The 65,234-nt window shown below is 48.3% G+C and overlaps 11 protein-coding genes and 1 non-coding gene across 19 annotated transcripts; 7 read left to right on the forward strand and 5 right to left on the reverse strand.

Annotated features, from left to right (window-relative positions):
• Positions 1-3,077: 3,077 nt before the first annotated feature.
• On the reverse strand, positions 3,078-4,451 carry LOC112883257 (transcription factor MYC2-like). Its single transcript, XM_025948530.1, has 2 exons — positions 4,115-4,451; positions 3,078-4,069 (listed from the first exon to the last, which is right to left on the reverse strand). Exons 1-2 carry the CDS (start codon positions 4,334-4,336, stop codon positions 3,473-3,475), a joined length of 819 nt encoding a protein of 272 aa, XP_025804315.1. The 5' UTR covers positions 4,337-4,451; the 3' UTR covers positions 3,078-3,472.
• A 16,824-nt stretch (positions 4,452-21,275) lies between these two features.
• On the reverse strand, positions 21,276-23,473 carry LOC112881996 (DNA polymerase delta subunit 4-like). 2 transcript variants are annotated; one of them, XM_025946936.1, is made up of 4 exons: positions 23,241-23,473; positions 22,807-22,875; positions 21,866-22,059; positions 21,276-21,694 (listed from the first exon to the last, which is right to left on the reverse strand). In XM_025946936.1, the coding sequence occupies exons 2-4, from the start codon at positions 22,872-22,874 to the stop codon at positions 21,480-21,482; spliced, it is 477 nt and encodes a 158-aa protein (XP_025802721.1). In that variant the 5' UTR covers position 22,875; positions 23,241-23,473; the 3' UTR covers positions 21,276-21,479. The 2 variants fall into 2 exon arrangements, with proteins under 2 accessions (XP_025802721.1, XP_025802722.1); XM_025946937.1 differs by lacking the exon at positions 22,807-22,875 and having other exon boundaries at positions 23,241-23,443.
• A 2,324-nt stretch (positions 23,474-25,797) lies between these two features.
• LOC112882996 (probable 1-acylglycerol-3-phosphate O-acyltransferase) lies at positions 25,798-30,870 on the forward strand. Its single transcript, XM_025948205.1, has 9 exons — positions 25,798-26,210; positions 27,448-27,684; positions 27,910-27,956; positions 28,281-28,399; positions 28,477-28,637; positions 29,708-29,817; positions 29,908-30,007; positions 30,329-30,452; positions 30,546-30,870. Exons 1-9 carry the CDS (start codon positions 25,996-25,998, stop codon positions 30,672-30,674), a joined length of 1,242 nt encoding a protein of 413 aa, XP_025803990.1. The 5' UTR covers positions 25,798-25,995; the 3' UTR covers positions 30,675-30,870.
• Positions 30,871-31,252: 382 nt separating this feature from the next.
• On the forward strand, positions 31,253-33,261 carry LOC112882174 (pentatricopeptide repeat-containing protein At2g36980, mitochondrial-like). The gene has a single exon (XM_025947160.1). The coding sequence runs from the start codon at positions 31,331-31,333 to the stop codon at positions 33,110-33,112; it is 1,782 nt and encodes a 593-aa protein (XP_025802945.1). The 5' UTR covers positions 31,253-31,330; the 3' UTR covers positions 33,113-33,261.
• Positions 33,262-33,275: 14 nt separating this feature from the next.
• Positions 33,276-33,864, forward strand: LOC112882175. The gene has a single exon (XM_025947161.1). The coding sequence runs from the start codon at positions 33,309-33,311 to the stop codon at positions 33,714-33,716; it is 408 nt and encodes a 135-aa protein (XP_025802946.1). The 5' UTR covers positions 33,276-33,308; the 3' UTR covers positions 33,717-33,864.
• Positions 33,865-36,070: 2,206 nt separating this feature from the next.
• Positions 36,071-37,952, forward strand: LOC112883098 (translation initiation factor IF-2-like). 2 transcript variants are annotated; one of them, XM_025948329.1, is made up of 2 exons: positions 36,071-37,108; positions 37,196-37,952. In XM_025948329.1, exons 1-2 carry the CDS (start codon positions 36,407-36,409, stop codon positions 37,457-37,459), a joined length of 966 nt encoding a protein of 321 aa, XP_025804114.1. In that variant the 5' UTR covers positions 36,071-36,406; the 3' UTR covers positions 37,460-37,952. The 2 variants fall into 2 exon arrangements, with proteins under 2 accessions (XP_025804114.1, XP_025804115.1); XM_025948330.1 differs by having other exon boundaries at positions 37,199-37,952.
• A 1,966-nt stretch (positions 37,953-39,918) lies between these two features.
• On the forward strand, positions 39,919-43,318 carry LOC112882608 (transcription factor RF2a-like). Its single transcript, XM_025947698.1, has 4 exons — positions 39,919-41,042; positions 41,130-41,262; positions 41,360-41,444; positions 42,773-43,318. The coding sequence occupies exons 1-4, from the start codon at positions 40,024-40,026 to the stop codon at positions 42,997-42,999; spliced, it is 1,464 nt and encodes a 487-aa protein (XP_025803483.1). The 5' UTR covers positions 39,919-40,023; the 3' UTR covers positions 43,000-43,318.
• A 477-nt stretch (positions 43,319-43,795) lies between these two features.
• LOC112880647 (protein LITTLE ZIPPER 1-like) lies at positions 43,796-45,468 on the reverse strand. Of its 4 annotated transcripts, none has more exons than XM_025945378.1 (3): positions 44,648-45,468; positions 44,406-44,541; positions 43,796-44,279 (listed from the first exon to the last, which is right to left on the reverse strand). In XM_025945378.1, exons 2-3 carry the CDS (start codon positions 44,514-44,516, stop codon positions 44,061-44,063), a joined length of 330 nt encoding a protein of 109 aa, XP_025801163.1. In that variant the 5' UTR covers positions 44,517-44,541; positions 44,648-45,468; the 3' UTR covers positions 43,796-44,060. The 4 variants fall into 4 exon arrangements, with proteins under 4 accessions (XP_025801163.1, XP_025801162.1, XP_025801161.1 ...); XM_025945377.1 differs by having other exon boundaries at positions 44,643-45,468; XM_025945376.1 differs by having other exon boundaries at positions 44,638-45,468.
• Positions 45,469-45,683: 215 nt separating this feature from the next.
• On the reverse strand, positions 45,684-47,869 carry LOC112880645 (ycf49-like protein). Of its 3 annotated transcripts, none has more exons than XM_025945373.1 (5): positions 47,522-47,867; positions 47,334-47,412; positions 47,010-47,078; positions 46,532-46,674; positions 45,684-45,820 (listed from the first exon to the last, which is right to left on the reverse strand). In XM_025945373.1, the coding sequence occupies exons 1-4, from the start codon at positions 47,767-47,769 to the stop codon at positions 46,567-46,569; spliced, it is 504 nt and encodes a 167-aa protein (XP_025801158.1). In that variant the 5' UTR covers positions 47,770-47,867; the 3' UTR covers positions 45,684-45,820; positions 46,532-46,566. The 3 variants fall into 3 exon arrangements, with proteins under 3 accessions (XP_025801158.1, XP_025801159.1, XP_025801157.1); XM_025945374.1 differs by having other exon boundaries at positions 45,756-45,892; positions 47,522-47,869; XM_025945372.1 differs by lacking the exon at positions 45,684-45,820 and having other exon boundaries at positions 46,372-46,674; positions 47,522-47,863.
• A 311-nt stretch (positions 47,870-48,180) lies between these two features.
• Positions 48,181-51,512, reverse strand: LOC112880644 (probable sodium/metabolite cotransporter BASS5, chloroplastic). Its single transcript, XM_025945371.1, has 8 exons — positions 51,277-51,512; positions 50,939-51,039; positions 50,692-50,822; positions 49,806-49,999; positions 49,468-49,720; positions 49,073-49,326; positions 48,916-48,998; positions 48,181-48,649 (listed from the first exon to the last, which is right to left on the reverse strand). The coding sequence occupies exons 1-8, from the start codon at positions 51,422-51,424 to the stop codon at positions 48,584-48,586; spliced, it is 1,230 nt and encodes a 409-aa protein (XP_025801156.1). The 5' UTR covers positions 51,425-51,512; the 3' UTR covers positions 48,181-48,583.
• A 1,771-nt stretch (positions 51,513-53,283) lies between these two features.
• LOC112883677 lies at positions 53,284-53,423 on the forward strand. Its single transcript, XR_003226931.1, has one exon. It is a non-coding gene; the product is annotated as a small nucleolar RNA Z247 (small nucleolar RNA).
• Positions 53,424-60,198: 6,775 nt separating this feature from the next.
• On the forward strand, positions 60,199-64,742 carry LOC112882455 (DEAD-box ATP-dependent RNA helicase 7). The gene is made up of 14 exons (XM_025947520.1): positions 60,199-60,782; positions 61,406-61,540; positions 61,619-61,759; positions 61,854-61,965; positions 62,134-62,204; positions 62,288-62,442; positions 62,521-62,632; positions 62,952-63,053; positions 63,132-63,192; positions 63,271-63,442; positions 63,533-63,629; positions 63,720-63,814; positions 63,905-64,038; positions 64,241-64,742. Exons 1-14 carry the CDS (start codon positions 60,294-60,296, stop codon positions 64,489-64,491), a joined length of 2,127 nt encoding a protein of 708 aa, XP_025803305.1. The 5' UTR covers positions 60,199-60,293; the 3' UTR covers positions 64,492-64,742.
• Positions 64,743-65,234: the final 492 nt, after the last annotated feature.

The raw sequence follows: 65,234 nt of genomic DNA on the forward strand, positions 1-65,234 counted from the left end.
AGAAAGGTGTTGAAATGATTTAACTAAAAATATTTAAATATATTTTTATTGGTCTTGGACGATATTTGTAAACATTCAACATTTTTGTGTAGGTACGGTGTTGAAATAGTTGTTGAACTAGGTTCTATCAAATGTTGAATCAAATCTTTCGAAATTTTGAATGCAAATAATATGTGTAAAACCCTAACTCCATAACAAGGCAAATACTTAATGAATTATAAGTAAAAGGGAACGGGGGAAAAAACGGGTTGACTCCAATATCGTTAGCGGGCCACTTCCTCTAGTTGGTGGTGGGTGCGAGTACAAAACAAATGGGCTTCCGGTCCGGTGGGCTTGCTCCGTGTATGGGCTGTGATTATCGTCTCTCTCTCTCACCTTTCTTTTTTTTTTGAGGGCCTCTCACCTTTCTTTCTTCATCAATCATCAGCCAGGCATAGCTCTTTCTTTGCCAATCGAGTACGGCTAGCCGTGTTGGGCGGCGCCGGCCACAGGCTCAAGATCGATCATCTCTCCCTAGCTTCCGTCCTTGTGTTGCATGTGTGTCCTGGGTGGCAGCCCCCCGCTGATGGTCATCGTCGTCTGAATCTGTGCGAACCCAATCACCTTCGATCGATCTACGTACGATACATTCGTGTGCGTTCGACACATCGTACGATGGTCTAATCCTGCTTGCTGGTTACGTGCGCAACAGGACAGCGACGACCTTCTGCCAAATAAATGGATCGTCGACAGCCGTCCTGCCTATTCCGTACTCGCACATACCATCGCTGCGTTGCGCGGATGCAGATCCGCAAACGCAATGCACGTTGCAACTTTGTTTGATCGATCATTATTCTTGATCGAGTGGCTGAGGTTATTTACAGGCAATGCAACGATAGATAGTATAGAGTATGCGTATGCCTGCCAACGGGCAACGGCCGTCCTCCAACCACTGTATGCATTATTTCCGGCTGCATTCCTCTTGATTGTCAGTTGTCACTGGTGCAGTACGACGGCCGTCTTGTTAGCCAAGACGAATGCGTATAGCTGGAAACCAAACCATTCAATTGGGGAATGGGGTAGTATGTTTGTGCTGAAGATCTCTTTAGTTTTCTTCCGGACGATGTTCAGTAGTACGTAACTGCATGGTTTCGATCATGCATCCAGAATAATGTACGTGTAAACTTTCACACAACAATTCATACTTTCAACAACTCAAACACTGCAAATGTCAAATAAATAAATAATGCTACTAGAAAAGGATCATCATGTCCACAACCAGTGAGCGTTTCCTGGTCACTACCACTCTCCGATCCATGATTGTCGTCGCAACGGCGGTGTGGTCAATTTTGTAACGGGCAAATGCATTCTACGAATTGAAGGACATATGTATAGCGATGTCACTGTTGGTACCTCTAAACCGCCAAGTAAACGGCGTGCAGACTCAAAAAAGCAAGAAAAACGTGTGCTTGCTTGATGGTTGGCCGATAAGAAAACTTGCATTAGGGGTTTTGAACGTACGGTTCAGTTTCCTGATAGTAAACCTCTTCAAACAAATGGTAACTGAGTCTCATACTGTGAACATTCATCTGGTCGCCTCATTTGGAAGTTATTCGTCCGGCATCCTCAAATGCTGATGCCGTGCTATATAATCGCTCTGGAATTTTTTTTTGTAAAACTCTTTGTGAAAATTTTCAAATTGTAACAGATTCATCCTATTCAAGCATGCAAAGGCTGGCATGGCTTTATATATATTAGACCTACATCCCTACTATATGACTTCGTTTCCTAGAAAATCCGTGCAGCAGATGATCCTGTTCTTGACACATTATACGGTCTACACCAAAACTATTTTCTTAAATGAAGGTATCTAAGGACTAAGGAGGTTACCTACCATGGAAAAACAGTCTTTAGATGTAACTCATTTTAGCTGGTTTTGCATGGCCAAGAAGCGCATCGGTTTGGCTGGGTAGCCTGGGAAGACCAGACTTATCTATTTGTTCGATAAACTAGCTAAGTTTGTGAATATGGAGATCGAAAGCTAATTAAGTTTATAGACTCACTTATTAATTCTACAAAGACTAGAAAGTATATCATAATTAATGAATATTCGTAAGTCATTTCTTTTCGCCAAAAAAATACAAAGAAAAGTCCCGGCCGAAGAAATGCAGCAAAGCTTCCTCCGAAGAAATTAGGCAATGATCAGTAAGCTGGCTGAAGACCAGTAGGTTAACTGTGGTTGCTGGTTGCTAGGCCTAAATGCCGCCAAAACAGGTACAACAACGCTGAATTGGGCCGCACAGCAAAGTCCTGGGGAGTTGAGATGGAGGGTGTCCTGCTCGATCGGGTGCCATGCATGGTCATGTCTGGAGGAAGAAGGTGGTTGGGGGAAGGAGAAGACTGCAGGTAGAAGACATATAGAAGACCTCTTAGATGAAATGTTTTGGTGAAGATTTGCTAGTATGGTCCAAATTCATGTATGGGTACTAAAGGCTAGCATCCAGGTATGTGCTAGGTGGACCCTATCAGGGGTGGAGCTACGTTGCAAGCTCTGGTTGCAGCCGCACCTAGAAAAAAAAAATCTATTATCACTTCTGAACTCTAATTTTTCACCATGTTTGCTTGAATATGGTGCATAACCTATGAATTGGCGCACCCTCTCTATTTTTGTCTAGCTCCGCCCCCAGATCCTATTATGCATAGGGAGATATATATATATATATATATATATATATATATATATATATATATATATATATATATATATATCCCTATGCATATTATGTGTGTGCGCGCGCGCGCGTGCGTGTGTGTGTTTAGGATGACGATATATAGATGGCCTCGACTCGCCGCTTCGCCCACGAACCTCCTCCGATCCACCGTTCGGTCAACCTTCTGTCACAATAGTCTTTGCTCTAAAGCTTCCAAGTCCTAATCCCCAATCCTCAAATATAGCCCCTGATGAAACACCAAATCCCCTAATCCACCCATCAGAGAGGCTTGATCTCGCCACAAATGGAAGAGAGGCAGTGCAATCTGATCAGACTTGAAGATTTGAGTGAAGGAAAAAAAAAGGTGTGGATAGCTCAAGACAACAAATAACTCAGGTTTCATATATCAATGCAAATCCATATATACTAACCTAGCAACACATACACACTACAATAAGTAGAGTACTACTACACACACGGTTGACAGACGTACGTACACTTGGCCAATCGTTATTCGGCACCACCATTTGGATGGATCGTGAGATGATGTTGGATCCAAGCCCTTGATCAGCAAACACTTTTTATTCCATGGAACAGGCGGAGACGACGACATCCACGCAATATTCCATCATGTTTCACCACCCTCTTAATCAACATTAGCATTACCTACCTTGATCCGCTCCGATCCATTTTAGCGCTGCTCGTACGCGACCCGAGAACTGACGATGTGACGGTACGGACGGGAAGGAGGTCGAGGGGCTCGATCCGCGGTCGAGCTGTGGCTAGCCGCTGTCCTGCTCCTGCAGCACCTGGACCAGCGCGGCGCGGAGGCCGTCGTCGTCCTGAAGCTGGGCGGGCACGTCGACGACGACGTCCTGCACGGTCAAGCCGTGCACGCGGGTGACGCAGGCGTGCTGGACGTGCAGCTCCAGGGAGCGGAGCGCGCCCATCAGACGCGCGGCCGCGTGCGGGGCCGCGCTCGTCGCGCGCACCGACGCCGCGTCGGGCCCGAGCATCCGCACCTCCACGGCTTCGTCGCCGTGGCCGGGCGCTCCCGGGGGAACGCAGGAGGCCGCGACGACGGGCTCCCATCTCGCGGCGGCGGCCCGCCTGGACTCGGCCTCGAGCCGCGCGACGCGGGCGCGGAGCTCCGCGATGTAGGCTGCGGCGTCGGCGAGGAGGGAGGCCTTGTCCATGCGCGACACGGTGGGCACGGCGGCCCGAAGGTCGCAGAACCGGCGGTTCAGCTTCTCCCGGCGCTGCCGCTCGGCCTCGACGTGGCTCACGGTGGGGCCCTCTGGGCGGGGGCCGGGTTTCCGGCCCCGCCGCTTCCCCGGGCGCTGAGCCGCCGGGACCGTGCAGGCGCTCGGCTCCTGCTCCTGCTGCGGCGGCGGCGCGGGCTGCGGAAGCGGCGCCGGCTGCACGGAGAGCTCGGAGTCCGGCGAGAGGGAGCTCCCCACGGGCCACAGGTCGTCCCCGTCGTCGTATCCGGCCTCGTTCTTGGCCATGACGACGTCGCCGAGCAGCCATTGCTCGGGGACCTCGCAGGAGGTGAACTCGATGATCGGGTAGTGGCCGGCATGGGAGAAGAAGGACGGCGACGAGGTCGGGGACAAGGATGAGCACGGGGAGAGCAGGTCGTCCATGGCACCCACTCACTAGTCACTACTGGTGGTGGTCACGGCCGGCCTACCTGATCAACTCCTGAAGTGGAAAACGGACTGAGGCGCTCGGGACCTTTTGGTCATGCAATGTGCGGCACTGGCCTATAGGCTGTAGTAGCATCTGTGGTAGGTTCTGCTTTTATAGTGCCGGCCGGCGATACACATTTGCGTTTAGGGCCCTGCTGCATCGGTGACAAAGGTCTTGTTACGAACAGGGGCGCCATCCTTTAATTTTGGCCTGGGACGTTGGGAGTTGGAACGCTTGCTTTTGTCCAATTGGAACTAAGAGTAGATAAGAGAAACATGCACAGTAGTGAGAAAGTGACACGAGTTGTTCAAATAGCATACTAGAAATGCATCACCAAATAGTTGGCCAATGCAAATAGCATAACAAAAAACAAAACTGAGTCAGTTTGCATATACACACATGCATTCTGAATGGTTCCCTTGTTTGTTCTGGAGCCAGGTCTTTTTCTTGCCAGCTATTTTCTTTGACCTGTGTGTTTTTATACTATCTGAATTGAAGCCTCAAGTCAGTCAAGAACTCAAGATCAAAGTCTCCTGCGCCTCTGTGTAGACAAGCATATATATACCATTAAATATGAGTAATTACCGACCACTAAATAAGTCTAAATTACTCTTCATGGCCAAAGTTTGGATAACCTCTTAACTATCTTTTGGTTTAATTTGATCCTAAACTGTCTTACTATTATTACTAATTGGAGGCTTTTTTTCAAGTCTCCACGTGAAGCCATCTATGATCCTGCATGGACACTCTATAGAGAAATTCTAGAAATTTTTATAAAAATTAGAAATATCCGGCCATCAATTCGACAACTCTAATCATAATAGTCATTGGATCTGTTATCTTTCCTAGTAAATTACTCACATCTATTATTATGAAAATAGACTAAATTAATCTCTAAACATGTATCTAATTACTCACCTCTGCCATTATAAAAAAGAATAAGTAACCTCCTAATCTTCGTATAAATTACCCACCTATGTAATTATAAAAATAATGTAAATAACCCCTAGATTTGCATATAAATTATCCAATTATATCATTATTAAAAGTTAAAGTAACCCATAAATTGAATCTAAATTATATAATTATAACAAAATATTAAAGTGCACCAGTATAAAATTCTAAATTACTATTCCTATCATTATTAATATATTATTTATGTTATTTTTTACAAAAATACTACCCACGATATGTGTCATCATGTATTCATGTATGATTAAAGAGATAAAAATACCAATTCACAAACAAATGGTTCAATTAAATATATATCAAATACACATGGAGGTGCGATGCAAAATAAAATCTATTACAACTAGATAATGATAAATATATGTTATCTTTTTCTACGGGTAGATAAATATGTATTCTAGAGTATGTGTTAGAATATTTAATAGATGAAGAGAGCATCAGATAGATAATTATAATTATTTACTATAAATTTTATTTTTATATTAATTTTAATTAGCCGGTGCGGGAGCACAGGTTGACAAGCTAGTATCCTTTAAATGATCAGCTAGCGGTCGCTGTTATCGCACGCACGTGGCACAGTCTATGTACAAGTGAAAGGAACGAGTGCATGTACACGTACGTACGCAGATATTCATGACCAGCTATGCGTGTTGCAGAAATGAGAAATCCGAAGATAGGCGGACCGTACTTTCTTGTTGAAAATACAAGCGGGCCGGCCGTGCGTGTTTTTCTGAACAGGAGATTCGAAATTCACTCGAGCAGTTCGTGAAAAATTCTCCCTCAGGACAAGATTGGCCTGTATGCGATGAATAAACACCTCGATCTGCGTACGATTGGTCATTAGACGGGCGATGGATGGATGAGCAACTCCTACGGTTCAGGTCATCGCATGCTTAAGCTTTCGGTCCTGTCATCCTGTGGCCCCCGGTCACATCGACATCGTATGAGGCGGCGAAGACTTTTCTCACCGTACGTGCTGGGTACTATAGCCACTGGTAGAACGCAGCGTGTCTTTCTCTCGCGTTGGACCGCAGATGGGGCTTACACTTCTAAGTCAGCTTACCTGCACCTTCAAGAGGAGTGGTATCTGGAAGGCTCATGCTGAAAGAAGCATAAGTTTTTTTACTTAGCTTCTTGTGCAAAGTAAAATCCTTACAGCTGACAAGTTGATCAAGCGGAACTGGCCTTATGACCCGGTGTGCTGTCTTTGTGATCAAGAATAAGAGACTGCGAAGCATCTCTGTCTTGAGTGTGTTTTTGCGCGGGAGGTGTGGACAGTGGTGGAGGCTTGGTCAGCAGGACTGATGCGTATGCTAGAACCAGGTCTGGAAATTGAAGATTGGTGGAAGCTTTCACTCTTGCATCTCGGCCGAAGGAGGAGCGCAGAGCTGCGGCTGGCTTGCTTATATACACGGCTTGGAAATTGTGGAAAGAGAGGAATCGGAGGACTTTTGAAGGAAGATCGATGACCGCCTGCAAGTTGTTGCTCTAATCAAGGAAAGAGATCGGCTTGAAGGAAGCAATATTGAGAGTGCCAAGTGCACCTTAATTCCCATATTTAGTTCCTTCATTTCCGTGAGAGAGAGCCCTTTTATTTTATGTAATATCTATATGATTTGGCAGTGCTCTGCTGGTGTTTAAAAAAACGCAGCGTGTCTGTCACTGACTCACTGTGTGTGTGTGTCGATCAGCGTTGGAAAAGTCCACGCATCGGAGGCGCGCTGCGCGCCACGCAAGGCGTCAGAGCTCAGAGCCTCAGACGCGCGCCTCGAGCAAACTGCGGTCTGCGGGAGAGGGAGAGGGCCGGGGCGTTGGGAGACGCGCGCGGAGGCGCCAGCAGCAGGCGGTCGTCAGTAGGTCCACGCCCCACGGCGTGCGTGCCGCCGGCCGTGGTCCTCGTACGGCTCACGCCGCTTCCACAGGACGGCCCCGGCCGGGCGGCGTGCGCGCGGTGCGCTCGCGCGGCGGTCCCGGCCGGCCGGCCGGCCTCCCGGCTCGTAGTGTCTCGCGCTGCTGCTGCTGCGCGCCGCTCCTCCTTGTGACCGAACGATCGACACGACTGGCGCGCGCCCGCGCGGCGCTGCAGGCTGCAGCAGCTTGGTTGTATACAGCGCCCCGTCGGCGGTTGATTGGTTCGTGCGCGGCCCGCGGCCGTTGGCAACATGCCGCTCTGCGGCCGCTACCAGCGAGCCAGCACCTGCGACCAGACGCCGGCCGGCCGAGCCAGAAACCAATAAATCCGCCTAGCCAGAAGAAGGATTCCCGGCAGGGATCAAATCAGCACACAGGCATCGATCGTCTCATCTCTCTGGTCACAACAAACAGCTCCAGGCCCGAGCCATACGTGAAGGCAGTCGATCACGGATCGCTTGGGGTCACCCTCGCGCGATTCCAAGAGCTTGTCGCTAGCTGTCGAGCTCGAAAAATGGTTCCTACAAAGAGATGACAGGTATAGCCGCCATAGGATGAACGTAGAGTGCGAAGCACTATGATTGGGATCGAACGAACGCGGAGGAACAGCCTAGATAAATACACATTTTCGGGTACATTTTAATTCCAAAATTACACATATAATTTATTAATAATTTTATGACTATGATGAATGAAACAAGATATGTACATGTGTTTAAAGTTAATATAAATTTAATCAAAAAGAGGCGTGTCAGTCTATATCCCGAGGTGGGTCTGGTGCCAGAAGTACCGGATGCACCGTTACCAACTGGAGCAGACATGCTTGACTGGTCTGCTTGAAGTAGTCGAACAAATTCGGTGCAATGCAGATTGCCTTCAGGAAGTAATCGTGCGAGTTGTTAAAGTAGTCACCGATGGTTGTACTTGTTGATAAAGTAGTCGTACGAGTTGTTGAAGTAGTCGAGAGTGGTCGTCTTGTTGAGGAAGTAGTCACACAGTTGCTGAAGTAGTCGCACAACTTTAGAAAGTAGTTGATCGAGGCACCGATTGGTTGTACTTGTTGATGAAGTAGTCGTACTCGTTGGGAAGTAGACGCTCACAGCTTTAGGAAGCAGTCATACGTAGAGGTACGGGTGATGATGTCGACGGACGGAGTTGGTGCGCAGGGACGGATGGTGAACAGTACATCGGTGAAGACGTCACAATTCTGGGCAAGCAGTCGCGTGAAGACGCTTCCTAAAAACCTGATTGCCCCGCTATCCCGTGCAGGACCTTCAGTGGGCAATGGTTCCGGAGGCACCTACTCTCGTCGGAGATGTGCGCGCAGCACCAGTGATGGGAATGTAGAAAAACAGCAGAGGTAGGAAGAGAGATGTATTCACGAAGAGAGGTGTTTTCACCTGCTTGAAAGAGGGGAAGTCACCGGGTGATATACATGAGAGTCTGGGGACGAGAGGATGCACTTGAAAGTTATCAACGCCATCAAACAGAGTAATAGCAATTAACTCGCACAGAATCAATCACAAGAATGAATCATTGTGAATGAATTAAGGTCATAATGTCCATTACTTGGTTCAGGACATCTGCCCCACGCCACAGCACCCCACGGTTGAAATCTTTTTCCTCTTTCATTACGGAATTACACAATAACTCACTAGCATTTAACGGTGGGCTTTTAATTCTTTAATTATAAATATTGGGCCAAAGGCTCACATATCAGCACACACATAAAGGTTAGCCCCAGTGTAATGAATTACCATACCCCAATGTTCCTCCAGCCTCACTAATGACCATGTTGGCAGATTTCATACCCTTACGATGCGGACACTTTCCAGCGAAGTGGTCCAGACTCTCGCACACATAGCAGTTTCCTTTCTTCTTCTTCTTGAAAGTGGTTGTCTGTTTAGTCTTTGTTTGGCTCTGTGTCTGCGGTGGCTTCTTCTTGTTCTTGTGGGGTTGTTCTTTTGAACAAAATTATTGTTCCTCTGAACAAAGTTGGCACTAGCTCCGACAACTCCTTTTCCACGTGTGTCTTTTGCTCTCACCTTCTCTTCAACATCAAGAGAACCAATGAGCCCATCGATGGTGAACTCTTGTCTCCTGTATTTCAGCGAAGTAGCAAAGTCCTTCCAAGAAGATGGCAACATGGAGATAATACCTCTGGCCACAAACTTGTTAGGTAACACACATGGACTCTCCTTGCTGTAACTTCGGAGATCTTTTGCTAGTGTATGTATCTTATAGGCTTGTTCTACCACAGAATGGTCTTCCACCATCCTGTAGTCTTGGAATTGTTCCATAACATACAACTTGCTGCTAGCATGAGAAACTCCGTATTGAGCCTAAACAGCATCCCACATTTCTTTCCCCATTTTGAGACGGATGTATGAATAAACTAGGTTTTCAGCTAGAACACCTATGATGCAGCCTTAAAAAAGGTTATCGGCAGCCTCGACTGCACTCCCTTCCTCTGGAGTAAACTGTTCGGGCTTCCTCTTTGCCACATGAATAATGTTCAAAGCCGTCAACCACAATATCACCCGCTCACGCCAACGGTTAAAGTTGGAACCATAAAAAATGTTTGGCCTTATTGTTGCAGCAAAGTTAGCTACCGTAAGCCTATCAACAGAATCGGATTTTTGGATTGTTACATAAATAGGCATTTTCGGGTATATTTTAATTCCAAAATTATACATACAACTTATTAATAATTTTATAACTATGATGAGTGAAAAAAGACATGTGCACGTGTTTGAAGTTAACATGAATTTAATAAAAAAAGAGGAGTATCAGTCTATAACCTAAGGTGGGTCCAGTGCTGAAGGCACCAGCTGCATCGTTACTGGCTGGAGCAAACATGCTCGACTGGCCTGCTTGAAGTAGTCGAACGAATTTGGTGCAGTGCTGATTGCCTCTTCAAGAAGTAGTTGTACAAGTTGTTAAAGTAGTGGTCGAGGCACCGAGTGGTTGTACTTGTTGACGAAGTAGTCGTATGAGTTGTTGAAGTAGTCTCTAGTGGTCGTACTTGTTGAGGAAATAGTCACACAGTTGTTGAAGCTTCAGGAAGTAGTCGATCGAGGCACCGAGTGATTGTATTTGTTGATGAAGTAGCTTTTACTCGTTGGAAAGTAGTCGTTCAAAGCTTTAGGAAGTAGTCGTACGAAGAGGTACGGGCGGCGATATCAACGGACGGAGTTGGTGCGCAGGGACAGATGGTGAACAGTATGTCGGTGAAGACGTCACGGTTCTGGGCGAGCAATTGTGTGAAGACACTCCCAAAAACCTGATTGTCCCGCTATCCCGTACAGGACCTTCAGCAGGCAATGGTTCCGGAGGCACCTGCTCTTGCCAAAGATGTGCGCGCAGCACTGGCGATGGGAATGTAGAAAAGCAGCAGAGGGAGGAAGAGAGGTGTATTCGCGTGCTTAAAAGATAAGAAGACACCGGATGATATACATGAGAGTCCGGGGATGAGAGGATGCACTTGGACGTCGTCAACGCCATCAAACAGAGTAATAGCAATTAACTTGCGCAAAATCAATCACAAGAATAAATCGTTGTGAATGAATCACGGTCATAATATCCATTATTTGGTTCAAAACATCTTCCCTACACCACAACATTTCACGGTTTGAAATCCTTTTCCTCTTTCATTATGGAATTACATAATAAGTCCCTAACATTTAATGGTGGGTTTTTAATTTTTTAATTACAAATATTAGGCCAAAAGTTCACATATTCCAACGGAAGGTTTTGTTAGCTCCATCCGGCCGCGGCCAGATTAGTTCATTTCAATAAGTTTTAGACGGGAATATGAATGCAGATATCCAAAATATCCGATATCCGTATCCGCTTAAATATCAATATGGACATCCGTATTCGAATTCGAATTTAATACGGTAGTAAAGTGGATACATTCTAGTCCGATTTTCATTATTTTTCTCTATCTGATTCCACATTCATATTCGATAATATCCGGCGCTATCCCTATCCGTTTTCAGTAGAACTATTTAAAATAAGTTATAAAAATATTAAGTTTACTCGTACATATTCTTGTTTTATCTATTTATAGGTAAAATTACTTTTATAATTTTTTATTAATTAAAAATGTTTATATATTTATTGAAAATATATTTTTTATTTCTAGTTTTATTTTTTATATATTTATTTATTAAAATATTTGTTGATAAATAAGCTATTTTTGACTAGCTTATCATACTTTAGTTTGTACATATATAACAATTTTATATTCTAAAACTATCAATAAAGAAAAAAGCTAAATATTATTCTATATATCGAGTAAATATTCGAATTCGAATCTGAATCCGGGCATCCATTTTGTATTCGTATTCGAGAGCATCCGAATTCATATCCACATTTGAGTTAAAATATGGTAAAAAGTGCTATCCGAATCTGATTTTATGCATATTTGATCCGTTTCCATCCTTACATGTCGTAAAATAAGTTAGCTTTACACGTGGCCACATGGATATTCTTTACAGGTGTATTGTTCAGACGAAAAGACTCCAAAACATGTCATGTGCCAGCAAGGTACTCTATATACAGTACTAGGCATTATATTACCTAGCTCTGCTTTCACTTAATTTCAGTATCGTCCACGGTACGTGAAGCAGTGGTGGCTTTATTTTAGCATAGCGACGCGACCGTGACGTGGCTGCCTTGGCTTGGTTGTCCCGGGAGCCACATCTGATCAGCTCCGACGATCGATGAAGACAAGGCGAACGTACGAGATGGGGATTGGGCTGCGTCCCCATGTCTCATCTCTAACCGGCCGCCTGCGCGTACGTGCCAGCAGGCACGGCGGCACCATCTATCAGAGAGCTGGTAGCTGGCCAGACCAGCACGCTCAAACAGACGCTAGTAGTAGTATAGTAGCAGGTCAAGATCGCATGCAGCTATCACCACGGGTGAATCTGCTACGGATCTGTGGCTGAACCTCCGATCCATGGGGATTACGCTGTTTTATTTACCGACGTTAAATTAAACCGTCGCCATCACTGGATGACTGGAAAAGGACAGGCGCCTGCCTTTGTGTCAAGATCAGGCGAGGTCGAGAGAGGGGATACGATGCCGCAACTTGCAGTAGTCGTCGCTCCCAAGTTGCGAGCTACCTGATTGAGCGTTTTGTCTCCGGACTGATCGATCGGTCGGCATATATGCTTGTACACGTGTACGTACCTGTACGTAGCGAGAGGAGCCTGGTGGGCTGTCAGATCATCAGCTCGATCAACCGCCCCCTTGAATCATCCACAACACAATCGTCAATCGATTCAAGAGGTTTCTAGGTACCGGTCTTCTCTAAGGTGTCATCGATCTGCCCTAGATGCATCAATTCCTTGTAGCTAGCATTCGAAATACAAATAAAGCTATTATATATGACATCGTATACGGTGACTACCATTTTTTAAAAAAAAATAAAGAGCTGTAATATATGTATTATTCAAGTAGTGTTTTTCCCATTTGTGATTTGTGAATCGAACCGCGTTATTTTCTTTTTGTTACAAAAAAAACTATGCGATTATTCAAATATTAATTATCAATTTCAAACTGAAAATATCTGAAGATATATCACGCATCCTGATCAGAGGTAGGAGTAGCGTAATCTAAATATATAGTAAAATATATGTATCGAGAAAAGTTAAAATAAATTGTAGTTGAAAATAGAGGGAGCGGTAGCAGCTGGTTATAGCTTGTACTAGTAGATCCGATCCGTGCGGCCATGAGACAGGAGGCACACAAATTTGCATGAAAGATTCTCTCTCCTGTGCAGCAGATAATCAGGTAGTGGTACTCATCTAAATCGCCTTTCATCTCTTGATGCCCTATCGACAGGACCTGTGTCTAACTGTCCATGACCATGAGTGAAGACGAGATCGTACAGCTAGTGGTACCCGATAGACATGTCCATATGGCCTCATCCAATAAGACAACCTCAGCTAGCTCAAAGTTCGAGTCATCGCTTTGCATACATGAAAGAAAGAGAAGGTGAGAGGAGAGACTACCATCTCTTATCTCTTCTTCGAGAACTAGCTCGTAGAGAAAAGATGTGCAGCCTACTTTATTAACGAGAGGGAGGTTGCGGAGCCCAAAGTGCTTTGAATAATATTCTATAAAATAAAATAATGAAGATGTAATCTTTTTGCTATCTCTTATATGAGGTGGACAAGCTTAAAGCTAAGTGCACTAGCTTAACCATTCCAGGCACCCACGTTCGCCCGGACTCCAGATAGCAAAATTAAAGCTCGGGACAATCGAGAGGATCCTATCGAATTGGACTTGATGTTAGAGCGCTATTAAGCTACTACCCTCTCCGTCCAAAAAAGAATACAACTCTCGCTTTCCGATGAGTCAAACAATGACAATTTCAACCGGCCCCCTCCCCCCCCCCCCCCCCCCGGCACTCGTATCATCATGGTGGGGTATCGCTCGCTCGCCCGCCGCGTGTGGTGATTGCGTAGTGCCATGCCGCCGCCATCGTCTCCCCTTGGCTCCCTGCGCCACAGCACAGTACATCGGGCGAGTCGAAGACGCTGCTAGCAAATCTCCGGCGTCATCTCGGCACAGCGCACCCGTATCCGCCTCTCCCAGGGAGTCGCAGGCTCGCAACGCTGGTACTACGGCGATGCGATCGTGCACACGCACGCTGTTTCCGTGCGCACTGGAGAGCAGGTCCTGGTACGCGGCTACGACGCGTACGCCGTCCCGCTTGCATCACGTACCCATGATGGGTTTCGGACGTGCCGGCCGGCCGGCGAGCTAGGGAACTGGCGGCCGGCCACCGGAGGGTCGTCGTCACGACCGTCGTCGTCGATCGCTGCAGAGGTTCATCACGAACTTCGTCGGCGCCTCCGGGGTGCGCCGTCGACAAAGGCACTGGCCTGCCGCCGGAGCTTATTAGGTCATCCCGGCGCTACGCTAGCAGTGGATTTGGGGGCGGGCATCAGCTCGTACGGGGGCTCAGGTACATCGCCGTCTGCCGCCTGTCGTCAGCGCGTGCAGTAATCGCTTCTCCTGTGCTCTGGCTGGAGCTCATGCATGCATGCCGGAGCGCTCTGCAGGTTCGTCCCTCTCGGTCGGTCTATCATCTTGTGTGCAAGCATATCGTGGCAGTCTTCAGGGTGGCCCTCTTGTCAGTTATCACTACTACTCTCGCCCGCCTGACTTCGTCCCACACAGACTTTTCTTTTCTTGCTCATTTTTTTTAGATTAGATGGACGTACTCTTTCCTTGGTCATGGCTTGCTCAAACATCCGTAAGAGCATGCATTCTCGTTTGCGTGGATTTTTTTTCAAAAAAAAAAACTTTGACAGCAGAGAGCAGCGGGCCACCGATCTCTTCTGTACTTGTGATAGATGCAACAGGCTTCGCTCGATCTTCCACCAATCCTCGACTTCCTCATGCGGGACATCCGTCACCGCGATCATCATCACCCCCGAAGTCCAGTTGCTTAGCAGCCGCACTTGTTTGCCTTAAGCAGCAATGTAGGCATAACATGGGCTGCAGACACATGACCCACAGGTTAGATTACACGGCCAGTTCCGGCTAGCTACTTGTTTGTCTGCAGTTAGGATCTTGCTCTGCACCAGCAACCAAGCCAAAAACAACTTTTGAGTAGGAGGCCAGCGGAAATCAATCGAGCTCATGCGATCTCGTCAAGCGGAAGCATCTGTCTTAGTATCTTAGTATGGTACATAACGTACGTGCCGTCACAAATAGCCATCACAAAAACTGACAGATAGGTCATACATATCAGAAAAAATAGGGGAGAAAAAGTAGGGGCGAAGATTAGAAGCTATTGCTAGAGTTGATAGTAGAAATTATAGCATCCATAATAAATAGAAGAAATCTTTAAAAAAAAAGTAGGGACTTTAAATACAGACTATTGATGGAGTTACTCTTAGTCGCGTGCTCGTACTGTACATGCTATGGCTACCGCTCCTTTTGCATTGCGACACAGCGGTTGCGCAGTAGTCTCGTGCTGCTTAGCCTGATGGTTGTCGTCACTCCTCCTAATGGTTCACCGTTGAGGCGACGGATCGAATCTCTGACGATTTGTACGAGATGCTCGACTTGAAAGTTCGTTGGCCGGTGTAGCAAGAAACAAAACACGATGCCGTACGTGCAGTTAACTCGTGATGATCTCCCATCGACGAATTAAAGTTCCGGGAAATGATGGGGCGCCGCGCGCGCTCGACCGTAAATTGCAAACCACCTTTAATTTGCCTGAAAAACATTCTAAAGCGAGTAGCGGCAGATCGATCGCAACCCGAACGAAAACGAAGTAAAGAACTAAAGATGCATGCCAGAGGCACTGTGAAACCTGGTCCCAACTCCCAAGTACGAGTACTGTTCTTGGATCAGACGTGATGCAGGGTGAATGAATATGACTAGCTAACAAGTCTTTTTTTTTCTCAGACGACACAAAAAACTAGTTCACCTGTAGTAGGGGCATGCTGATTTACGGGCACCCGCGTGGGCGCTTCCTCACGGTCGATCTCCGACCACAGTAGAAATCCATCTCTCTCCGACTTCGACCGCATGCTGGTCCACCACGTGGACTATACACGAGTCCTCACCCAATCAAACCGAAAAACACACCGGTATGAAAAAAAAATAACATTCGATACAAAATTTTGAACACTCGCGAACAAATTTTTGAAACAAAATCAGGGGAAAAAATAAAAAACAAAATTTTTGAAGCAAAAAAATTAGGAACAAAAATTTATAGAAAAAACTGAACATCCGCAGAAAAGTTTTTCAAATTTTGCAAAAAAATGAAACAAAAATTCAAATACAAATTTTTTAAGCAAAACTTAGGACAACCTTCAGAAAAAAAATCTGCAGAAAAACTGTAAAGAAAGTTTTAAACTGAAAAAATGCATTAATTAATAAGTTTATTTACAAGTTTTTTCCTAGAAATCTAGAAAAGAAGAAAAAGGAATTGCTAGTCGTGCCTCCGCCAACTGCCGCTAGGCCGCCGGAGGGAGCTGCGCGTCGCCGGGGGTCTGCTTGCCGCCGCGCTCCCGCGGGCAGTTCTCACTGGATCCAACCGAAGGAGAGCGCGACCGTCGTCCTGGTGCCTCCCCCGGTGGAGGCGAGCACCGTTGTCGCCGCTCCCTGCCATGCATGCTCGCAGGTGGCGCTCGCCGGATTCAGTGAGCTGCGCCATCGCTTCGCGCCTTTCTCAACGGAGGGCTCCGATGTAGTCTCGGGAATCCCAGCGGAGGTCCGCTGCCTGCCTTCTGGAGTGGGAAAGGAGAGAGGTGAAAAGAAAATGGCAACATATCAGGTGCAAACCAGGGTGTTCGTGCAAACTTCGTGCAAACCAACTAATAAAAGTCGCAAAAAAATTTTAAAAAAATTATGTATATACTTCATAGACTACTCTACCACTAAAATTTCAAGTTCAAATTCATCATATGTTAATAGATACAAAAAAAGAGAAACTTCTAAGAGATAAATAAAAGAGAAAGGTGGTTTGCAATTTACGGTCGAGCGCGGTGGAATTGACCGGAAGGATCGAAAGTTACGGTCGCCTGTAGAAATAGCATTTAGCTGATGAGATGCACTTGCACCTAATTGCTATTTCATGCATGTTTTTTGTTTCTGCTTGGATATATTATATTGGAAAAGAATGCTAATTACATGCCGCTACTCATCACCAAAACGGAATGCGCAGCGAGCGCTAACGATCGTACTGTAGCGTCCTGTCGATGAGATTTAGAGGTGATAACTAAATGGGACGGCGGCATTGGATTGAATGATCATCGGTAGCGACGGCTTTATTTCCCGTCAGGAAAGATAGAGGTCTTCGATCGGATGCGTATAGCGAGACAGTGCAGAGCACCGATTGCAGACAGCTGGGTGCTTGATCATTCCTTTTCCCTATTTCAGCTGTGCTGCTGCCGCACTTGCTTTGCACGCAGCTCTACATGCGAAGAAACTTAACTAGCTTTATTTCCTTTCACCAGAAAGGCGAGTTAAATAAAAATATATACACCCGGGGGGGGGGGAGATTCAGACAGGATGGGGAAATACAATACACGCGCGCCGTATACGGACCGTTCCCCAGCCTGCTAAGAGCAATCAATGGACAAGCGCGTAGTGTACTGTATCCACGGCGGTTGGCCAATCACCGACCACTGCGAACTGGAGTTGCTCCTGCAACGGAGGCAGCAGCGAGCCCTAGCTCTGCGTCAGCGCGCTGGCCCGGCCGGCGACAACTTTTGGCGTGCGCAGGCACGCACCGGACAGGGTGCCGCCTGGGCATGGCCCGCCTTGATCTGAGGATCTGAAGGACTGGGGGCCGAGCGATCTGGTTCTGATCCGCCGTTTTCCTGCCGCGTTTGCAGGCCTGCCCGCCGGGAGGCAGCGGCATAGCCTCTGCCTCCCGAATTTAAACCGGCGGCAGGCGCGCATCGGGGGTCGTGCGCGGCCGGCAGCGTCTGTCCAGGCTCCTCGGCTCGCCCCCTCCCGCCGGTAGCGATCGAGCTGAGCTCCGATCTGCCGAGCTGCATGGGGCGCCGCCGGGTACACTGGTTCGCGCCCGGCCACGGCCACGGCCGTGACCGCATCCGAGGGCGCGGCCAGCTGACGGCGGGTGGGATCCCACGCGTAGCACGCCGCGACGCGAGCTAGCCTACACGCGCCGCCGCCTCGGTCCCCGGGTCCTGCGCGCGCGGGCGCGGCTGGCCGGAGATGGAGTGGGGGTCCCGGCGGAAGAGCGACGTCTAAACGGCGGTGTGCGTGGGGCCGTACGAATGTTTTTGTGGCGCCAAACGGGCCTGTGTCGGCCTAACAACGGCCTGACGTTGACACGCGGCCGGGGAAGAAAACGTTGCACGCACGTCCCGATTCCTGCTGCTGCTGTCCATCGTTCGTTCGTCCTTAACGAAGACTACTCTCTGAGTTGAAGCGGTTGGCAGGACGTGCTCGACGGACGCCCATCGCAGGATCGCTCCCGTGTCGCGTCGCCAGCACAGTGAGAAAACATGCCGGCGCTCTGCTCCGCTACCGTACCGCACGTTCCACGTCACCGCGCGCGCCGGCCAGGGCAGTAGACCCATGGACACCACACAGTCACACGCATACACGCACGGTCGGTCTGTAGTCTGTACATGGTCATGGTCTCCCGTTTGTGTGACCTACCATCGTCCCGTACTACTACAGTCAGTCAGTGTGACAAGTAGCCATGCATGTACACACACAGTCGCGCGGGCCGACGAGCACCAGGTACGGTGCACCGCCGGCCACATGAAACAGGCCGGTGGGCCGGCCGGCTCTTCACTCCAACGACGACCGACGACGATGAAGGCGACGCAGCTGCTTGCATTGTTAATGGGAACGCAGCAGTGGCAACTAGTAGCAAAGAGCAACCACGCCACTTCCATCTCTCTTACGACAAACGGTACGTGCGCCCTAGTGTGTATGAGCATGGCCTGGGAACGTACGGGAAAAGCCGGCCGGGAGATCGATGCGGCGTAACGCCGAGTCACGTCGCCGCGCGTCGCGTTGCGCAGGACGGCCGGCAGCTGCGCGGTGGTTAGAGAGAGAGAGAGAGAGAGAGAGAGAGAGAGCGATCGAGGCGCCCGTACGATGCGCGTGCAGTGTGCAGCACAGCACAGTGGTCGGAGCACGTACGCCGCTGGCTCGATAGGTATATAGCCGCCCGCCCGGCCGGGGGCGGGCCCCAAGGCCATTGACTGCGCGGCATGGCGCGCGGCGGTTCGGCCCGGCCGCCGTCGGGCCGCTCGCCTACAACCGCACGGCGCATGCTGACCGTACGCGGCAGGCCACGCCGGTCGACGGCGATCGATCGCCCGGACCTGTCGGCCGGGAGCCATGAACGGCCGGAGCAGGAAGCAGGAGACCTTTCGAAAGGAAGGCAGGCTGGCCGCCGCCCCCACCCAGGCCGGCCACGGGAGGCCGTACGGCCCGGCGGGCGCGCTCCCTCTTCGTTTTCAAGTCCCATAACCGAAGTAATGTCAACAACGGCAAGGATTCTCTTTCCAAATGGGAAGACAACAACGGCGCCTGTTATTGCGTTGAAAGCGGTGCGGCGGCGGCGACGCCAGAGCGTCGCCATCGATGGCGCCTCGATCGATCCTCCCGGTCCCGGGGCGAGCACTGATGGGCGATGAACCACCGCCGTTCTCGGTACCACGCCGGTCTTTTGGCATCGGCACGAGCACGTCGCAGTCCAAGATGAAACCGTGGAAACCGCCCTCATCGGCTGAATGCTTATGGTATGGGTTCAGAAGTACTACCTCAAAGATCACCTGCATCTAAGTAAAAATGTTATTCTCCTATTCAAACAAAAAATGTCATTACAGCTAAGTCATAGTGACCAACAAAGTTTTCACCCAAACCCAACACATTAGCCTAAGCTTTTATCTCAATCTCATCCCACCAATTCCAAACGTATCGATAGTAAAAGTAGGCAGAGGACACAGACCACATGCCGAAGTACTCCCACCATTCTAAATTATATACAATAATTTCTGCACGTCTAAACATACGCTATGTTTAGGTACAGCCGCATAGGAAACACTATTCTAGATTAGCGAACAAGTTGCAGTCACAAAATAGATGGCTCTCATAATGGCTCCTGTAGTCCTATATCACACCTCCAATCACCGCACTAAAAACTATAGCAATTTGGCATTCATGAAAATGACGTTGGGTTGCTTCGCCACTACTAAAAGACGTTATTTTGGCTCTTCAAAAGAAAAGATGTCATTTTGGACTACCATCCCAATTTATTTTAACTAAATTATCATTACCATTATCATGGTTAAGCGAACTGAGCGTTGCTCCACTGGTAATGCTTATTGTGGTGGAATTTGTCCACCCGGGTTTGAAATTCTCGACTCGGCATGTACTTGTATTTTTCTGAATTCCTTCCATAATTTAACCGGCATTATTCTTCGGTAACACATTTCTTTGAGTAGCATGGAAATTAAACGCTTCTATTTTCATAGGTAGAAGCACTTTGGTGTTTTCATATGGGACCATGAGAAAGGGTAATAATGGACGCCCTAGGGTGTACAGAACTTTCTTGGCTTTGGGGTTTACTTGATGGTATCTTCTTCTTTTCCAACGTGATTTACCATATATATGCTACCCTCTCCAGCCACATATTAGCTTTTTTTTAATTTAGTTCTGATATTTGAAATGATATGAGTATATTTGCCTTGAGAAATAGTTTTAAAATTATACTTCCTATCAGCATAAAAGTATATTTTTCTGTCTTTCATAAACATATCAGAATAAAATCGTGTCAGAATCCAAGACCTCACTTTTTAATTGGAGAGAGCACACAGGTACTAGGTAGTCGAGTTCATTGCTCGTTCATCAGTTTGACAGTTTGGCTCGCGCTCACCGGTTGAATGCTTATTGTGATGGGTGGAGGAAGCTAGACCAGCAGTACAGAAGGCTGGAGATCGAGGCGGTATCGATACAGTTCGGCAGTTAGCTTGACTGGGCCGCTGGGTGCCGTCCCTGATCGCTGCACAATGGCGGCGGCGCTAGCACTGCACGCACAGCGCGTGCGTGGCTGCTGCCGGGAGCCGACCACGCCGCCGCCGCCGCGCCGGCGGCCGGTCCTCCTCGTCGGTGTCGGGCTGTTGCCATGGCGGGCGGCGTCGACTAGCCGACTAGGCACCGCTCAAGCTGAAGAAACAAAGCCGTGTCATCACGGATTGGACGGAACGAACACATGTACGTTTTTGGGCGTGGCACAAGCTTCGCGCCGTCGTGGAGGAGCTTTCGTCGGTACGGCGACGGAGCGACGTACGGGCGGCCGCCCGCCGGGGTACTTGCCGATTTCCATTCCAAGTCACTTGGGGCCATTATGGCCCAGCTTAGTACATGCCAAACGGCCCATTTTTTTCAGGCCTCAACCAGAGGCAGAGTCCTTCGTCTGTGCTTCATCTAAATCAGCTCAGCGAAATCACAGCACCCTGAGCATCCGATCGCAATGCAGGGCACATATAAGCAGGCAAGGTCTACAAATTTTGGGCGTATTAGAGAAGACGATTCCACGGCAAGAAGTTGAGTAGTACATTCAGCCAAGCGGCGGATACCCCGAGAGAAACAAAACAGTGCCATCATACATCAGCAGGATTACAGGAGGTTGCAGAGTGAACTCACACTAGGTTACCATGAGCAAGGCGGCGCTTGTTATAGAAGATGCTTCTAGACTTTACCCTCCCAGAGGCACTCGACACAGGGATCACTGCGATTCTTTGTTGATGGAACACGCAGCAAGAGATCCCGGAGATGGGCTGGTGGCTGGAGGCCCATGGCAGAAGCGCGCTCCCAGCGCTGGAGCCGGGTGACACCAATACATGGGCCAAACTTCATGTCCATGTCGAATTGTCGCAGCTGCTCCTCTTGCTCACCAAAATCATCTGCAGCAACATTATCATGAGCAACAGCTTATGGTATCAAAAGGGAAACAGCTAGAGAGGTCTCCAAATTATGGCTATACTATTACTACAGGAGGTGCTTTTACGCTCTCCCACAAAGTGAGAAGCGCAGAAATGAAAGTACTCTATGATCCCTCGGCATGTGGCAAGTACCTTTGAGATCCCAGGAGCCATGAGAAACTAGTGCTGATGTCTGAGCAGTATCTGGGGCCCCGACAGAGGCCCCTCCAGTGTACTGCTTTGTTTTCTTATTGGAAGATGATGCCGCCTTGGTCACACCTCCTTTCTTTTTCTGCCGGTAAAAGTCTTTCATGCCACTAGATGCCATGTTTGCCAATTCTTCAGCCCTGCCAGAGTTTTCTTGTCAATTTCTTCCAACAGAAATTTAAAATTACTTCTACTCTGGACTTAGGATTTGTTTTTCATTTTTCTGTCTTGAATAAAACAAAGTATGCTATACAGGAGTATAACTGTAAACTGTGAAGATAGAGAGCTATCAGAAACCCGTAAGTTCAGAGTTCAAGTCCTGACTCCTGACCACTAGGTAAGGTATGCTGTAAATAACTATCTGCCTGTAGTCTAAGTTCAGAGTTTTAAGTCATTGTTCATGAAGCAGTTAGCATGATTGCAGCATAGTCAATTTGCGTAGAGTCAGAGCCGATGTAGCACTAATCGAATCAAAGCATCATTTATAATTAAACTTGGTCACATGGATATGCAACTGACATGAGAGTACATTCAGAAAGTTAAGCTCTTCACTAGTGACATAATTTTTTTTTTTTTGAAAGACCACTGGTGACATAATCTGCAAACTGAACTGGATCATTATCGATCTGAGCTCCCTGCAATCATACACCTTGATGCTAGACAGTAGATTTGAGGCTCTGGAAATACAAAACAGAAAACAAGAAAGCACTACCATCTTTGCAGAAAGCATCATGTATCATCATTGACCATGGTCACATGGATATACAACAAGCATGTGTAGTGCGTTCAGTTAAGTTCAGTTCTTCACTAGTGACATAATCTGCAAACTAAACAGAAAAAGGCATGGCTAAACACTGCCGTTCTAAGCTCGCTGCAAGCATATATACCTTAATGCTAGACAGTAGATTTGAGGATCTGGAACAACAGAAGGCAGGAAACAAGAAAGCACAATCATCCTGCAGAATGTCAGTCTGTTATTCTCATGTCCTGAAGACAATAGCATAAATGTTCCTTTGTCGCCAATCGGGAGATTCGCTTCCAGCGCGCGGAATGGGTGTTCACTTGAATAAATCACTTGAAAATCAAACTGCAACAGCACCTTATCTCGGAACCAAGATTCCAAAAGCCCAATGGTGCCCACAAATCACGAATGTCTACCAAGCGCGCTGAAAAGACGAAGACGACGAACCTAATCGCACCATGGATGTCTTGATTGGATCAGCACAGCACCACGCACCCCACGAATCTAGAAGTAAATCGACGGGGAGAAAGAACGATTTTGGCTCGAGAGGGGGGGGGGGCGAGCTAGGTAGATACATACCGAGAAACAGAGCGAACGAATCCGCGTCCGGATGGATCTCCACTACGGTCGATCGAGGGACGAGCGGAGCTGCGGCAGGGGAGTGGGGGGAGCGCGCGGCGGGTAGAGGGCTGGGTGGCGGCGTCGTGCTCGGCTGCGGTTGGGGACTCGGGTGGATGCGTGCGTGCGTGCGTGGACGGATCCGGGGCCAGTGGCAGCCGATTGCGGACACGCGTCCCTCACGGCCCACACCCTGATTAGACCAAAATGCCCCTACTTGGGGTTCGAATCACGGTATGACCCGATCCAGACCAAATTACCGGAGCAGCCGCGGTCCCCTCCCTGCCGGCCGCCGGCCACCGTCCACCGTGGAGGAAGCTTCAGGGCAGCCGCCGAACGTTGATGGGTTTCTGGTTTGATTCGGAGTGGTAGCGACTCAGGCTTTGCGGTGTATCTGATTTCGGAATAGTTGGGCCGGGTTCATCGAAGGTCTGATCAATTGAGGAAAGCGTAAGCTGGTCTACTTCGAGTCGGACAGAAGATTGGTCCGTTTTGAATGCGGAGGAATCCACTCACACCAAGCGCGCAGGATTGTTACATCTATCTCAGCTTCGGAGGCTTATCAGAAGCTTGTGCGGCTCTGCGGTTTTCCTGATGGCACTCAATGCCGGACAAACCAAGCAAACAGAGGAAAGACATGATCGATCAGCAAGCTATTGGACGATGTTCTGCTCTCTATCTTGGGAAAGCTCAACGTAACGACGCTGGTGAGGGTCAGCGTCCTATCCACGCGATGGAGGCGCCTCCCCTGGCTGCTCACGCAGCTCAGCCTACTCACATCAAGGACTTCCTCCGCGAGCCGTACGCCGACCTTATACAGTGGATCGACGATCGCATCGACAAGGCAATGCTGTCTCTAACGGACGCAGCTAGAAGCATGCTAGCCCCTGGCAGCAGGAGGTACGCCATCACGAGGCTCCGCGTCTCGTTCTTCGCCACCACCAGCTGCTCCAGCGAAGTTGGCCGTCTTGTCATTAGTCAGGCGATCGAAAACGGGATGGTGGGAGACGTAGAGCTCACGAGCGGCGTCGAGAGGATCCCCTTCGATGTTAGCAACGAGGAGATGGCAAGGCATGCGGACAGTGCGTGTTAACGGTTTCTTTGCGAAGTATCCTAGCGTACCATGTCACCTGAGAACCCTGCGGCTCTACAACGCGACCTTTACAGAGACGGAGATGAAGAATCTCATTGGAAATGCATGCACGCAGCTGCGCTATCTTTATGTGTTCCAGTGTGATACTGGGCTTGGTAAGTCGTTCAGGATAGATGCACCCAACTCAGCCCTCAGCAAACTGGAAATTTTCAGCTGTCATTCCAAGCAAGCCGAGATAGTTTGCCTTCCAAAGCTGGAGCTACTTATATCTGGCCACTGGTCGCCTCCATATCTGCCCTTGGCTTTGGGAGATGTCCCCTGCCTCAAGGAGGTAGAAATCTACTATTCAGCAGTCTTACCAGGGACCATTCAAGCTAAGCGCGCTTCTGTGTCATACCCGGATAAACACGTTGACACTGGATTTCCTCGGACAGAAGGTTTGGTTACAGCCGGAAAAACATCAGCTCTGCTCAGCATTTAGCAGTTTGAGGGGATTGTCACTGGCTGGTATCTTTGTTGGATTTGGTCTGTTGTGGATAGTAGCCCTCGTCGAAGCTGCTCCGGCCCTTGAGATACTTCACATCGAGGTTTATGACCACATGTGCCGTGATGAGAAGCAAAGGCTGGAGACGTTCGGAGAAAGAACTAACGAGCCATGCATGGGAAGTGTCCGAGTCTGCTACACGTTTTCCATTGAAAGAGCTGCTGCTTGAAGGTTTCAACGCGACAGAAGAACATGTAGCGTTTGTAGGAACCATCATGCTGGACCGAGCTTCTGACTTGCAGACGGTTATTTTGAAAGAGCAGTATTGCCAGAAGTGCGCTGCAATCAGTAAATCTTCGACAGAGTTCAGATATCCAAAGAATGAGGATGAAAAGGTGGTGGTGGTAAATAAGTTTAGAAGCAGGTTCTCCTCCCGTGCAGAAATAGTTTTTAGTGATCACAAGTTTTCCAAGTGATTAACTAATTAAAGGTGTCTTTTCGGTTGTACTTCTTAATGTGGTGGATGTGCTCTGACCTCTGAAGAGGAAAAAAAAAAGAAAGTTGTGCAAATAAAAACCCCCCTGGGGCACCTGGCGGCCCGCGGCGCCCGAGTCGCCTGACGCCACCAACCCCGCAACCCGCCACCGCCGGGGTAGTTACCTCTGCAGTGCTGCAGACTCTCCCTTGCCGACTCATATGTTAGCGGGTGAGCCCTGCAGTAATGCAGAGGAGGCTCATCCCGCCGGTGCAGCCTTGCAGCCAGCCAGCCATCCGATCCGGAACCTGCTTACACAGGTCAAAGCCTGAAAGGCTCGCTGCCCCGCCCGGCTCCCTTGCTTGCGCTCCAATCCCAAACCGCACGCGGCGTGTTGCGCACCACGCACGCCGTGACGTAGCCTGCCGCTGCCGACGCGGCGGTCGCCGGCTCCGTCTCGGCTCGCGAACGCGCCCGTGCGCTCCCTAATATATAAGCACGTCCCGAATCTCCCCGATTACGCTAACGAACGGCAGGGGCGGGGGCCGCACCGGAACCTAACTGAGCGGACGCCTCCAAGGCTCCGTTCCGGACTTCCAGAGAGAGCAGCCGCGGAGGAAGCGTGGGGGGAAGGGAAGGCTCGCGTGACGTGTGCCCGCGTCGTATGCGCCGCGCTGCCGTCGCGACGACGGCCAGGATGGCGGCCGAGGAGATGAGACGGGCCTCGGCCTCCGCGGCGGCGGCGGCCGCCACGGCGGAGGCGGCGCCGGCGCAGGCGGGGTCGAGGTGGGCGCGGGTGTGGCCGCCCGCGCTCCGGTGGATCCCCACCTCCACCGACCGCATCATCGCCGCCGAGAAGCGGCTCCTCTCCATAGTCAAGTACGGCCTCGCCCCCAGCTTTGGTCCCCCCCCCCTCCAATTTAGCAAATTACATGCGAATTGGTACTTCTGGCTTTTGACTGGTACAGTAAAACTAGTTACTTTCTCCTGGACCGGGACAGCTACTCACTTGTGCCTTCCAATCTATCAAATTACGTGTCAATTGGTACAAACTTCATTCTTTTGGGCGGAACAGCTGGTCACTTAGTGTGGATTTACATTGCAATTTGGCCGGTGCGAATTATGCGACTAGGTGTTGGTTCATCTGCAATCTAGCTCTTCTAAGATTAAGTTCATTTTGAATGTTGAGCACGAAGCTGAGACCGTGGAACTGTAAGGCAACCGCCTCCCCTTTCATGAGGATTGATTGTGCTATTGCTGCAGTTTCACATTAATCAAATGTTAGTGCTGTACGGCTGTAGCTAACTGCTAGCTAATTATGCAAAGGTTATTGAGCTAACAGTCTATGAATTCTACTAACTGAATGTTGGGGACTCGAATTCGCACCTGCGAGTGTTCTAAAAAAATCATAACTTTGTTGCTTTGGGATCACTTGGGTCTAAACTTTTAGTCATTTTAAGTCGACTTTGATGGTTTTGTCCTGTATTGAGTATGAAATTTTACTCAGTGGTTTCAGATCATTTAGTCGCATGATGTTAACCTTTGTTTCAGGACAAATGAGCAGATCCAATTAAATTATCAAGTGCTGTAGTGATTCTGTAGCGTATTGGATGAGGTTTTATTTACTGATGGATGGTTGACCTTGTACTGTCTACGAATGGAACTCTCTCACCTATTGCTTGGATTTTATCCAGTGTCCTTTTAAACTGTGTCAGCATACACATGAACTGCATTTTTCAGCATATGAAAGAACTTTCTTTCATCTTGACCTAGTGATTATAAGCATATAATTGCTTCTGATGCATGGTGCCTGAAAGAGTGAGGCAGGAAATACGCACATGGCTTAGTATGACGTATTGGTTCATTTTTCGATTTATGTAACAATTTATAAATTACCATGCCGTCCGCATCGCATGTATTAATTTTGAGATATAACCTACAAGTGTATTTTGTGGTTTCCGATTATTGTTGACATGGGGCTTTATTATCATTTTTGGTAATAAGGCTGCTATCTTGTTGATAAATGATTCTATTCTTTATCATTTCTTTCTAGATACTTATGTATCTTTTCTATATTTTTCTGGTACATTATGCACCTTTTTCTTTATTTTTGCAGAACTGGATATGTCCAGGAACAAGTCAACGTTGGCTCAGCTCCACCTGGGTCAAAAGTAAGATGGTTTAGATCAGCAAGTGATGAACCAAGGTTCATCAATACTGTAACATTTGATAGCAAGGAGAACGCCCCCACCCTTGTTATGGTCCATGGCTACGGGGCTTCTCAGGGGTTCTTCTTTCGAAACTTTGATGCCCTTGCAAGCCGTTTTAGGGTGATTGCCATTGATCAGCTTGGGTAAGTTTTGACAAAAGTGATATGGAATATTTTTTTTCTTATTGATCACAATAGGTCTTGAATCTGTAGCAAATTATCAGTTTGAAAATTATTTCCATTTAATTAATCTGGTCCTTAATTTTTTATGATGTCGTGGAAGAACATGGTTTGGAGGAATCAATCCTCAAGTAACCTTTGATGCATTTCATGGCGCTATAGCATTGACTTTTCTCATTCCTTTTGCAGCTGGGGTGGTTCAAGCAGACCTGACTTCACCTGTAAAAGTACCGAAGGTCGATACTCGATACTTCTACTTTACCTGCACAACTTTAAATACGATGTTATCTTTTTATTATGTTCCTGGTTACCCACGACTACAATAAGTTTTTAACTTTGTCCATCGTTTAGCATGCCACGTCCTCTAATTTTATGATGGTATTCTAATATGCTCTTTCTGTTAAAGCTTAGTGTTTTAACCATTTATAAGAAGCCTAAATAGATTTGTTCCATTAAACTCATATATTGATTCAGTTCTTAACATATGCTTGTTATGACTGGTGTAGTGACAAGTTGTATTTTTTTGCCTTTCTTATGGATATGGATGTGTTTGTAAACAGAAACTGAGGCATGGTTCATAGATTCTTTTGAGGAGTGGCGCAAGGCCAAGAACCTCAGTAATTTTATATTGCTTGGTCATTCTTTTGGAGGATATGTTGCGGCAAAGTATGCCCTAAAGGTATTTTCCTAAACATTTACCGAGTGAAGTGTCTCCATTTAAGCCAATCATTACTAACAACTTCAATTGTATTTCAGCACCCTGAACATGTGCAGCACTTGATTTTGGTTGGTCCTGCTGGCTTCTCGTCAGAAACAGAGCATAGCTCTGAGTGGTTAACAAAGTTTCGAGCAACATGGAAAGGCATGCTAATCAATCATCTTTGGGAGTCCAATTTTACTCCTCAAAGAATTGTTAGGTAATTTAATCTTATTGCACATTTTCATATTTTTCTAAACATTACACATTACAATTTAAATTTCCATGTAAATCTATATATTGATTTTTTAGTTTTTGGAATAGAAATAGGGCAGCATTGCAACAAAAACCTTCTACTCGAATTAAAATGTTTGGAACAATCTATCCCTGCTAGTTAGATTTAAATAATATAGGCCCTTTAAGTTCACAGAGTAGTGTGGTTTGTTGTTCCTTTTCATTCAACTGATAGAAGTGTAGTGTCAATTATTAACCCATTCGTGACTTCCTCATCAGATAAAAGTTACACATGGAATCACTAGGAAAGCATCACAGAAAAATTGAAATGTCGCAAAATAATCTGTAGGTTTCCTTCAAGTTTGAAACACCTGTCAAGTTCAAATTGAGTCCTCAAGTCCAAATTAACAAAAATCACATCCAAATGTGTGACAGCAATCCAAAGTGACAGTGTGACACCAACACTAGTTAGACTTCCACTCAAATGATTTAAAACCTCCATGCAAATAACATTTCCATCTGCATTACTACACACGTCACAAGCCCCTGGAGCATACTACTACTGTTTTGCATCCAAGATCTAAGCTGCACAAGGATGCTGAAACACACTGCCTGCTCGGAGGTAATGGAGGAATTGGTCCTCAAGAAAGACTAAGTGATGATAAATCCATGCTGCACCGTGTCACTACTTTGAGCTGCCTAACAATTGTTGCGACCTCTTATAATTTAAAATAAGGATAGCATAAGTTGGCATTTTATTTTATTTTATTTTTATTCATTGTAATCCCACGTACATAGACATCATATGTCCTGATGTGGCAGTCGCTTGCACCTGCTGGCTGCTGCGAATAGTGGTCATGCCGGCATGTATTGAACAGAGTAGAGTAGAGGGGTCTGCAACATTCAAATCAAACTAGAGGCGCTAGATTGCTCCAATGGCAAAGAATAGGAGGCTTTGGTGCAATTTTGCTGCAAAAACAACCAATAGTACTCTTCTCACATTTTTGGAGGTACTACTGCATTTTGTTCTTATTTTTATCTGTTTTCCTCGAACAGAGGACTGGGTCCTTGGGGTCCAGGTCTAGTACAAAGATATACCAGTGCCCGGTTTGGTACAAGTTCGACTGGTGAATTGCTAACAGATCAAGAATCTGCATTGCTGACAGGTATTCTGTTCAGTTAACTAATCCGGTACATGCATTTTTTTCTTATAATACTTGCAACTGAGACTTATTTTTGTTTCCTCATGTTTGAAGATTATATTTACCATACCTTAGCCGCCAAAGCTAGTGGAGAGCTGTGCATGAAATACATATTTTCCTTTGGGGCATTTGCAAGGAAACCTCTTCTGCAGTGGTTAGCTTCTTATACTTATCTACTTATGGTTAGCTGTTCTCTGATACTGGCCATGCACAATATAGTAATTGGTTTCTCAAAGTCATGGAATTAGCTCATTTTGCAAATCATATCCAAGAGCAGAGATGCAACCCTGCATGATATCTGTCTTGTCATGGTTTTCATATGAAAATTATATTATCACTTCAATTGGTACAGTTAATTCTAGATTCAGCAAGTTGTCCCAAAAAAAAACATTCTGAATGCTAATGAAATCATATTTTCGTTTTTAGTAAGTGGATTCCCCGTGATGTTTCATGATGTTTTACTTCCTTGCCACAGCGCATCCGATTGGAAAGTGCCGACTACTTTCATATACGGGCAGCAAGATTGGATGAACTACCAAGGGGCGCAGCAAGCGCGGAAGGACATGAAAGTTCCTTGTGAAATAATCAGAGTCCCGCAGGTAAATCTTGCCAGCTGGCAACATCACACAGTCACAAATCACAGTTCTATAATACTGGTTCAAGGACTAAATCTTAGTGGTTATATTCTGCAGGGGGGTCATTTCGTGTTTATAGACAACCCTTCGGGGTTCCACTCGGCTGTGTTGTATGCCTGTCGTAATATTTTATCAGGAGATGGAGAGAAGGGCTTCACTCTTCCTGATGGCTTAATATCTGCATGAGATCGCGTAACAATGGTCTACATAATGAAGCGTAGTTATACGATGGTGGAAAATATTTGTGCCCATCTCCACCGGATTGTTTATGTACGGATTGTGGTGATATTTTCCGTGTACATATTCTGTAACAATTGTGAGAAACGTAAAGTTACGTAATGTACGATTCTTTATTTGATTTTCAAGACCCAAACTTGCACTACGCAATCATGTCCTTAAAAACAAATTCTTACGCCGAAAGCACCTCCAGACTCCAGTTGCATTGCACCAGGCAGTTATTAAAGCTGATATTTGGACATCCTATGTTCCTGTGTTCAAATGATTTTCTCTAATTTTGCATGAATTAGTTTTGAAAAAATAATTCTGCATGAATCGATCTGTTTTCTACAAAATAAAAATCGAGTAGCTTTGCGCGTCAATCGTGGACTCGTCGTCGAGGCCAGGCCGCTTAACGCAAAGTCGCCAACCAGCCAACCCCTCTCGCTCTCTCGGCCCACTCAGACTTCCTTTGATGAACCAACTAAGCCCACAGGCCGCTAGTCGTGCCGCTGCACGGGTCGCAGAGCATGGCGGCGGCGGCAGGCCTCGCCGCCGCCACCTCCCGGATCGCCTCCCTCGGGCGCGCGGGCGACGCGGCCGCAGCGCGCGCCGTGTTCGACGCGATGCCGCGGCGCGACGCGGTGGCCTGGAACGCGATGCTCACCGCCTACGCCCGCGCCGGCCGGCCCCGCGACGCGCTCGCTCTCTTCGCCCGCGCGCCCGCGCCCGACGCGTTCTCGCTCACCGCCGCGCTCGCCGCGGCTGCGGCGCTCCGGTGCCACGCCGCCGGCGCGCAGCTTCACGCCCGGCTCCTCCGTCTCGGCCTGCGGGCGCCGCTCCCCGTGGGCAACGCGCTCGTCGCCATGTACGCCAAGTGCGCCCGCGCCCACGACGCTGAGCGCGCCTTCCGGGAGATGCACGACCGCAATGCGCTGTCCTGGTGCTCGCTCCTGCACGCATATGTCGCTTCAGGCCACTTGAGGCTCGCGCAGGAGCTGTTTGATGAAATGCCTAGCAGAAACAACGTCGCCTGGAACACGTTGCTTATGGGGTATTCACGCAGTGGCAATGCCAGACAGTGCCTGATTCTCTTCAACAAGATGCAGATGGCGGGGCTTACCTGTGATGATGCAACACTCTGCATTCTTGTTGATGCTTGCACCAAGCTAGCCCACCCATCTACTGGCTTTGCAGTTCACAAGATTGTAGTGCAGAATGGCTGGAATTCAATGGCCGAGGTCAGTAACTCCCTGATTTCCTTGTACACTAAGTTCAGCTTGCTTGATGACGCCGTGCGAATTTTTGGGTCCATGGAGGTGCGGACAATAGTGTCGTGGAATTCACTGATTGATGCTTACATGAAGCTTGGCTACATGGAGCAAGCTGCTTCTCTCTTTCAAAGTGTACCTGAGACAAATGTCATCTCATGGACTGCAATGATTGGAGGCCTTGCAAGGAACGGCTGTGCTGATGAAGCCCTCACGCTATTTGTCGAGATGTTGGCACATGATCATATTCATCCAGACGACTTCACATTTGGGGCTGTGCTTCACGCTTGTGCTACTTCTGTGTCTCTTGCAAGTGGAAGGACGGTCCATTGTAGAGTGTTCCAAACTGGGTTTGCATCCTACCTGTATGTAGCCAACAGCTTGATGGACATGTATGCCAAGTGCGGGGATGTGGAGAGTGCAAGCAATGTCTTCAATGGCATCTTTGGCAAGGACCTGATCTCATGGAACACGATGTTGTTCGGATTCGCAATAAATGGATGGGCCAACGAAGCACTCATGGTGTATAAAAGCATGAAATCCCATGAAGTCTGCCCCGATGAGGTGACATTTTCAGGCTTGCTCACAGCCTGTAGCCACTCTGGCCTTCTGGAGCAAGGGAAAATGTTCTTCGAGTCGATGGTGTCTGTTCATGGAATTCAACCAAAGCCAGAGCATCTGTCTTGCATTCTTGACATGTATGCAAGATCAGGAAACATTTCAAAGGCTATTGAGATACTGAATCATTGTTCAGAAACGGTTCAGACACGCAGCAGCGACATACATGAAGCTCTGCTTAGCGCATGCTCGTCGGAGCACTTGAATGCCAGTGTTGCAAGGAAGGTGGTGAAAGACATGGTGAGGACCGAACCTGCAAGAGATGCAGGCTATATCATGCTGTCCAACTTGTTCTGCGCCAGTGGGCAATGGAGCGAGGCCGAGAGGGTGAGAAGAGCAATGGCTGAGCACGGCGTCAAGAAGTCCCCTGGTTGCAGCTGGATCGAGGTGAAAGGTGCTGTTAGGGTATTTCTATCAGGTGCGCAAGATCCTGATCATGCAGGTTTTGGATGCGATGTTCTTCGCTTATTAGATTGGGAGATGAGAAACATCACGCATTGTGACGTGCAGTCATCATAGAGGTCACCATCGAGATTGCTGTTGTATTCCAGAAAGGACGTCGCTTGTTTCCTTCTACAGTCCACGGCAAAGAAGTTCGCCTGACTCGCGGATTGCCCTGTCATCACTTTGTGCAAAATAAAGTCCTGCTGTGTCTGGGTTGAAAGAAATTGGGCAAATCTTCAAAACGACCATAGCTTCAGGGACAAGAACAGCAATGGATCTGGACGCGAGCCCTGCCATCAACTTCTCGAAGGACCCGAACGCCGAGTCCTGCTGCATCTGCGGCGAGGAGGAGGAGGAGGAGGAGGCGACGGAGCTGACGTGCCCCTACAACTACCTCGCCCCTGCCTCGTACGCTCCCCGCCGGGCGAGAGCTGCCGCCTGGAGGGAGTCCAGGAGCGCGCTGTCCGAGCACCGCTGGTACTTGCGGCGCTTCGTGCGCGTGAACAACCTACCGGGGAGCTGCCGTCCGGCGGAACTCGCCGGGCTGTTCGCCGAGTTCGGGCCGCTGCGGATGTGGCACGTCGCCATGGACGCCCCCGGAGCGTGCAAGGGATTCGCCTGCCTCGTCTTCGAGCACCGAGAGCATGCGGAGGAAGCTATCGATAGGCTCAATTGCTAAAGTTTAGGCGGGCGTAGCTTGCGGGTAGACTGGGCTTACCCCAGTGCATGACTGAGCAACAGTTATGGCTCAAGAAATTCCCACGCCATTAAGTGTAAATGATTTGAGCGTGTATTAACATTGAATCAGCCCATGCTAGCCTCCTCCAGTCTCCGTGGCATGTGTTTGCTTCTTTTTTTTTGATCGAACCCATCTCGTGTTTGGGTAAAAAAGATAGACTCATTCCAGATTTTTTTTATTGGAATGATGCCACGGTAACACCGTTAGCCACGATAATCTACAGTACCAACGAGTCAGTTGTAGGGCCCGTATGTCATTCACTTTAACTTTTTTTCCATTGCCTTATCTTCTCCCTCCTCACCCAGCCTCCACCGCTCACTCTTCCTCTCGCGCCGCCGTCCGCCGCCGCCCCGCGCTGCTGCCCGGCCGGCCGGCCGCTGCTGCCCTGCGCGCAGCTGCAGTGGAGCCTTCCTGCCGAGGACTACGGGCCCGTGGTCTGATCTCGCAGCTGCGTCCACTCCCATGGCCCGCCGTCAGCGGTCTCCACACCCGGGCACCGAGCGTTAGTGACTCTGACCTCGCTGCCTCCGCGCGGCCGGCCGCGCGTTTGCCATGTGTGATCAGTACAACGTCGGTACAACCACTAACCATACCTCTTAGAGCAAGCATTATAAGGTCAGCTAGGCAGGCTAAATAGCATAACACGTCACAAATTCCTTGCTGGGGGAGAGAGAAAGAGAGAGAGGCTAGCAGGCGCTCTATACTCCATACGTTGTCCGGCTGAAGCATTAGGATTGAGGAAAAAAAGGCTCGCTCCCAGCCTGGTCCGTGCGTACAGGCGGCGTTTTATTGCTCCTTGGATCCTCTATGCCAGCGCTGTCCCCGTCCCATCCCCTATTCTTGCTCCTTATTTGCTAAATGGGTATAATGATATAGATCATAAAAGATGGTACGCAAATGCAAATATTAACTACTTGCAATTATATGAGCTGGCTATATTATTAGTTTTATATAACATGGCACTTGCATTTAACCATTATTAGCCTTGCTCTTAGGGATGGAGAGGGGAAAGAAAGGAGGGAAGAGATGTGAGAAAGGAAAAATAAGAAATCATACATTAGCCCATCAACAAATGGGATAAGCATCTTGGAAACAAATGCCAACAAAAGCTAGAGATGTTGGTAATGCGAACAAGACGTTCTAAGTAATCGTCTTTGGGAAGTTGCTAAAAGACTCTGCCAAGACCAGATCACTGGGAATCGACGGGACTGTTGGAGGAGCCATCTTTTGAAGACAGTAGATGGAGGAGCACGGGTGGAAAACGTGTGATGTCTTCACTAGAGAGTAGTTTTTAGTTTTTTCTGATTTGGTGTCATAGTGTGTGTGGTATATATCCTTATCTGGGGTAAGGTGCAATGTTCAGAAAAAAACTGGTTTAGTGCATGAAGCACTTCTAAACTGTGAAATCCATTAAAACGGTCCTTTGTTGTTGCTTAAGACGGGGTTTTATCCTAAAACTATGAAAAAATGGATATGTCAGGAAAAGATAGAAGAGAATTTGAGAAAGGGGCCGGGATTTTAAACGTAACGGTTAAAGGGGATTTATCTATAATAAGCAGGCCCTTCCCTCGAGACGACGCACTCAGGCTCGACGGCACGTTGGTCACGCGCACGAAGCGCCGCAGGGAAGAATCCGCCGCCGCGTGCCGCCCGGGGTTGCACTGCTCCCTGCAGGCGCCAGTGCTGAAGCGCCCGTGCATGAGTTGTAGGCGCACAAGTAATCGGTGTGAGACCTCGCTCCGCAGATGCTGCAGCAGGAGGGGCCGTCGCTCCTGCCAGCGCGTTTGGTCCGAGGAGCATCAGGCGCCTGCTGGTGGACGACGGCCATGACCAGCCCTGCCGGCCGGCGGCCGGTGGTGGTGGTTTGTCTCCGCTGCTTCCCGTACCCACGGCTTTATTTGCGATCAGATTCATGCATGTTAGGGAAGTGGGCAAAGCAATGATCAGCAAGATGCATCTATCTGTGGATTCATCGAAGAATTAAGGGGCACCAGCGTAGATCCCATACCTTCACGACCAACTTGTGTGTGGTGGTGGTGGTCGCTCGGGTCATCGTCATCGCGTTGTTTTTCTTCCTGCGTATCTTCCTACGCGTCCTTCTGCCTCTGCCCATCTCTTCACCTCGATCGGCCGGCCCTTCCCTACCGGTACGTACGGTGGAGGAACAACAATGGCGTCAGCCAGCCAGCCCCTGTTGTGTACGGACACGGTAAGGAATTGTACGTTTACCTCCTTGTTATATATGTGGTCCAACAAATTAAAACTCAATTACCCTTGTGATCGAGAGTCCGAGGCAGTTGCGCCACGCAGGCGATGCAAGGCGGACGGAAGCCCAGGACCGTGCTCGGCGGCCGGCCGCGATCGGCTCAGCAGCCTCCCCGACGACCTGATCGGGCGCATCCTCTCCCTGCTGCCGACCCCGCAAGCCGTGCTCACGTCCCAGCTGTCGCGGCGGTGGAGGCGGGCGTGGGCACACGTCACCGCCCTGACCTGTCCGTCCGGGACTGCGCGCGGCGCGGCAGGGGGGCCCGGTTCCGCGCCCTCGCCACGGGGGCCCTCCTCCGGTTCCCGACACCCGGCATCCCCTCGGTCTCCGTCGAGATCAACCGCAGCGCCTACAACGCCGACGAATGGTACCGCCAGGCGATGGAGCGCGCGGTCGGCTCCGTGCGCGTCGCGTCGCCGCGGGCGCTCAACGGCCTGGAGCTCCCTCCCTGCGCGCGGGCGGGGGCCCTGGCCGTGCGCTCGCCGCGCACCGTCCTGACGCTCCCGGATCCGGCGGCGGACCTGCCGTCGTTCGGCAGGCTGGCCGAGCTGAGCCTCTCGCTGGTGCAGCTGGGCGGAGCGCGGCCCCTGGGCGAGTTCCTGGCGTCGTGCTGCCCGCGCCTGCGGACGCTGCGCCTGTGCTCCGTCAGGGGGCCGGCCCTGCGCCGGCTGGCCCTCCGCACGGACGCCCTCGAGGTGCTCGACGTCAGCAACGTCGACGACCTGACACTGACAAGCCTGGACGTGGCGGCCACCAACCTCCGGTGCCTAAGCGTGCGCTCCTGCTTCCGGTCCCCAACCGGCGGCGGAGGCGAGGTGGCACGTCTCAGCACCAAGGATCGAGGCGGTCCGCTGGTACCGTAGCTACCCGGAGCAGCTCATCTTCCGCTCCGACCTGGCAAGCGCCCGTCGCCTTGGTGGCCCCCTCAGGCTCCCGGCGCGACCAGTTGGACGCCGCTCACACCCTGCAGCTCCTGCACGCCTGCTCCCTCGCCCACCACCTCGACCTGGAGCTCGTGATGCCGGACGAGATGAGTCGTCTCCTCTACTGGCTAGGACCAGCAGAGGTATGCCTATGCCAATGCGCGCCCGTGCCCAGTCCTCCATGGATTCGATCATATGCACGTCTGAATTAATCTGTCTTAATTTTGTAGCAGGGCGCGTGCGGGGACTTGATCCGGCGCGTCCCGCAGCTGCCTAATGTCAGCGCTCTCTCGCTGAGGATCAGGTGGGGGTTCGGCGGCGGCATCGCGCCGAGCCTGGCCTCCCTCCTCTCCAGAACGCCGGGCTTGACGAGGCTTCGCATGGATGCGAGCCCCTACTGCTTCGCTGTCTCTGTATTGTACGTTCTTCCATCGTTCCATGCACTTCCTCCACCTTCGATCTTACGCATCGACGACGATGGCGATATGCATTGAGAAACCGCTCGTCATGTGATGCCATTCCACCTGCATCGATCGATCGCAGGAGGGCGACGTCCCGCCGCCGCGAGGATGGCAGCGGTGGACGAGCGGCGTCCGCGCAGACGACCACGACGGCCTTCGAGAGGTCGCCGTGGTCGGGCTCAAGGGGGAAGACCCTGAAGAGTGCAGGGTCCTGGAGGTCCTGCTTGGGAGCGCGGCGCGATCGCTGGAGAGGGTGTCTCTCACGTTCGGTGACGACGCCGTGGCGTCCATTGTTGACGAGATTGCTACCGATATCCCGGCGCGCTTCCCCGTGGCGGCGGCCGGGCGGTGGGAACGCTGCCCGCCGAGCGTGCTCACGTGGATCAAGCGGCCGGGAAGATGATCGAGGAGTCCCAACCCAGACGTGCGAACAAGTGTAGAGGAGAATGACGTAGTTTAGTTGCTAACCGGAGGCGTAATTTTTATTTTAACCAGGGACAATCTAATCAAACAGAATTATATTGGAGATGTAGTGAAAATTGTTGTTTAATTTGTGATATTATTTCTCAATCGCATGTCTCGAGATTTGTTTGGAGAACAAAATAAATAAGCAATTCATAGCTTTTGGATTACAGCGGCCAGCCGATTTATTTGAGAATTGGTTAGAAGGAATACAAGAAATTACCGCCATTAAATTTGGGTGGGGCGAGTGTAGTTTAATTTGTTGGTCTATTTGGCTATGTAGAAATGACAAAAAAATTAAAAAAAGGCTGCGTTAATCCACGCAGATCAACGTACTGAATCCTCTTTTGGTCCTACTTACAAAGGGAGAGTGCTCGGCAACAATGAAGTGGATGCACTGCACCGCATGTTGGAAACGGCATCCGCGCCGATGGATATCTTTGCCAATCATGGGTTGATAGATATCTTCTAATAGGCTTAATTAGTTCTTAGATTTTTTAATTTGTGCCCTTGTTCCTAAGCATGCTTTTGTTATTTGTTGGTGACTTTGTTAATCAAACAATATTTATTTTTCAATCGCATGCCTCGAGATTTGTTTGGAGAACAAATAAACAATTCACGTTGCTTTTGGAGTGCTGTTTACCAAGTGTGTACTCTCACGAGGGGTTTTTATCCGGGTACTTTTAGGCACCGAGAGAATTTAGGGTGTGTTTGGTTGGGCTTTTGCAAAAGCCAAAAGCCAACCGAAGGCTTAAACTCCCTATATGTTTTTGCCCAAAAGCAGCTTTCACCCTAGTACAGATGCAAAAGCACCTCCCCCTACTTTTAGTGGCTTTTGAGATTAAAAAATTACCCAACTATCATTGGTTATGGAGAAAAACGGTTGGTTCTATTAACCTCCCGTCCCCATCCTCTCATCAGCCCCCCTCCCCCCCCCCCCCCGCGCTGCCAGCGCCCGGCCGCCTCCCGCCTTGCGCGGCCCCCGCCCGGCGCCCGGCACCCCGCCGGCCGCCTGCGCCCGCGCTCGCCCCCCCCCCCCACCGCACCCCCCTTCCCCCCCACCGCCGGCAGCCTGCGCCTGCGCCCCCCGGTGGAAGAATTTTCTGCAGAGGTTCGATTTGTTTTGGAGCTAGCACGCCCCGACGCCGCCTCGCCCCCGGCCACCCCGACGCCGCGATAGCAATTTGCGTGATAAGGAGTTTGAGAGATGTGATGTTGATGAGCGGTACTTGGTACCATCTGTAAGTGGCACGGCACAAATACAAGAAGATGAGAGTGAAGAGGTAGAGAATGAAGATACCATAAATACCATTTATGACAAGATCGCTGATGATTTGGTTAGTGCGAGAGGAGGATAGTTACGTTGACATACATCATAATTTGAGCCATTTACCTTGTGTAATTGCTACAATTCTATTTATGTGGACCATATAGATGAAAAACTTAGAAGATTTAATGTTTTTCTTTCCAAAAGATACATTTACATACGAAATAGTGAACGTATTATGTTTGTACGAGTATTTTAATTTATATACAGTCCGACAAACTTTCAGCAGCACACAGTTTCCCACAGCTCACAGCTACTCTAACCAAACGGTTTTCTGCTTTTCCCACAGCAACTTTTCCACAGCCCACAGCTCATAGCAGCTTTTTCCAAAAGCCCCGGGCCAACCAAACACACCCTTATTGGCTAGAGAATCGGCAATTTCATTGAATCAACGATGTTTTTTTTTTACGGGTCAACGATGTATGTCGTAGTAGCAGCATCCTTCATATCAAAAATCTATTACTGGACCTAGACACTCGTTTCTATTTCTTCGCAGCATGTGAGCGCGAAAGCCCGTCTACTTCGGCCCGCGTACGCAAAGCCGAAAAGCCCAATGAGTCCGATGGAGGAAAAACACAAGGCAAACTTGCCGTTCTCGTTCGACCCGCCTTTCCTTTTCTGCGCCCCGCGCCGTCCCCCGCCCGACGATTTGCTCACGTTTTGCTCGCTGCCTTCGCGTTCTCATTCCCTGTCGCCGTCTCAAAACCTCGCCGCCGGCAACCCCCCAGTTCCCTCCCCCCTCGCGACACCCTCCTACGAAACCCTAGCGCCGGGTCCGTCCGTCTCGTCCCCCCCTCGCGCCGCCGCCATGGACGAGGACCAGGGCGCCGATCCCGCGCGCCGCGCCCGCCTCCTCTCGCCGCCGAGCGGGCAGCCCCAGGCCCCGCGCGCCCCCGCGCTCCCCATGGACCTCTCCTCCCAGTACCAGCGCCGCTTCGCGCCGTCGCTCTTCCTCCCGCCGATGGCGCCCCGCCTGGCGCCAGGCTCCGGCTTCTCGGCCTTCAGCAACTACCAGGGCCCGCCGGCGCTCGCTCCCCCGGCGGCCGGAGGATCGCATCTCGCCCGGTCGCTCCCAAAGGCGCCGCTTTTCTCCACGGACTCGCTGGCTCCGCTCCCGTACTCCGCCGATCCGGCCGCGGGTGTGGGTGCGGGCGCGGGCGCGGCGGTCCCGCGTTCCCCGCCGTCGCTGGGCTCCGAGCAGCAGGGGCCGTCCGCGTCCGGCCTGCCGCCGCGTGGGGCGGGGCACCGGCGGTCCCGTAGCGATTTCCTCGTCGGGTTCTCGCTCCAGAACCAGCTGCCCCTGCCGGTGCTGCCTGCGGCCGAGGGGTTCAGCAAGTCGGCGGACGCCGCCGCCCTCGAGGAGCTCTTCCGCTCGTACAGGGATCCGAAAAGCTTGAGTGCGCTCGGATCCTCCGTGGATGGCCCCAGTGAGAGGAACAGCCACCTGGGCAACCAAATGAGCAGCCGGCGCGCGTGGAGTCCTGCTGACAGCAGCGACAACGAGGCCGAGAGCTGGGGTACTGGTGGTGGCGGAGGCACCACCACTAGCCATCCTCGGCATTGCCGCAGCTTGTCGGTGGACAGCATCATGGGGAACCTCAACTTTGGAGCCCTGGGGCAGGTGTCGCCGACACTGCCGCCGCCGTCTCCGGCGTCAGGCGCCGGCGGCAGCGTCCCTCACACTGGAAGTGGGCCCTCTGGGAGTGCCGCTGCAGTCGCTACTTCTGAACTTGCTAATGGAGAATTCACCGAGTCTGAGATGAAAAAGATCATGGCCAACGATCGCCTCGCTGAGCTCGCGCTGGCTGATCCTAAGAGGGTCAAGAGGTTTGAATTTTTGAAGTTCATGTGAGAGGGTCCTGCCAGAGTGATTTTGGTTGCTGAAATTGAGAAATTTTCTTGTAAATTTTGCAGGATTCTAGCTAATAGGATCTCTGCTGCAAAGTCGAAGGAGCGCAAGGTGAAGTACATGGGTGAGCTTGAGCGTAAAGTTCATGTGCTGCAGATGGAGACCAGTACATTATCTTCAAAAGCAACGTTGTCTCAGGTTTGTTCTCTGAATGTGGTCGACATTTTTATCTTGGTCTAAGATTTGACCTCCTAGTTACTATTGTAATTGTAATAACTGTAATATCTCTTTGCAGAGGGAATGCGAAGCACTTAAAGTTCAGAACAGTGAGATGAGGATCAGGTTGCAAGCGCTGGAGCAGCAAGCACACCTGAAAGATGGTATGTTCCATTGTCTTTCAGCATTTCAGTCACTGTTCTTTTTTTGTTTCTAGAACAAGCATTCCCTGTTCCATTGTTCATTGATTTCCTGTTTCTGTCGTAAAGCATGTTTGTTTTTCTTCTTCTTTATCTTTACTATATCATGATTGTAAGGATGTTGATTTTTTTTTTCTCTTAATGCAATAGCTTTGCAGCTCTCATGTGTATTCTCAAAAACTTATTCCTCTGTGGCAATAGAGATGTATTTTTTCTAGGGATATGAGTTGACAAATTTTTTTGTGCAGAGATCGATCATGCATTAGATCTTATTTTCAACTGATCACAGCATGTTCTTTAATTTTGAGTTGCATGTGCAACTTGGTACATTACAAAACTCAAGAAACATTATTCTACATTTTCCCGTATTTATATGTATCTTTCCTTCTTGTCTCTATGTGTTAAATCAAAAATTGCAACCATACTTGCTAGATGATTAGATGATGCATACATTTTCTTTTACGAAATGATAATGCGTATAAGATAAGTTCACCAATGTATCTGATTTCAATTCTTATACCATTTCCCTGAATCATATTTTAGTGCTATAGCCTTCAGAAATAGTCTTGTTTCCAACATAGGATTTTAGTTAAGTCCTCCTTTTCCTTTCTCAAAAGAAAAATGTATCATTTTGTGTTGATATTCATGAACTTCTTTTTTGTTGCTGGCTTGAGCTATGGGGTTGAGGGGTTTTATTCAACTCTGACAATTTCAAATTTCTGATAAAGTGCTCATTGTGGAAGGATATGTATTAGCTAGTCAATAGAGGATGAATGTAGAGGAGTAGAAAAATAGGAATCAATTTGTAATTGTTATGAGCTGCTCATGATTGGAAATAACTCTGAATGCATTTCTTGCCAACTCGGCACATCTTTATCTTATTGATGGAACTTCTTTCCCAGTGACATTCCTTAAAATAAAGCTGGCATCCCATGGTATTTCCTTACCTCATCATATCGTTCTCTTGTTGATTCTATAGTTCATTTACATGGCATGGGAGTTTTGAAGTTGATCTATTGCAGTTTTGTGACTTATGTATGCTTTATTAATTTGAATAATTAAATGCATAGTATCAAAGTTCTAACGGAATAATTTAGAACATTGATGTTTTGTGCTGCAACTTGAGTTACCTATTGTCAGGATTCATGTGCTAGGTTCGCAACGTTAACATTTTCTTTTACTGGGGCTTGATGGACCTTATTTTGCCATCTTCCATTTCAAGTTTTTTTCTTTGGCTTATTCAGCTACTGAAGTACTGAGTTGTTTTGGTTTCACCGTTGTTCCGTATCCAGCTCTGAATCAAGCACTGAGTGCTGAAGTGCAGCGCCTGAAACAAGCTGCTGGCGAGGCGAGTGATGCTCATGCGCCGAACGGGTCACACCATCATATGCACCGCCAGATTCTTGAACAGCAGCTGCTGCAACTACAGAAGCAGCCATCAGAGGCCCAGAAGGCTGAGCAGCAGCAACCACAGGAATCAGAGCAGTTCAAGGCTCAGCAGAAGCAGTGGAACCACTAGGATGATTTGGCAGAAGACATTCTTGAAGGTCAAATTCAGACTGCAGATTCATGAAGGGGTACCATATGTTCCCTGATATTATTTTTCTTAGGTTCTAGGACAATAGTGGTTGGATATTCCGTCTTTTGTGGTTTCTTGCAAAGTTATTTGGTTGGATGTTGGTAATGCCTGGGTCTGGGTGGATTGTGTTGTACAAACTGTCTGTCTCTGTAACTCTGTGCTAGAATTTTAAGATTCTTTTTAGGTACATTTGTTCTGCGCGTTAAATGGGTTAATTTGGGAGCAGTACTTAGAACGAAATACTCTGTAGTCGTGTTAATTCCTGTAGCTTATATCCTTATTCATTCGATTAGCAGGCTACGGATTCATAATGGTTTTTATGTTTTAGCGTTGCAACCTGGGGCCAGTTTATGTTGTGGGATTCAGGGTTGAGGCTTCAGTTTCTGCTTCACAATTTCTATGCAAATGAGAAAGTTTGTTGCAAGTTCTGGATAAAATCGTGCTTGTTGCATGTATATTGTCACAAATACTTCAAAACAGTAGCACGTATCATGCATTGCCTAAACTTTTAGTCAAACAAAAAGGGGAGAAAGTAAGAAAGGTAGGTAAAGAAAGGATCTCTGGTTTGTGGTCCTGCTGTAAGCTTTTCATCAGAGTGAAAAGTCAGGAAAGATTTGTTCCTGATCCAACTCAATGTTGCGGCTGAGTTCATTCTTAGCAAATCAAAGCTGATTAACAATCTTTGGATCTCAGTTTCCACTCCAGCAAAAGAAAGTTTAATTTGACCTTGTTTTTCTTTTGATCGAAGCTGCCTTTTATTTCCTTGCTCTGTTCATCCAAAGAGCCAGTTGCAAACAAAATCTAGTTAATCCCTGCACTTGTGATGTACAAACATCGAGGCACAGAGCACCCAAGAGAGCTCCAAAACCCTGGTGATTTATGAGCACAGACATGGCGCCCGGATAGACATCTAGGATTCTACACAAACTAGGACAAGCACCAACGCAGTGGGAACGCAAGCTAGCTAGCTAGTCCAAGCTCAGCAGCCAGAGGAAGCAGCCTCACGCAGCTCCTGCTCCCGCTCCTGCCGCCGGCAGCTTGGCCTCGGCCGCCGTCTTGGACAGGTTCTGGCGCAGGGCGAGGTTCTCGCGGCGGAGCGCGCTGGCCTTCTCCTTGAGCCTCTCGTTCTCGGCGATGATGCACCGGTTCTCCAGGTAGAGCTTCAGGTTCACCATCTCCATGGCCTCTACTCCGGCTCTCGACCTCCTCAGCCTCAACCTGTGCACGTGGGCCAGCAACAACATCATGAGGGATCTAAGAACGCATAAAAAAAACTAGTACTGCTGCTACAGATTGAAGTATTGAACAGATGAAGCTTGAGAAGCATGAGCAGAGCACATTAATTACCTCCTCCTGATAGCAACCAAGACATGGGGCTTCGTCTGCTGCTGCCGCCGCTTGAGATTGAAGACGACAAGGGATGGGCATCTCTTGGTGCTCCAGGACCCGGAGCACATGTTGCCGGATGCTGTGTGCTTGCTCCTAGATAGATAGATTCCGTGAAACTCAGTGACTTGCAGATGAAGTGTTCCGAGAGCTTTAAGGCTATATATAAAGATGGATCCCATCTCATCTCACCTCACCTCACCTCGTCTCAAGGCTTTGGTGGTGGTGGCTTTAGGTTTTTGTTTGGTGGCGCATGCTCACATTGACATGACGCATGTGAGCCGAGAGAGATGAGGCAGCTCCTCCATCATGGAGCATGGACTTATGGCACGGCATGGGCCAATGGATCTTCCGATCGCTAATCATTTAGTGGCATATTTCTTCAGAAAAAGAAGGAGAAGGGCGTGGAGAAATTCATGAGGGAGTATCGATCGCCGATGAGACAGCACGATCTTTTTGACAGGAGGAGGCTTGAGAGCACAAGATTACAAATAAAGGGAATCATTTGGGCTCAGTACGAACACCCCAAGTTTAAAACTGGCTGGATAACAGCACTTTCTTTGTGCTCGCTCCGTAGTCTGTAAGAACTCTTATTGGTAAAAAAACACCTTGATGTACGTCAAGGCAAATGGCCACATGCATTATTGGTTACTTGGTCCCGGCGCTTGCGTTGCATGATGAAGCTTTGGAGTTTTCTCGGTACTCGATGGTGCAGGAGCAAGGCACGAGCAGGTCAAATTCGCTTTCGAGCATCTCAATCTTTTTGCTCGTGCAGTTTCTTCGCCAGAATGATGCCTCGACGCCTTTTTTACCTCCTCCCCTCTCTGCAAACATGCTACCTGCCAGCCGTCTGGATTCAGAACTCTCGCCGCACTGTCCCAACACAACACAACCAACTGGGAATTCCATTAGAATCTCTGTGATCTGCCGCTGCAGGCCAGAGAGCGATCGATCCTTCACCACAGTTTCTGCCAACATGGGAGGCCAAGTCTCCACGAGAGACGCCCTTCACTGCACGCCATTTTCACTCACAGAAACCACACGACGCCAACAGGTCACCGAGCAGCAGCCAGTCATCCCCGTCACAGACCATCATGGGAGCGAGAATCTCTCGAGAAAAACTTGGAACCGGGAAGACACTTTGGGCCATGCCTCCAGCTTTGGCCAAAAGTTGCACTCATTACCCACACAAGGTACACAAGAATTTGCACTCGACACCTCAAGATCAGCGGCACCTGTGCTCCTGATCTGTGGCGTCGGATGCCGTCGCAGACGCTCCTGATGCGCGACGCGTGTCCGCGCTTCCGGGTCCTGCGCCCACTCATTCGATCCATATCTTCCCTGAGTGGAGGTTTCATTCCGACGCTTGACCTCCCTGCACACATTGACAGAGGCACAATCCATCATTGCTGCAACTTTCACCATTGACGCTGGCCCCCGCGTAAACCTGGTTCACCAATGTGCATGTGAATCATGGATTATATTAGGTAGATGTGCCATGATCCTTGAACACATACATACACATATACACGTTCGATCCTCGTCCGGCAACAGCGACGGTCATCTTGGTCCAGGGTTAGCATTATGAGGCCACATGCCAAGGGCACCTCGAGAGGAAGGACAGGTACTTTGATGCTCTCTTGGCAGGGTTGGTTCATGGCCATGGTACTAACATTCGGTGCTCGAAACTGTTGCGACAACAGATGAAGCTTGCAACAACAAAGCTTGTACTGGTGGAGTGGCCCCTCAAGATTAAGGACAGGAACTTTGATGCTTTTTTGGCCGGATTGGTTGATGGTCATGAGAGGGATGAAGCTTGCAACAACAGAGCTTGCACTGGAGGAGATGATGCTAACATTCAGTGCTCGAAACTGTTGCATACCGAAGGACAATGCTTTTTATCAAGTGATGTTTATCTAAGTCAGGTAACCGAACTGAATTTCTTGGTAATTTTCATAGGCATTTACAGGATAGGTGCACTTCCATGTTATTAAGCTTGGCCGTAATCATTTTTCAGAAGGTGAGACCAAATAATCCTCCATACTCATGCGTGTCAGCAAAAAGCACGAGCATACCACTCATTTACCTTGTGAAACCAGTTATAACATAAAATCTTCCAGCCTATGAAGTTTTAGAGCCTTCCTGGGATGCTTTGAAGATGCGGTATGCAGCAATACACATTGTTAAGTTACCGATCACCGTCAGAGCACCTTGGAGAGCTACAAGGACCTAGGATCAAGAAAGAAAAACATTGCATTGTCACAATCACAAAGGCAAACAATAAGAGCAGAACCGTTTGGAATAATACTTGGACTGGATTATGCTTTTGTCTATTTTCATGAAAACAATAAAGGGCTCCAGATCTTATAATTCTGTTAGGAAAACTAATAACGCATAAGGCCCAGGCACCTAATAATAATCTAAATTTCATGTCAGGGTAGGCCAGGCACACAATGGCATTGCACAATGGAGAACAATTACAAAAATTGGGACCGATAAGTGCTAATCATATCAGCAAAAAATATAATGAAACATTAATTTTCGGCTTCAGCAAAATATCTTACTTCAAGAGACTCTGAATTGTAGAAGAAATGCCATGTGCAGGCGCACATCGCTCCACCAAGAAGTGGCACCTATTGGACAGAAACGCAAATTTGTTAGTCAACAACACTGGGAAGCTCCGAGCAGGATTGTTTGCAAACAGAACAGACTCATGTTTCTTCTGCCGAGTAAAAATAAAAACTCTGAAGCGAACCATTCGAGCCCCAGAATCTTAATGCATATGAATCCTCTTGTGCTACACACATTAGATACTGAAACGGCCACAAATTTCTTCAGATAACGACATCTTAGCGAGGATGGGGTCTTCATCGAAATTGAACACTCACCATCCCCCAAGAGAGGCCCTTCCAGCCCTTGATCCCCGTCCTCTCCCCGTAGTCCCAAACCAGCCACATCGCCGTCACCCTGCAACGCAAATCCCCCCTCCGAGATTTAGTCCTCGCAGAGCCGCAGGCGCGGAAGCAATCGCTTGGGCGTAGCGTCCTAGCGGCAGAGGCAGAGACAGAGGCGGTACCACTCGGCGACGCTGGAGACGTGGACGGCCCAGGTGGGCAGCGAGAGCGCGTTCGCCGGCTCTGACAGCGCGGCGAGCGCCGGTGGCGAGGCGGCCGCGGCCACGGCAGCAGCAGCGGTCGCCAGGGCCACGCCGCTCGTCAGGCGGACCGCGGAGGGCGGCGGTCTCCGCGGCTCACGTCGACGTGGCGGCGGAGGACGACGAGGAGGAGAGGGCGCTAGCGCCGCCACGAGCCGGAGGGACGCCATGAGACGGGACGGGCCGGGGCTGCGGGAGGTTGGTGTCCACAGAACCCGAGCCCCGCGAGTCGCTGAGGATTACTCGCCGGGCGGGCCCGCTTGTCTGTCTACGTCCGTATCCGTATGTGTACGGTCACTCGTCGAGTACAGTACAACCGACCATGTGTATTTTTTATTAAAAAAACAGGTGGCCATGTGTATAAACGGCACTACCAAGTTGGGACCAACCCGCCGAATGACATAGTGAAAATTTGAACTTCATCTCTAGTGGGCAGAGCCATTTGGGCGCAGGTTAAAAAAACACGTAAAATTCGACGATAATTTAGAGAGGAATCAACTTACCTGCTAGCGAGCTCGGATGGCGAGAAGTAAGAAGCGCTACATGATTTTTAAATTTCAACCATGAAAACTCCAGATAAATAAGAACAGAAACGGCAGCAGCTGATGAATTCAGGAAAACTAGTCAACCACCAGAGAGTCAAGACTCAAGACTCAAGAGCAAGGCCATTTGTTTCTTCTCGAAGAGGTATCCCATCCCATCCCACAAAGAGTTACAGAGAATCTTTCACATACGTTTTTTGCAATCCTGGAACACTTAGAGATCTTTGGTTCGACAGAACCAATATCAGGTATGAGTATGGAAAGGAGAAAAAAAAAGGGTGAGCTGGATCCTGTGCCATGATGATCATTTGGAATCAATCCTGACCTCCGATGAACATTGGCCCAGAGTGTCTTCCTGGCTCAAGTTAGCCTGCCTGAAATTTTTGATAAGGGCTATGGCGATGTCTGAATACAAGGCTGAGTTGATTCAGTTCATGGCTTGCTACATTTTCATTTTCTTGGACCATACCATCACGAGAGCAAAGCCCAGTAAGGACATCAACACAACCTACAGTCATGAATCAAGTCAACAATGCTATTATGGTAATATATTTACATAAGTTATGTTGAATTAGAGGTCCAAAGGAAAAGTATCATCTAAATTGTCCAGGTCAAAGTTCAAGTTTTTTATTTGTTGGACAGATGTTAATTCCGTGGAACTGTATATGATGAGTTCATAGCTATCCTCTGGATTAATGTCAGGAAAAGTGCCATTAGGAAGAGAGAAATCTGCAAGAGGCACAACCGCTAGTGGATGGGGAAAAGTTCACATACCGATATGGCTGGAGGCACACCCACTAGTGGATCTGGGAAGAACCTGTTTGCTAAAGCAAGAGCAAGAAGGCTACTTTGCATTCCTGCAAGAGATACTGGTGAGACAACAAAACAAATTAGAAAGAACTTATCCTCATGTAACAGGAGAGCACATCACCTGTCTCAAAAGATATTGTTCTTTGTAGTGCCTTCACATCGTCTGACTTGTGAAACCAAGTACCAGCAAGATGATAACCAGCTACAAAAGATGAGGTATGGAACGCGAAAAGGAGCAGCACAATGGATAATCCAAATGGAGACAAAACAGCCCTAATATTTATAGCCAACGGTGAACCAACACACAAAGCAGTGACGAATACTGACAACGGAGGCAGAAATGGCTGAATAGCTGCACAGAGCTTTGGAAGGAATCTGCACAATATCAAGAAGCATGAATTTAAACACTGAAAATAGAAATTAGTCAAAGTGGGAGCCAAAAGCCAGAAATATAGCAAGACAACTATCCAATCTAGCACAGCTGTCCCCTGTACTTCAGAGCAATGAAGGTAATACCTATTCAGGAGCAATCCAGCTGCAATTGGAGCAACAACTATTTGAACAATGCTGGACATCATCCCTTTGACGTCTACAGGTAATTTCTGGCCAATAAGAAAGTAGGATAATGTTGGGGTGACAAAAACTGCAGTAGCTGTTGACAATGATGTCATAACAATGCTGAGAGGGGCCATATGTGGATCTGTCAGGAAAGTTGCATAGTTTGAAAGCTGTGCTCCGCTCACACATGAAACTAACATGATACCAGCACCTAGATACAGGTTCATGTCAGAACTCACCAATACTCTTCGATATTCCTTATAAAGCATATGAAATGAAAGGTCTCAATTTCTTACCTAGAGCAGTTGGAAGATTAAGAACTGTTACTGCAAGAGTGCCAAAAAGGAATCCAAACAAAGGCTTGATGATGAACTGTCCAATATAACCGGCAGCAATAGCATCTGGCCTTTTTATTGCTTCGACAAAATCCTCGACGCTTGAGTTCACACCAACAGCAAACATCAAGAATCCCAAAGCTGGTGCATAATACCTGCAAAATTATTGACACAGACACACTGCAAATGTGAATAGCCAGTGGAAATTTAGAACATTGTGCTACTGACACAAACATGAAACTATCTAATTGCGTACAAACAAGCCTGCCTATACGGTAATTCCTTCATGATTAATCGTTACAAGGAAAAGGAAACTTATCAGCGAATATGAGCCATTAGCAGTGGCGGAACATGAACTATATGCAAGGAGGGGCCAATTAGTGCCAACTTAGCTAATTTACCATGTACAGCTGTGCTAATATACTATATATTAAAGAAATTTTCCTGGCCAAGGGGGGGCCACTACCCCGTTTGGCCTCTACAGAGGTCCGCCAGTGGCCATTAGGATTCCTATAGTCCAAAGGCCTAATCAGCAAACATTCATCATATCAGGAATGGAAAGATGGCGATTAGTACGGATTCAACACTAAATTTTAATGGCTTTTGAGGAACCAATTATAAGCACACTTCTGAACTTATGGGACTGAAAGAACAGTTTAGAACTCAGAAGACTTCAGTAACTGAATGGTCTTAGAGGGTACGAGTCCAAAGGCAGCCAAACAGGGATGTGTACCATTTCGTATACTGCTGAAAGTGTAGCTGACTGTTGATCCAACAACATATATGACATGCTACCCAGTTGAATAACCGAATTTGAACTAAGCAGCAAAAACATTGCAAGACAGACCTGGTTGTGAACCATGTAAAAGAAGGCGGGTACACCAGAGCCAGAATTGTGCTCCCCAGCACTATATGGGGAATAACGGTGTTGGCACTCTTCAGGATCTTCAGGAAATCTACTTTACTCTCCTCCACTACCTGGAAAATTTAATCCAAAGTGCGAAGCAAATACTTAGTGACCATCCAATAACCAATACTGATTGAGTATAAAAGCCCACTAGCTGTGGCATAAAGAAATTGCATCAGAACGGCACCTGTGAAGGCAATACCGCGTCCTCCCAAGTGTTATTCTGCTCGAAGGAACCACTCGCATTCGCCCAGAGGCGCCTCCTAGCAACCACTCCAGATCCCTGCTCTGCTTTTTCAGAAGAAACAGAAAGATTGCATCACATATTTTCTATCGAGGCATAGCAAAACTTATGGTCGAAAGATTAGATATTGATTATTGAACCCCAAAAACCAAGCTCTTTTCTCTTGAGACAACGTCAGATATCGCCGATCAATTAGGAAAAGAACTCAGCGCGCCACCGATTCACAAGGTAAGTACTGACACAGAGTTCGGGGAGGTTTCAGATCAGAGTCGAGCACCTACGCCATGAGACGAGCGGCGGCAGCGGCGGGGTCACCGGAGGAAGCATCGAGACGCGGTCCACCCCCGCCTGCCGGCGGCCGGCCAACAAGTGGACGCCGGCGAGGTAGGGCCGCCTCAGGACGGCTGCGCCGGCCCCGGCGGGGGGCATTTGACCGCGAGTGGGTGGGGCACTGGAGCAGCACCTGAGGAAAGGAGACGAGAGTTTGAGCGTCTGCTTGTGATTTGTGAGTTCTTCGCGTGACGTGGTGTGAGAGAGATTTGTTGGGAGCTTTGGAGTTTGGACAAGGACGGAGTGAAAAAGATTGGTTGGGAGACTATACAACGGGGTTAGCACCTTCTGATTTGGTGTCATCTGGCTAATTGTTTAGCAACCCTCTAGGACCATTCTACCCGGCGTCCATTGCCGTGGAGTAACGACTAACGAGTAGCCATCTGTGTACGAGTGCACGGAAAACTTCGGTTGAAGTCGTGAAGATCAAAGGTGGAATACAAAACTAATTTGCGTGTGCGATCTCTAACATGATCTCATATAAATCGTAGTGCAAGAGAAACGGAAATGAATATCCGGATTTTTTTTTGTACTACTCCTCGGGATCAGTCAATGGAAATGTTCAAAGGTTAAAAAATCTCGTCAGTGTCTCTCTTCTCCCCTTTATAAATGTAGGACGTTTCAGAAAGCAAGCAATGAAATACGTCTGCAAGATTAGCAAATGTTTCGTTGGCTACGTGAAAATGGACAGTTGGATCTGTCATGACAATATTTTAAAAACGTTGTATCAACTATTATCATCGTTGCCATTATTATTATTATTATTATTATTATTATTATTATTATTATTATTATTATTATTATTATTATTATTATTATTATTGCTGCGGCGGCGGCGGCTGGCCAGCCATTAGATTTACCGGACCACATTTGATTCAACACGCGCGCGCGCACACAAATCCATCTGCTCTATGCTACATTTTCTTTTGGAATTGTATTTAGGAACCGGCTAGTTTTGTTTCATTTACCAATCACTTTTTCATCTAACCATAACGTTACACGTCATATGCAGCTCCATTTTTTCTTCACAAAGAAAAAAGAGATGAAATAGTCATCTTGTTTGCAGTCGAATCGGCGTTGTAGCTCAACTAGATCGGCCGCTTTTCGTCCCCTCCCATAGTCCCACCCGATAACGGAAGTTGGGCCAGACACTGCAACATGATCAAATGACAGAACAAGTTTCGGCCTATATAGCAGTCAACGGCAGAAACAAAACACAAGAGGGCGAGTGGGAATTATTAGAGATAAAGAGATAAGAATAGTAAAGAGATAAGAATAAATCTTATTTGTTCCTGGTTCCTTGCGTAATCACCAAGGACTTTGTTCCTGGTTCCTAGGCTGGTTCGGTTACCGCCTATTGTACTCAATATGTATCTTCACATGTATTATATAAACAAACTACGGCGGTCCTGGTTGAGGCATCGCCTTCCTTCCAACTTACATGGTATCACAGCCAAGGTTTTTTTTTTCCGGCGATCATGTCTGTCACCACCTTCTCTGCTCCTACTATCCCAATTCATCATGCCGTTACTATCCGGCTCACAAAGAAAAACTACCTATTGTGGCGTGCCCAGCTTCTTCCCTTCCTACGAAGCATGAAACTCATGGGCTATGTTGATGGCTCGACACCACCGCCGTCAATCTTGGTTCCGGCGTCTACTGCTCCTGATGCCGCGCTTGTTCCCAACCTAGAGTACGCCCGCTGGTATGATCAAGATCAGCAAGTTCTGAGCGGCTTGCTGTCCTCCATGTCCGAGGCCGTGCTGGGCGATGTAACATCAGCGACCTCGGCTAAGGAAGTTTGGGACATCCTGCAACGGCAATTCGCGTCGGCCTCACGCGCACGGATCGTTCAAATCCGTGTGGATCTTGCTACCGCCACCAAGAAGGATCAATCTGCTGCGGACTACTTCAGCAGAATCAAGAGTCTCGCAGCTGAACTTGCTGCGGCCGACGCACCTCTTCGCGATGACGAGATCATTGCGTACCTGCTGGCTGGTCTGGGCGCGGACTATGATCCGTTTGTCACGTCCATGACCACACGAAGCGAGGCGTTGTCATTAGATGACGTCTATGCTCATCTGTTATCGTATGAAGCGCGCCAGCAGAAGCATCTCTCGGAAGTTCGCCATCAAGTTGGAACGTCGGCTCATGTCGCTGGTCGCAGTGGCGCGCCTGGCAACCGCGGTCGTGGCCGAGGTCGCGGCCGTGGGCGTGGTGCGCCGCCGGCTGGTCGTGGCGCCGGCCCTTCGCGCCCTCGTCCCAAATGCCAAATCTGTGGCAAAGAGGGCCACACGGCTGTTCGGTGCTGGTACCGGATGGATGAATCATACAATGAAGAACAACCATCTGCAGCTGTTGCGGCGACGAACTCCTACAACTTGGATCCAAACTGGTATAATGATACTGGTGCTACGGACCATATCACCAGTGATTTGGATCGTCTTACCCTACGAGAGAAGTACACCGGTGGCGACACGGTCCAAGTGGGCAATGGAGCAGGTTTGCGTATTTTGCATACTGGTTCTTGTTCTCTTCATACTGATACTCGACCTCTGGCTCTCAACAATGTTCTTCATGTTCCAAATATATCTAAGCATCTCTTATCAGTTCATAAATTATCTCGTGACAATAATGTGTTTTTTGAATTTCATCCTTGGTCTTATTTTATCAAGGATCGGGCCACCAGGCAGCTTCTTCTTGAAGGAAAGTGTGAATCCGGCCTCTACCCTATTAAGCCATCTAATGCTGCGTCTCTACGACAAGCTTTTGTGTCTTCTTCCGTGCAGCCAGATCAGTGGCATGCACGCTTTGGTCATCCATCCCCGCAAGTTGTTAGGTCTATTCTTCGTCTTAATAATTTACCTTGTTCCAAGGAGTCTACCTTGTCATCAGTTTGTAATGCCTGTCAGTTAGGCAAGAGTCACCAGTTACCTTATAATATTTCAATTCATCATACTACCATGCCTCTTGAGCTTATACATTCTGATGTCTGGGGTCCAGCTCCACCTTCTGTTGGTGGTTTTCGCTATTATATTAGTTTTATTGATGATTTCACAAAATTCACATGGATCTATCTCATGGTTGATAGGACTGATGTTCAGCGCATTTTTGTTCAGTTTAAAAATCATGTAGAACGCCTCCTTGATACTAAAATTAAATGTGTGCAGTCTGACTGGGGGGGCGAATATCAAAAGCTTCATAACACCTTTTTTAAGTCCTTAGGCATAGCACATCGCATCTCTTGCCCTCACACCCACCAACAGAATGGTTCAGCCGAAAGAAAACATCGTCATATTGTCGAGACCGGTCTTACCTTACTAGCACACTCTAAAATGCCAATAAAATTCTGGGATGAAGCTTTTATGACTGCCACTTATCTTATAAACAGGCTTCCTACTCGTGTTCTTGATAATCTGTCACCTCTTGAGCGCCTCTTTAAAACCCCACCCAATTATTCTATGTTGCGCATCTTTGGGTGCGCATGCTGGCCTCATCTTCGTCCCTACAACAAGAACAAACTCGAATTTCGTTCAAAACCCTGTGTTTTTCTTGGGTATAGCTCCAATCATAAAGGGTACAAATGTCTTGATAAAGAAACCGGTCGTGTCTACATCTCGCGTGATGTCATCTTCGATGAGGCCGTTTTTCCTTTTTCCCACCCTTCATCAAACTTTGATCAACCAGAGGGCGATAACAGTATTAACGAGGATATTAACCGGTTGCAGAATTTGCTTCCTGCTAATTTGTCTTGTGCAGATTATCTTGCCACAGAGATTTCGGAGCATACCAGTTCTGCGCCGACATCCGCCCCGGGATCGTCGCCCTGCGCAACTACCACCTTCGGCGTCCCGTCCTCAGGTCCAGCGCCAGATGTACCTGCATCGGCCCCAACCGCCGGGTCGCCCGCTGTACCACATGCAGGGGACACTGGCACACCCACCCAGCCGGTCGCGCCTGCGACCGCGGAAGAATCGACCTCTGAATCTCTGCCGCAGCTGCAGTCTGATCATTTGGTTTCCTCTGATTCAGATGAAGATTATGTGGGTCTCTCTACAGCAGCTGCTCCTGCTGATTTATCCGAGGCTTCCGTGCATCCGTACGGGACTAGGCTTAAGCACAATATCAGGCAACCAAAAAGGCGCACAGATTGTACAGTTACTTACTCGGTTTCTCGGGTTTCTCCATCTGAACCTACATCTCATGTTCTCGCTATGAAGCATCCACTCTGGAGACAGGCTATGCACGATGAGTTTGATGCACTGATTAAGAATGAAACATGGCATCTAATCCCTCCTCAAGATGGTCTCAACATCATCGATTCCAAATGGGTGTTCAGGTTGAAGCATAAAGCTGATGGAACTATTGATAGATACAAAGCTCGACTGGTGGCCAAAGGTTTTAAACAGCAGTATGGAGTTGATTATGATGACACGTTCAGTCCGGTGGTCAAACCAACTACTATTCGTTTATTGCTATCTCTTGCTGTCTCCAACAATTGGTGTCTTCGACAGATTGACATTCAAAATGCTTTTTTGCATGGGATTCTTGAAGAGGATGTCTATATGAAGCAGCCTCCGGGGTTTGAGGACTCAGCTCGGCCTCATTTCATCTGTAAGCTTGACAAGGCGTTGTATGGCCTTAAACAAGCTCCCCGGGCATGGTTTGCTTGCTTAAGTGGCGCACTTCTTGAGCTTGGTTTTCAAGCGTCCAAAGCAGATGTTTCCCTTTTTATATTGAATCAGAAGGGCATTCATATTTATATCTTAATCTATGTGGATGATATCATCATAGTAAGCTCTTCATCAGCAGCCACTGATCGGTTACTGCAGCAGCTATCAAGCATTTTTGCAGTCAAGGACTTGGGCAATCTCAACTATTTCCTTGGTATAGAGGTTCATCAATCATCCACGGGTCTATTGTTGACTCAACGCAAGTATATACAAGACCTTCTAATGCGCACTAATATGGAGACGTCCAAGCCGGTATCAACACCCATGCTCCCTGCTGACAAGTTATCTCTAAGAGATGGTGACCCACTCTCTCCAGAAGACGCAACTAAGTATAGAAGTGTTGTTGGCACATTGCAATATCTATCATTTACCAGGCCGGACATATCATTCTCGGTAAACCGTGTATGCCAATTCATGTCTGCGCCGACTACTGCTCATTGGGCGGCGGTCAAAAGAATACTTAGGTATCTTCGTGGAACAACTGGCATGGGTCTTTCTATCACAAAAACTTCAGCGCCCCTCTTAAGTGCGTTTTCAGATGCTGATTGGGCGGGGAATCCGGATGATCGCCGGAGTACTGGTGGCTTCACTATCTTTTTTGGAGAAAATCTTATATCCTGGGGCTCTCGAAAACATCCTACTGTATCTCGGTCTAGCACAGAGGCTGAGTACAAGGAGATTGCTAATGCTACTGCAGAGTTAATTTGGCTTCAAGTATTGCTTCGAGAACTTGGTATTACTCTACCTAGGCCGCCCACTCTTTGGTGTGACAGTCTTGGTGCCACCTATCTCACTGCAAATCCGATTTTTCATCGTCGAATGAAGCATGTTGAAGTTGACTATCATTTTGTTCGTGACTTTGTTCCTGGTTCCTAGGCTGGTTCGGTTACCGCCTATTGTACTCAATATGTATCTTCACATGTATTATATAAACAAACTACGGCGGCCCTGGTTGAGGCATCGCCTTCCTTCCAACTTACAGGAATCACAGTGCACACACCCAAGGTGCAAACTTTTTTTAACTGAGAAACGTGGTAAAGGAAAAACAAATAGCCGGATTTTATATTTTATTTTCCACAAAATTTTTGCTTCATTAGGGTGCGTGGACCGGTGATGAGAAAGTGCCGAGTTGCAGCCCAGGCTTTGGTTAGTTGATTTGAGAATTTCGGTTTCGACCACCATTAACGTGCTAAGAGCAAGATGACGCACGCCAGTTCGGCGTAGCAATGAATAGTTCGGCGAACGGAAATAGCCCCAAGTATCAAATCATGTGGATAAAAAAAAAACGCTGAGTACCATATATAGAAGCGTGATGAGTAGGAAGGATGGAAGGTGGCGTGACGCTTTGCACGGATACACACGCCGTCCACCACCGTGAAAACCTCGCAGGCATGAAGGAAATAAAGCAGACGTGTAGTCTGACCAAGCCACTGCCGCTTCACATGAGAGTCCTTTTCCTCCTTGCATGGCCGGAGCGAAGAGGAAAAGGTAAAAAAAGAAGAAAAAAAAAGACATTGCTGGGCTGGCCGCGGCCACGCGATGGCCGGCCGGCTACCTATTTCGAGCCAGTGATCGATGGGCAGCCCGCAGCAGCATTGCCTGAACTAGTAAGCATCGCCTTTCTATCTTGCACCACCCTTTTCGTGCAGCGAACAGAAGGGAGCATTAATTCGGCAACTGCCTGCTGTGCGAAAGTAATTTACCGGAGAACTTTTTGACGTTTTTCTTTTTCTAAAGTGAGGACCTATATACAGTCAAATGACTTTTAGTCAAGGTTCAGCACAATCGCAAGAAAAATGTTCGGTGCATAATCCAGATACTAACTACTATGTCACGGTAAAACAAATGGTTGTTGCCCTAGGCGGGTGGTTTCGCAAACTTTTTCTTGCGCAGGCACACGTGAAGATCGCACATTCGCACGTCTTTGCATTAAAACAGACGGTAAAAAAACCGACAATCCGGGAAATTATGGTGACTTGGTGAGGAGCGATGGCTACAAGGCAGAGACAATTATCACACGATGCAAACGAGCACATGCAGGAAACACAAATTAAAGGAGATTTACTGCTAGTTGATGAAGCATTCGCACATCTTTGTATCCAGCAAATCGACAAACACCACTAATACGGTGAAGAGCTGGCCACAAGGCAGAAACAACTACCATACGATATATGCAAACGAGCACTTAACTGGCAGGAACACAAAGCGGATCACTACTAGTCCCGGCCCTGATCAACGATGAACATTCCCCACAGAGGACGGGAAAATCACAAGCAGTCCATGGGAGTGAAGCAGTTCATACTTGTTCGATCCCTCAGCAGCATCCTACTCGCTAGCAGTTAGTAGACGCCCTCGCTGGCCGTGGTTGTTCGTGGCGGTGGCGTCGAGGTGTATGCGTGCGGCGCGGCGCCTACGCGCACTTGACCCTCGCGAACGCGGCCGGCGCCGTCGCGGTGGACGGCGAGAGCCTGAGCGGGCAGGTGACCCTGATGGCGCGGCGGCGGGTGTGGGCCTCGTACTTGACCTCCCCGAAGACGACGAGCTCCAGCTCGAAGACGCCCGCCGCGCTCTGCCTGGCGAGCTCGGCCGCCGCGCCGGGCCCGAGCGCCACGGGCGCGCTCTCGGCCGCCGCGGCCAGGCGGTAGACCTCCATCCTCAGCGCGCGGATCCTGTCCCGCGCCGCGCCGGCCAGGCGGGCGCGCGCGAACGTGCGGCCGCGGAAGCGGAGCTCGGCGTCGAGGGTGCCGCGGCGCCAGACGGCCATCGCCCAGTTGTGGTTGTGAAGCGCGACGCCGACGGAGAGGTCGTAGGAGATGGCGGTGCCGGTGCGGGCGCAGGTGCCGTTGATGCAGCTGGAGGGCGCGGGCGCGGCGAGGGCGAGGCGGCCGAGGGCGGCGTCGTCGACGGTGAAGCGGACGGGGACGATGAAGGCGTACGCGACGACGAGCAGTGCGACGAGGGCGAGCGCGGCGAGGAGGAGGCAGCAGCAGAACACGGCGGCCGAGCCGCCGGAGCCGGAGCCGGAGTGGGAGTGGTGGGAGTTGGCGCAGCAGCACACGACGGCGCAGTCCCCGCAGTCCAAGTCGTCGTCATCCATCAGGCCCGCCGTCCGCACCCTATGCTACTCCAAACCGAGCTCGCGGCTAGCTAGGGCTCGTGGATCGGAGGGTTTGGAGGTGGAAGATGAAGACGAGATGGGGTTTTCTCGTTGTTGTTGCCTTCGCTTGCTCCGCTTTTGTACCCGCTGCCTGCCCCGCCACCACCCCCAATTCCCGAAAACCCCTGGCCAGCCGCTGCGTGCGCGCGCGCTTTACTGGTCAGAGAAGAGAAGAGTAGAAGATTGTTGCTGGCTGAATTTCCAAGAGTTTTATGTCCACGTAAATTTTGAACAAATCAGATGTACCCATCATAAATTACAATTCATTTTAACTTTTCTAAATACATATATGCATCTAGTCTATAGACACATTGTAGAAATTATGTATTAAAAAATAAATTGTAATTTGGAACCGAGGAGGTATATAAGAAAAGCATCATGTTCAGCTGTCTCCTAGATCAGAAATATTTGATGTGTCATTTGGATCGGAGAAATTTGATGTGTCATTTGGATTGAATATCAGAGTAACTGGATTGATTTACGCAAACTCTGTGTCTCATTTCCCACAATTTTTTAATGGATTTCAAGATACAATTACGTGGTACAATATTAATGATCACGTGTGATGGATAAATATTAAATGGAACACAAGTTAAAGGAATAGCAGTGGCCAAGATATCTTGCATTCATCTGCTCGTCAGCAATTGCTGTGCAAACAGATTTGCAATCTGCTACCGGAGTCTGGAGCCACAGCGGAGAACTACCTGTCTTTTGCATCCACCAGGACGACCACGCAAGCAGAGAGGGGTCCCAGTCCAGGCTCCAGCGTGTCCATGCTTTCCACGCTGGACCCAAACGTTGCCGCTACGAAACCGCTCCCTGAGCCTGTGGGTCCGGGCCCTGCCGTGAGCCTGCGGCCGTCAAAAATATCAACGGCCACCTCAGCGCGCGAACCGGCACCCCCCCCCCCCCGGGTCACGTGCCCCCTCACGCGCTAGGGTTTTCGCAGCATACCTACAAGTACTCGAAACCCCGACCGCTCTCCCCCTCTTTTCCGGCTGCGCCTTCCCCTTGCAGCCGCCAGCCCGCAACCGCCCGCCCGCGCTCGCCGCCGCCAGCTCCAACACATACCCCCGCGATGTCTCCCGCGCTCGCCGCCGCGGAGCCGATGGCCGTCGACGACTCCGCCTCCAAGAAGGCCAAGCGCAAGCAGCTCAAGGCCGCCGCCGCCGCCGCGGCCGAGGCCGAGGCGGAGGCCGCTTCGGCGAAGAAGAAGGAGAAGAAGGAGAAGAAGCGGAAGGCGAAGGAGCCGTCCCCGTCCTCGGACGAGGAGAAGAGCAGTACCAGCTCCGAGGAGACGGCCCCCGCCGCGAAGAAGGTGAAGAAGGAGAAGGCGAAGAAGACTGTCGAGGCCTCGCCTTCGGCCTCGGAGGACGACGGCGAGGTCACGGCCAGCAGCGACGAGGACTCCGCGGACCCGAACGCGCTGACCAACTTCCGGATATCGGAACCGCTGAGGCAGAGGCTCAAGTCCAAGGGGATCAAGGCGCTGTTCCCCATCCAGGCCACCACATTCGACCTCGTCCTCGACGGCAGCGACTTGGTCGGCCGCGCGCGCACAGGCCAGGTGAGAGATCCTTCCAAACTACGATTCATCTAGTAGAGTTGCAGTGTACGGTTGTTATTTCGTACCATCTGTAGCTCTTTGAATTTCTAGACTGCGCTGTGCCTGTACGATTGATAAGAGTACCTGGGGAGGGCTATGGGAACTGCTCTGGTAGGAATTTCGGTAAAATGATGGTACCTCTCAAATTGGGACTACGGATTGGTTCATTATTTTGGGCTGCTTGAGCATGGATAGGGTCGTAGTCCATTATTGGCATATATGTTAGCTTGGAGGGAAGTCTGTGTTTCTGAAAGTCAGATAACACTTACCTTCAGTGTAGGATTATGATTATGCAGTACCGAATGGGACAGCTGTTCTGACAGCAAGTTAACCCTTCTCTTTGGTATAGGATCATAATTATGTAAGTACTGGATAGGAATGGCTGTTTCTGATAGTCAGTTACCTTCTCTTACATTTGAGGATTATGATTATTTATAGTACTGAACTGGGGTGTTTGTGGAAAACTGGAAATCCCTTAATTTCTCATTAGAGAACTGGATAAGTGGAAACGGGGAATAACATTGTTTTTCCATACTATTTTTCCCCCAAAAAACTTGTATGCCTGATTGTGTTATTTACTATAGGGCAAAACTTTGGCTTTTGTACTGCCCATATTGGAGTCGTTGGTTAATGGGACACACAAGGCATCCCGAAAAACTGACTATGGCAGGCCTCCAAGTGTTTTGGTCCTGCTACCAACGAGAGAGCTGGCCAATCAGGTAAAAATTGTACAAGTATCTGATTGTCGATAGAGCAGAGCTTTTGTGCAGTTTTGACACCATCACAATGAATTTCAGGTGCATGCGGACTTTGAGTTTTATGGTGCAACATATGGGCTTTCGGCGTGTTCTGTGTATGGGGGTTCTCCTTATCGTCCTCAAGAAATGGCATTGAGAAAGGGGGTGGACATTGTTGTTGGAACTCCTGGTCGTGTCAAGGTAATTGATTTGTCTTTGTTGATATTTCCAGCCCAGTGGAATATGAGCTCTGTTTCTCCTTTTCTTATGTGTGCTGCATTACTGCCTTGCTCAGGATTTCATTGTAAAAGGAACTCTCAATTTGAAGTGTTTGAAATTCCGTGTCCTCGATGAAGCTGATGAGATGCTTAACATGGGATTCGTTGATGACGTAGAGCTCATTCTTGGTATGTTCATTCATTAGTTTTTCAGTCTCATAGGTTCTTTCAGTTGAGCTGTTTCTTGATGCTTTTGACTTTCTTTCTGAATTTCCAAGTGGAACAGTTCACAGCGATTCTTGATTTTCTATTTGATGTAACTTGTAAATATAATCAGACCCTTCAATATATGAACAGGTAAGGTTGAAGATGTTACCAAAGTACAAACACTTCTGTTCAGTGCCACTCTGCCAGATTGGGTTAATAAGGTAAATTCACTTATATGACCTGTCTGTTTTTATGGCGTCTCAGTGTTTTTGTGAAATGACAAATTATTCTGGAATCATTGTAGCTCTCCATGAGATTCCTGAAAGGTGACAGGAAGACAGTTGATCTTGTCGGCAATGAGAAACTGAAGGCTAGTGCATCTGTCAAGCATCTTGCTCTTCCTTGTAACAAGGCAGCAAGGGCTCAAGTTATTCCGGATATTATCCGATGCTATAGCCAGTATGTACTCCCCAAACGTGGTCTTCCTTTCATTGCTGTTGATTTTCATCAACTTTGCTAAACATTTATTTGGTTCAGTGGAGGCCGAACCATTATCTTCACCGAGACAAAGGACTCTGCATCAGAGCTTTCTGGTTTGATCCCTGGATCCCGTGCCTTGCATGGAGATGTTGTGCAAGCTCAGCGTGAAGTAAGTGATTGAGTAACTACATCCAATGCTCTCAATACCTAGTTGCCTAATCTTCAATACTGTCTGGACAAAATGCTTTTTTTGAATGTTACTGGCAATATTCTGTGAATTTATTCACGCTGCTAATGTGTAATATATTACTGACACTTAATTATCAAAATGATATTGTAATGTTACTCTTCTCCGGACACAACCGAACCCCATTCTTTATTTTTTAAAATTAGTGACTATATAGTCAATTGGAAAATTTGTTTGTGAATCATTGTTTAGTTGTCTGCCCATCCATATTAGATATTTGATACATGTGTATAATTTGTAGGTCATTCTTGCTGGATTCCGGGGTGGGAAATTCCAAGTTTTGGTTGCTACAAATGTGGCAGCTCGTGGTCTGGACATTAATGATGTGCAACTTATCATTCAGGTATGGGCTATTTTGCATTTCGTAATTTTCTAATAACTAGGTTTTCACTCGCTTACTGATCATATATAAAACTTGCAGTGTGAACCTCCACGTGATGTTGAAGCTTACATACACCGGTCAGGGCGGACAGGGAGAGCAGGTATGCTAAATAGGAAGCTCATGTGTGTACTATTGTTTATGATTTCTAACTGCTAGCTCAATGCATGTTGATTTTCAGGGAACACTGGTGTTGCTGTCATGCTTTACGAGCCCAGATATAAGCACAGTGTGAGCAGATTAGAAAGAGAGTCAGGAGTTAAGTTTGAACATATCTCCGCGCCACAGCCTACTGATGTGGCACAATCTGCTGGCACTGAAGCTGCAGATGCTATTGCGAGTGTGTCAGACAGGTAAGATACTTACATGTCCATTTTGAGATAAACATGTTTATTTTGTTCATTGGTTTGTGTCACTAACCATATGGGATGGGTGCCATGCAGTGTTATCCCTATTTTTCGGGAGCAAGCAGAGCAACTGCTAAGCTCTTCTAGTCTGTCTGCAGCTGACTTACTGGCGAAAGCACTGGCAAAGGCAGTTGTAAGTTGGTTTTTCATTTTACATTTCTAGTTCTATGCTCATCTTCTAGATGATATGGGCAGTTGTAATTAACAGGAATTTGTTCCGTAGGGATACACTGACATAAAGAAAAGATCATTGCTCTCTTCTATGGAGGATTACACTACATTACATCTTCAAACTGGCAGACCTATGTGGTCACCAGGGTAAGTGTCTATTATAAATTCGCAGTACTACGTCTGAGTCTTGATTATTTCATCATCTTCAATTGATTGGAGATCCTTTTCTGCATGCAGGTTTGCTTTTACTATATTGAAAAGGTTTATGCCTGAAGAGAAGCTTGCAGATGTAAAGGGTGCTACCCTAACAGCTGATGGAACAGGGGTTGTATTTGATGTTCCTGCAGCAGATGTTGAGGACTACATTCAAGGTAACCTCTTCCCTTGTTTGCCAAATGATGACTGGCCGGTGTAGGCATGAAATGTTTTTTTCTGATGTGCTGTAAAATTCCTGAAAATCCTCCTCTTATTATGCAATTCAAATCAGGGCAGTTGAACAATCATTGTGTAGTTTCCAAAATCCAAATATGATATCTGTTTGCATACAACTAAACTCACTGCATGTTCCTGCAGCTTCTGAGAGTGCTGCTCAGGTGACAATTGATGAAGTGAAGCAGCTGCCACCCTTGCAAGAGAGAGAGCAGTCAAGAGGCAACTCTGGCGGTGGAAGATTTGGCCGTGGAGGTGGAAGCAGATTCGGTGGCGGTGGCGGTGGCGGTGGCCGTGGAGGCGGCAGCAGGTTTGGTGGTGGAGGCAGAGGTGGAGGCGGCAGAGGCTTTTCTGGCAGGGGAGGCGGTGGCAATAGGTTTAACAGGAGGAATTAGGTCTGTTGCAGGGTTGGCGAACATTTGAAAGCCATAAGTCATTTTTTGACGTAGATTTGAGGAAGAGGGGAGGGAATTGTCACAGTTTTTGCTGCGAGAGTGTATCGGTTTTTATTTATTTGTTAGTGTTTGTCACCAATATTATGATGATCAATTTTGCCATCGCAAGTGTACAATTTTGATCTTGTATCCCATACCTATAGCAACTACTATGACTTATGAGTAAAAATATATGTATTTCTTTTGCAACATTTGAGTTCTTAGCTGCAAATCTACTCCTGTCAAACTCGGCCTTTAGACTTTAGTGTCCCTCGTCTATAACTGGTTTGCTGACTTTTGATTGTCTATACATTTTGGTTGCAGGAATGAACTCATCAACTCCATTTTTTTAATATAGTTCAGGTCATTTCAGTTTTGAAATGCTTATATGGAAAAATATATGTTAACATTTGCTATACTCCATCCCAAATTATAAATTAATGTAGCTTTTTAGCCCAATGTATACCTAAGTACACCATCATATTTCAGATTTAATTATACTATTATTTTGATGTTGTAGCTGATAGAGGATCTTGTATAAATTTAATCAAAATTGGAGAAGTTTGAATTAGGACAACTAAAACGACCTACAACCTTGTTTCAAAAAAAAAAGTGTCCTAGTTTTGTCCTGAAGTTTAATAAAGTTTATAGGAAAAAGTGTATTGTTTACTCGCGACAAAATTTAGAATAGCATTGTTTTTAGA

Source organism: Panicum hallii, chromosome 2 (assembly GCF_002211085.1).
Source record: "Panicum hallii strain FIL2 chromosome 2, PHallii_v3.1, whole genome shotgun sequence".
NCBI lineage: Eukaryota > Viridiplantae > Streptophyta > Magnoliopsida > Poales > Poaceae > Panicum > Panicum hallii.

What these genes read in the sequence shown, in the direction of transcription:
- LOC112882608 (XM_025947698.1), top strand. Translation starts at nt 40,024, where the DNA reads ATGGACGAGGACCAGGGCGCCGATCCCGCGCGCCGCGCCCGCCTCCTC. An exon ending in GATCCTAAGAGGGTCAAGAG is followed by an intron (nt 41,043 to 41,129) that starts GTTTGAATTTTT and finishes TAAATTTTGCAG; the next exon opens with GATTCTAGCTAATAGGATCT. An exon ending in CAAAAGCAACGTTGTCTCAG is followed by an intron (nt 41,263 to 41,359) that starts GTTTGTTCTCTG and finishes ATCTCTTTGCAG; the next exon opens with AGGGAATGCGAAGCACTTAA.
- LOC112882455 (XM_025947520.1), top strand. Translation starts at nt 60,294, where the DNA reads ATGTCTCCCGCGCTCGCCGCCGCGGAGCCGATGGCCGTCGACGACTCC. An exon ending in CGAGAGAGCTGGCCAATCAG is followed by an intron (nt 61,541 to 61,618) that starts GTAAAAATTGTA and finishes AATGAATTTCAG; the next exon opens with GTGCATGCGGACTTTGAGTT. An exon ending in TGTTGAGGACTACATTCAAG is followed by an intron (nt 64,039 to 64,240) that starts GTAACCTCTTCC and finishes ATGTTCCTGCAG; the next exon opens with CTTCTGAGAGTGCTGCTCAG.
- LOC112880645 (XM_025945373.1), bottom strand. Translation starts at nt 47,769, where the DNA reads ATGGCGTCCCTCCGGCTCGTGGCGGCGCTAGCGCCCTCTCCTCCTCGT. An exon ending in AGGGCCTCTCTTGGGGGATG is followed by an intron (nt 47,079 to 47,333) that starts GTGAGTGTTCAA and finishes TCTGTCCAATAG; the next exon opens with GTGCCACTTCTTGGTGGAGC. An exon ending in ACAATTCAGAGTCTCTTGAA is followed by an intron (nt 46,675 to 47,009) that starts GTAAGATATTTT and finishes TCTTGATCCTAG; the next exon opens with GTCCTTGTAGCTCTCCAAGG.
- LOC112883098 (XM_025948329.1), top strand. Translation starts at nt 36,407, where the DNA reads ATGGTACCGCCAGGCGATGGAGCGCGCGGTCGGCTCCGTGCGCGTCGC. An exon ending in ACTGGCTAGGACCAGCAGAG is followed by an intron (nt 37,109 to 37,195) that starts GTATGCCTATGC and finishes TTAATTTTGTAG; the next exon opens with CAGGGCGCGTGCGGGGACTT.
- LOC112882996 (XM_025948205.1), top strand. Translation starts at nt 25,996, where the DNA reads ATGCGCCGCGCTGCCGTCGCGACGACGGCCAGGATGGCGGCCGAGGAG. An exon ending in ACTCCTCAAAGAATTGTTAG is followed by an intron (nt 28,638 to 29,707) that starts GTAATTTAATCT and finishes TTCCTCGAACAG; the next exon opens with AGGACTGGGTCCTTGGGGTC. An exon ending in AGGAAACCTCTTCTGCAGTG is followed by an intron (nt 30,008 to 30,328) that starts GTTAGCTTCTTA and finishes TCCTTGCCACAG; the next exon opens with CGCATCCGATTGGAAAGTGC.
- LOC112880644 (XM_025945371.1), bottom strand. Translation starts at nt 51,424, where the DNA reads ATGCCCCCCGCCGGGGCCGGCGCAGCCGTCCTGAGGCGGCCCTACCTC. An exon ending in ACGCGGTATTGCCTTCACAG is followed by an intron (nt 50,823 to 50,938) that starts GTGCCGTTCTGA and finishes TAAATTTTCCAG; the next exon opens with GTAGTGGAGGAGAGTAAAGT. An exon ending in GCTGGATTGCTCCTGAATAG is followed by an intron (nt 49,327 to 49,467) that starts GTATTACCTTCA and finishes GATATTGTGCAG; the next exon opens with ATTCCTTCCAAAGCTCTGTG.
- LOC112882175 (XM_025947161.1), top strand. Translation starts at nt 33,309, where the DNA reads ATGGATCTGGACGCGAGCCCTGCCATCAACTTCTCGAAGGACCCGAAC.
- LOC112880647 (XM_025945375.1), bottom strand. Translation starts at nt 44,627, where the DNA reads ATGGGATCCATCTTTATATATAGCCTTAAAGCTCTCGGAACACTTCAT. An exon ending in TTGGTTGCTATCAGGAGGAG is followed by an intron (nt 44,278 to 44,406) that starts GTAATTAATGTG and finishes CCACGTGCACAG; the next exon opens with GTTGAGGCTGAGGAGGTCGA.
- LOC112882174 (XM_025947160.1), top strand. Translation starts at nt 31,331, where the DNA reads ATGCCGCGGCGCGACGCGGTGGCCTGGAACGCGATGCTCACCGCCTAC.
- LOC112881996 (XM_025946936.1), bottom strand. Translation starts at nt 22,874, where the DNA reads ATGATTGTGCTTTCTTGTTTCCTGCCTTCTGTTGTTCCAGATCCTCAA. An exon ending in ATCTACTGTCTAGCATTAAG is followed by an intron (nt 22,060 to 22,806) that starts GTATATATGCTT and finishes AAACTCTGGCAG; the next exon opens with GGCTGAAGAATTGGCAAACA. An exon ending in TGGCTCCTGGGATCTCAAAG is followed by an intron (nt 21,695 to 21,865) that starts GTACTTGCCACA and finishes ATGTTGCTGCAG; the next exon opens with ATGATTTTGGTGAGCAAGAG.
- LOC112883257 (XM_025948530.1), bottom strand. Translation starts at nt 4,336, where the DNA reads ATGGACGACCTGCTCTCCCCGTGCTCATCCTTGTCCCCGACCTCGTCG. An exon ending in CGCCGGACTCCGAGCTCTCC is followed by an intron (nt 4,070 to 4,114) that starts GTGCAGCCGGCG and finishes CCGCCGCAGCAG; the next exon opens with GAGCAGGAGCCGAGCGCCTG.